General features: G+C 39.8%; 3 protein-coding genes across 3 annotated transcripts; 1 reads left to right on the forward strand and 2 right to left on the reverse strand.

The window, feature by feature from the left end:
• Positions 1-9,306: 9,306 nt before the first annotated feature.
• LOC140244005 (uncharacterized) lies at positions 9,307-39,355 on the forward strand. The gene is given in 8 exon segments (XM_072323659.1): positions 9,307-9,320; positions 13,971-14,107; positions 25,570-25,758; positions 33,543-34,013; positions 36,790-37,413; positions 37,519-38,159; positions 38,250-38,335; positions 39,268-39,355. Coding segments are annotated over 8 exon segments (2,250 nt in total).
• A 4,036-nt stretch (positions 39,356-43,391) lies between these two features.
• Positions 43,392-44,159, reverse strand: LOC140244006 (uncharacterized). The gene has a single exon (XM_072323660.1). It carries the CDS (start codon positions 44,157-44,159, stop codon positions 43,392-43,394), a length of 768 nt encoding a protein of 255 aa, XP_072179761.1.
• Positions 44,160-44,342: 183 nt separating this feature from the next.
• LOC140244007 (uncharacterized) lies at positions 44,343-45,242 on the reverse strand. Its single transcript, XM_072323661.1, has one exon. The coding sequence runs from the start codon at positions 45,240-45,242 to the stop codon at positions 44,343-44,345; it is 900 nt and encodes a 299-aa protein (XP_072179762.1).
• Between the last annotated feature and the right edge of the window lie 22,440 nt (positions 45,243-67,682).

The raw sequence follows: 67,682 nt of genomic DNA on the forward strand, positions 1-67,682 counted from the left end.
AAAAACCCATCTTTTTTATCAAATTGTCCAATTTCCCCGAAATTTCGCTGATGTTTGTACTAATAAGGTTGCATTCACTCAATTCCCATGCACACTTGGGTTTCATTCACCTTTGAGACGGGAACTGGTGTCTTCCAATGACAATATACGTTGTTAATGAGCGTGAATAGTGCATGATACCAAACGCATTAAAACGTACGGCATACAAGGACGTAAGCCCGGTCACACAGCGCTTTACGGCTTAATCACGGCCAAAACACGTCAAAAAGTGGTATCCCGTAGCAGATGATGTTGTTCGCGTTGATGTCGAGTTTAAGACGAGCTACTGTCGATTTAAAGACGTGGCAGGACGCGGGGAAATTCGGAACGGCGTCGGACGCGGTAAAATTTTTGAACTGCTCAAAATTTTATTCCGCGGACAACCACGGGCGGCACACGTGGTAAAGACGTGCAACACACGTGAAACACACGTGATACTCAGTGTTCCGGTAGTGATTAAAACTTGGGGAGAAGCGGTAAGACGCGAAAGTTTAGCGGTCTGTCATGGGCAGAGCACGGTCATCTGACGCGTGTAACACGTTGGTATCACCGTACGGGAAATAGCGTGTGTTTAGCGGCTTATCACTAACAAGTGGATTTTTCGGAGTCCGCGTACATACACGTTGCTTGCCGTGGTTAGCCGTGCTTAGGCAGTGCTTCAGCAGTGGAACAGCCGCCAACGGCCATATTCCGTACAAAGCACGGCCAAACCAAAATTGACCAAAGAATTACCACTTACGACCACGTCCACCAGATTTTCATAACTTTTTGTACGTGATTTAGACATGGAGTACTGTGTGACCGGGGCTTTAAGATTAATTTCACTCGGACCTTTACTAACATGATTCTTTTCCATGTAAGATGTGCGTGTAATTCCGTTACCACAATTACAGCAGAACTAAAGGAGATATTTCATAAAATGTTTTGTGAGTTTTGGGGGAGTCACATGTAGAGAAAAAGATGTGAAAGTGGAGAAATAATCAGTGATTATTTTGTTCAGTAGAAAACTTTTTTCAATATCATGGTAACGGAATTACGTCAATTTGTCAGTAGATTTTGAAAATTTTTCAAAAATATATCATAATGAGAGTGACTGAATGCTACAAAAAATGTGATTGCTGAAGCATAACAAGAAAAATGTGATAGTGTGGATATCTATAAAGTAAAGAGATATTTAAGTTGTTTCATTTAAAATTTTCTTTTGACATTTTTTTCAAACAAATACAATTAAAAGTCTTCCAACTTTGAAAGTATGTACAACAAAAATGACCAAAGTTATTTGAAAAGTTTTTTTGTTTCCGTAAATACAACAATCCGTCTGTATGGGAAACTTAAATTTCTGAGCATTTACTTTACTTTGAATTTGGCTGTTTTTGCCCCTCCCATACGGAATTGCCCAGTATCAAAAACACTTCCCTCCGCACCCAATGAATGAAATAAAAGTGACAGAACGTCGTCTTTACTAACTATTTAGTACGATGTTTATGAGTTAACTGTATGGGCGTGTTATCTCAGTTCGGGCGCTCTGATTTCTGCTCTCATTTGGAGAGGATTTCGTCGAGTTTTTTCAGGTTTGTGTGTCATCAGTATGTTGCAACTCAACTGATTCCAATCCCTGGAAAGTGCAGGACATGTCTCACAGAGGATTATGATTGATTTTGCCAGATAGTCGTGATTTTGATTTTGCTGTTATTCTTATTATGAGTGCTCCTGGTAGCAATGAAGCACAGAATATTGATTGACATTAAGTTTTCTTTGCTACCCAGTTATATTTTTTGTCTCTTGGTTTCAGATTCTATGTGTAAGACATAATTATAAAACATTTATTGGTTAGTAATCTCACATTTTTTGTTTTTGTTTTGGGATTTTTTTTAATTCATGCTTCACATTATTTAATATAGGTTTTCCCGATCAATTTCATACTTTTGTCATTTAAGTTCCTATTCCGAGCATTCGATTTCACGCATTCCACGCTCGCAGCGCTGAACCAGCAATCAAATTCAAAATCCGGTCATTCGAATTCACTATCCGAGCATTCAAATTCACTGTCGGAGCATTCAAATTCACTAACGGAGCATTCCAATTCACTATCGGAACGTTCAAATTCACTATCAGAGCATTCAAATTTAAGAGAGGAGCACGCATTTCATCAATGAGTATTCAAATTCATGTCAAGCTGGCAACGGAATCTCGTCGGTCATTCAAATTCGCGAATAGGCAACCATGTTCCAAATAACTGCATACAATTTAAAAGAAGTCCTGAATTTAGTTAGTTTTGGGCCGTGTATGTATGTGTTTCTCATTTGGCTTTGAATATATTGGGATTTAATATGATGATTATTTATTTTGCAGTAGAGGTCCACCTGTTCATTGACAATTTTGAACTCGCGCTTAGCAAATAGAAATATACAGGCACATGTCCCTCGGACTGGACATAATGGAGGTCCTAAGTGTTAGAGAGTCACAACTCATGCACGTAAAAGATCCCACTTCATTTATTCATCGCAAAGAGCAGAACATCTACCTGGACCCTATATGGAAGACCAGCTTTTGCAGCTGACAATGGGTTATCCAGCCATCTTCTTTGATAGAAAAAGAAACAAATAAACAAAAATTAGGCACTGTATGTATATAGACCTACAGACGAGCATAATACGGAGGGTTGGTTGACACTTTCGAGGAAAAAAACCAATTTCGACCATTGAAACTGATACATGAACATTTTATACGTGTTGTTGTGTATTGCTGTATTATTGATTTACTTTTGCGGGACTAAGTGAGATCATTGTGTGTCAGTTTGTCTTAAATTTATGAATTGTCATTATGTGGTTGGTGTTGGGGCGTTGTCAGCATGCAGCATCATCAAGAAATATGATTACTAGTCGTTGTGTTGTTTGGATGCACTGCTGATTGGACATTGCAATTTGAAATTTATTGAGATGAAAAACAAAGAATACATGAACAGAGAACAATGTAGAACATGTACACAGTCCTAATTGCGCTATATATGCAAGCATTCATTGGTTGTGTTGGCCCCTTTTCCTTTCGTAAAAGTCTCCTCCATTTTCCTCGTTAAATTGATTGCACGAAGTAAGAACTTGACCGCCTAAAAATGAATTTGAACGCTCCAAACAAGCTCATTGGGACTATCACGTGACTATCGCATGAATTTGAATGCACGAGTAGGAAAGTCGGTGCTCGCATTTTGAAATTGAATGCCCAGTCGTGAATTTGTTTTCACGAAAACGAAATAGAACGCTCATAAATGAAATTGATCGCTCGGATTCTTAATTTGAATGCCCGAATATTTTCGCGTGCGTGCGCTGCGTGAATTTGAATGCACATTAATGAATTTGAGTGACAAAAGTATGAAATTGACAGGGAAAACCTATACTATTTATGAATCTTGGCGCCTGATATATAGTGTACATTGCACTGTTCTCAGAGAAAGCGCTATGTCATGGAGTCTCAGGGTAATGATGAAGTTAAACTTTTGAAATTTTTTACTGTGTATCGAAAATGGTCTGGGGTATGTCACAAATGTACACACTAGTAGTTATGTATGTATGATGTACTGTATGCATGGTTGTTTTAATGTGTATGTACACAGGTTGCCAGATTAATGGAGAACATTCTATTTGAAATATAGTACATACAGGCTAACCAGATTAGTGGATAATTTTCTAGATGGTATACAATGTACATGTATATGCATGTGACAGGAAATTTACATGATAGCTTACTTAATTTAGAATGATATCTCACCCAATCTAGAATGATCTAGGAAGTGCTTACATATTTGGCTGAGTGGTGCACTGTCCCTGTAGCCCAGTGTGATTGGTAGTTATTTTTTGACAATGATGCTATGCACATAGTTAGGCAGTGAGTCATCCTGGATTCCTGGAACAGTCTTGGACTTGCTAGCATGTTCAAGTGCGTGGACCCCAGGTTGGAGAAAATTACAGAATGTATTAGAAAGGGGTTAATGGATATAAAAGCCGGAGAAATTCTGCAGTAGGCAGACTAGGGGGAGTGGGGTGAGTTGGGACGCCGGTCCAGTGGGACACGTTCTCTGAATCAAAAACTGTTTAACAAATCAGCGATTGGCTTATATCTACAATAAGCCCCTAGCAACCATACATCACACTAAGAAAGCCAAGCAGTTCGGCAAATTCTAAGTATGTATAAATTGCTATTGAAAATTTTCCCCAAAAATAATATTTTTTGAAATCAAGTTAACTAACCTTTTGTCTTTGTATTCATGATTTCAAAGGCACAATTGAAGCTGGTGGTGAGCCTTTTTAATATGCAAATAATATAAGTTTTTTTGACAAATGCCTGCATGGTTACTGAGCAGTCGTACATATTTGTGTATATGTCATGTGAGGGACAGTTGGGACAGCGTGTCCCATTTGTCCCTCATAATAGCATTACATGTAAAGCAGTTCAGATTTTCAAATACGTTGTTCAAACTTGTTTTGTTGAAATAAAGATCATTTTAAAGCATGTTTGACTGTTTTCATTACCAATGTTTCATAACGCCTTCCAACTTTGACATTTTTTATAGACCATCTAGGATGTCACACTTTACCCCCACAATCCCATTTCTCCCTTGCTGTTGTCCCACTTCACCCACGGGTGGGTCAACTTCTCCCCCAAAATAATGTTTTTTCTTTTCATTAACTGCAAAAAATTGAGAACAGTGCCACTCCAAACTTATAGCTCTTTATGTAACCTACCATATGAATCTTCATGCAAACCCGAAAGGAAATGTAATCATCTCTTCTATAAAAAGATAAGAAGAAAATAAGCGAACTTGAAATAATGTCCCACTTCTTCCCGCTCTCCCCTACACAACACCTCTGCTCTGAGAGTTACGTCACTTCTGGCTCTGAAGCGACTTGTTATTGTCAGTCCTGCGTTACCTGCTGACCCGTTATGTTTGTGGAGATAAGGCTGGGAGACATTTTGCCTGCATGCAGAGAATTAATTTGCCTACATTAGTACATTGCAGATAGACTCTATTCTTATGTCAATGGACATTGTTACGGCAAAGCTGTGACGGGCTGGATTCTAGCTGGACAACATTGTGTGGATCCTTATTGAACGCATCGACTGGACGCGGTCGTCATAACATTGGATTCTGCACATTTCGCTGTGGACATCATAACCTGGATCTATTCCGTGAGTTATCGTAGACGGGCGTAAGCTGCGCCTCAGTGCATCGCGGACCATTCATTTGTGCATCGAGCATCGTATTTGGACTATTTGGACATTTCCAGGGGATTATGGACCTTGTGATTACAGATTTGGCTGTAATGCGTGTAAGCCACTCCATTACTCAGGGCCGACGCAGCGCCATACAAAGGAATACATAATAGGTGCATGTCATCACTTTGGGCCCCCACACTTTTTTCAACTCGGAAGTACGAAAGTGGCACTAAAATAGAAGACGACCTTTTTTATAACACCCGGAAATGGGAGGGAAGAGAATGAGCTGAGGACCTTTTTTTTTTTTTTTTTTTTTTTTTTTTTTAGACGCACTGGCGTAGCCTGGATAATGATCTTGTGATCTTGGGAGGGGCGGCGGTTAGTATGCGAGGAAGCCAAGCGACCGAGCCCAAGCGAGCCGGGGGAACGGGGGGGGGGGGGAGGAGTGGGAGGTGTTCCCCCTCCCATGGTGAGAACTTTTTACCTTTTTTTTTTTGTTGTAAATGGTGCAATTTGATGCGTGTTTTTCCGTCTTTTATCGACTTGAAACGGCCCCACTTGTTTAAGGTAGCAGGATATTTTGATGTGGATTATTATTGAACAATTTGCCTATAAAGTGGTGGCATGTAAATAAACTTCTTGTATTTATGTATTGTTACAATTAATTTCATGAACGTTGTCTGTTGTCTGTTAAGCAATCAAACAGAAAAGGCATGCTCATGAGAGTATATACAAAAGGGATATTTCTCCTCCCGCACGAAGTTGATTTTACATTTTCAGACCTGAAATTCAGCAAACTAGTGCAAACTTTTGGTGCAATACTTGGATTTTTTTCTAGCTCCCCACCCCCCCCCCAAAAAAAAATATATTTATGGAAATAATTTGGACTTTTTTTCAGGAAAGTGTTAATAGCAAAATCACGGCATTTAGCTCTTATTCCGCGTGTGCATCATCTATGTGTATGTACAAAGTCTAATGAGGTAGAGGGGGAGGGTGTGGGAGGGGATGCCCCCTCCCACTCGACGGAGCTTTTGCGTTTTTAAAATCAAGATAAAGCGATCTGAAGCACACTTTTTGTGAGAAATTCGGGTAGTGTGATTTTCCCCCCGATTTTTCCCCTTCTTTTTTTCCCCCTCTTCTTTTTTTTCACGATCTAAAAGTGTGCCCCCAGCCCCCCCCCCCCCGGTTCCGCGGCCCCTGATTTTGTTGTTGTTGTTCTTGTTGTTGTGGAGGCGGAGGTTTTGGGCCATGGGATAGGGTTTTGGTACAAGGAATACATTATCATTAGCAGTGCAGTTAAAGGGGATATTTTTGTTGCTGTTGTTTTAGAGATGTAGGCCTACTCTGATAACGTTTTTTTTTTTTTTTTGTACTCTGGATTTTTTTTTTTTTCATGGGGGTGGAAGTGATACCCATTCTCCACAATGATATTTCTTGTTTGTATGTACAATAATCCACCTGGGGTACACGCTCATTTTGAAATTGTATTATGTCTTTTCTTTTATATTCAACGATTATACTCCCTGATGTGCTTTTTTAAGTTGGTTGGAGAGGCCCAAGGGCTATAGTGATTTTGATGACTTTTTTCCAACCCGGCTCCTTAGGGAAGCTCAACAGGGAAAGCCTGACACTTTGTTTTCTTGTGTTTTGCTTGTTTTATGTTTCTCTGTTGTCACTTGTATTGTTTTGCAAATGCCGAATAAATAATGATGATAATAATACTGATAATAATAATAATAATCGTGGTGAAATTATCATTGCAACTCATTTGAAAAAAAAGCCTTAGATCTCAAGTATAAAATGGACGTAAATGGAGGGAACGCCCCTGATCGTTCACTTCATTAACAGTTGCGAAACAGTTTCTTTTTTTGGGGGGGGGGGGGGTAGAGGGGGATTGTGTCTACAGTGCATTCCAGTTACAACGAACACGGTTATAACGAAATTTCGATATATCGAAGTAAATCTTCTGGTCTCAGAAATATCGCCATTAAAGTCTATGGTACAAAATTCGCTTATAACGAACACGGTCAAAGCGAAATTTTTGTTACGACAAAGTCTTTCCGGAGCGCCACATGACATCGAAAAACAAAAGAAGTGTGCACCGTTATAACGAAATGAGGATCGCTTTCGAAAATGTGTAGCGGAGCACGCATTAAATTATAGCATCTCTGCATGGGCGAACGCGTCACACCACTGTATGGTCGCTTGGTGTGTCACGCACAGTTTCCGAGGGGAACTTGCGTTATTGTAATACAATAATCTGAAATTGAATAACTATTTGTTTTAATGTTCACATAGATTTTCAGCATATGACGATCGAGTACTCAACAAACAATATGATATATGCGTGGCTTCCTTGTTTCTGTTATAAATTGCATTTGTTCGGTTAAAACGAAATTTCGTTATAACGATAACGAAAAAAAAAATGCCGGTCCCGAGCATTTCGTTATAACGGGAGTGCAATGTATAGTGATTCCATTTCCGGGCCACCCAGAGATGTCGGAACTAGGGTTGGGTATTGGTATAGCAGAGAGTAGATTGGTGGAAGAGATGTGCTCATAGGATCTCGTTTTGTCGTACAGAAGTATCATTCCTGTCTAAATCCTAAAATGCATAAAAATTTGAAGAAATGTCCTTTATTTGCCAATCTGCAGTCCCACAAAGTTTGAGCTAAAGGAGCCCAAACTATGTTTCGGGAGGGAGACAGAAAAGGATAGACGCGTTTGTCAGCTCAAACACAATCTTTGAGGGACTAGGCCTATAGATTGAAAAGTAATAATATTACTTCAAGTATTTTTTAACGTATCGACAGAAAATATTTTTCTTGTGATATTTTGAGGTCTGAAACACAATTCTACCGCCGTGTGCCTCCTTGAAATGAAGAGAATGAAAGGAAGGTAGGGTTTTCTCCATAGGCTTACGTGTTAAGAAGATTTTGGTATTATTGATAAAAAAAGCCGCCGTTGGGCTCCATGTGGGGCTCACAGAAATACTCTGTGGTGGGGGCTCCATGTCGTACTACATCCGTTTGCGTGCGAAATCGCGAGAGTACGCCCTCTTAGCGTAGCTTCTATACTCTTTGGTACGTACACTAGATGGCGTTAAAGGACAAGTTCACTTTCATAGACATGTGTGTTGAGTGAATGTAGCAATATTAGTAGAACACATCAGTGAGAGTTTGAGGAAGATCGGACAATCCGTTCAAAAGTTATGAATTTTTGAAGTTTCTGCTCAGTCACGGCTGGATGAAAAGACTAAGTAAGCTTGTGATGTCACATGAGTACAACGATATAAAGAAAGAATGAAGAAAATTCAACATATTTCCATTTTTCTCGCATAACGAAAGAACACTCTCGAGACTTCTCTCTTTCAGAAGGCAGGGGGAATGATATTACCCTTAACATACGTCAGTAGCAAGTCGAAGAAATGTGCACTTTATTAAAAAAGTAAAGTTTTGTGAAATTCTCTTTTTATTTTCCTTATACAGTTGTACGCATGTGACATCATACACTGTAGTAGTCTTCTCATCCAGCAGTGACTGCGCAGATACTTAAAATATTCATAACTTTTGAACGGATTGTCCGATTTTCCTCAAACTTTCACCGATGTGTTCTACTAATATTGCTGCATTCTCTCAATCCTAATGTATTTGAAGGTGGACTTGTCCTTTAATGCAGAAATACTCTGTGGTGGGGGCTCCATGTCGTACTACATCCGTTTGCGTGCGAAATCGCGAGAGTACGCCCTCTAATAGCGTAGCTTCTATACTCTTTGGTACGTACACTAGATGGCGTTAATGGCAGCGATGGCTAGCCATAGTTTTGGTGGTGTCTTCGAACAGAACTGAAGTTGCACTTCGCCAGCATAAGGAAGGATTAGAATCTGAGTTATCTTATCATCAGAATTCATCTTTTTTAAAACTACTGTCAACCAGGAGCTTAATTCTGAAGGAAATGACGTGGCATTATCGCTTTAACTTGATCACCACAATCAATTGGCTGTAAAATGCGCACAAAAATTAGGATTAATCGCTTTCAACGTACTAGTCCCACCTACATGAAATAAAGTTGGTGAGTAACTTTTTCATTGTATTGGTCATTAGGCAATTATGGCTGCTATAATTTATACCCAGCAATATAGTTCTCAAACTTCTGTTAGATACAATCTAGATATGAATGTGTTTTATGACTAAATGTAATTTCTACTTATTTTTTATTTTAGTGGGATCGGGAGGTACTGTATTTTATGGAAGTCCTACAGTCAATAGCCCCAAACCCAGGCCAGGGTGGGGAGGGCAGGGCTGGGTTCCCACAGTTCAGTTCACAGTCATGGAAAATCCTGGAAAAATTTGTGGTCATGGAAAGTCAGGGAAAAGTCAGGCAATTTGGAAAATTTGTGAAAAGTCTTTGAAAAGTCATGGAATTGCATTTACCTCTTGGCTATATGGCAGCTTTTCAGTTTGTCGTGTCTCGCAACTCTCGTACTCTTTCTCTGATCATACTCTGCTATCATAATTGGTGTTCATTATCATTATTTCCATTTTTCCCAGTTTTGTGGCATCCCAGATTCTACATAACTCCCGGGACATACCGGTATACTAATGATAATAGATGTACATGTCATGAGTAAGATAGTAGGTGGAACGGATGGCTTTGAGGGGAGGTGGAGGCCATCATAACGTGTCTGGATTTGGAAACCGTGCCAAAAAGGAAGTCATGGAAAGCAGCAATTTAGTCATGGAAAAGTCTTGACCGAAAGATCGGTCTGTATCTGGTCGTTGGGGAAATGTTCCGCGGAGACTGCTTCTTGCTTCACGGATCCCCTCCTTATACAGACCGAAGTCAATGATTCCGGCTCCTGTGTGGATGCGCTGCAAGCGGTCGCGCACAGATCAAATGATACGACAAACCAATTTCAGGTCCAGCTATTTTACATTCAAACAAGTTTGACATGACATGACACATTATGCAGCAATATTTGGGGTAAATTTCTCACATTGTGCAGTCGAAATACAGTAACAAGGTTATAACGCAGAAATTTTCTCCATATGGCAACATCGCCGTTTGCTAGATATGCAAGTTGCCATTTTGAATCTGTTAGCCAATCACATGCGAGGTACGTGTCATTATAAAAAAAAAAAACAAGTAGAAACTACCTTGCATGTGATTGGCTAACGGATTCATATGTTGAAGAGCTGTTACGATCCTATCAATGGGCTGGTAGTTGCATCTTTAATCATGAAAATTCTACCAAAATGTTTGATTATTCATTAATCTGGTGAGTGTAGTACCAGTACCGTCTTGCATTCTTGAAATGTTGATTTTGCTCTACAAGCTTAAATTTGCCGACCTAGGGCCGTGAATTAGACGCAATCGAGAAGGGTGAGGTACCTCACCCAATTTTCCATAGAGACAGTGGTTAAGAACATCCACACAGCGATGGGTACTATACCTTCCGTCTGTCTACGGAGGAGAGCGATAACGTCAAAAAAATGAAAGACTCCTCCAGACAGACGGATCTTTCTGTCTAGGAAAAGTCATGAAATTCTGTTTTCAAGTTTCTGTGGGAACCCTGTAGCCCTTATTTATCATCATTTTCATGAGGGTTTAAGAAAAACTTTGGTTTTCATGGTATCAATGGTAACCTGCCAAGTTTGAAGCATTGAAATTATGGAATTTTGCTGCAATGACTACTGTCTGTATGTGTAGGCCTACTGAACACAGTCAGCATTATTATCACTCCATTCATTTTGTCCTGTAGCTGGTAACTGCTTTCAACCTCCATAGACTTTGCACGTAAGACATCGTGAAAAGACGCACACAAAAACGATTTAGCCACACACTGCGCAGTCCTGGCATTTCTTTTCTTTTCTTCTCTTTTTTTTTTTTTTTTGTCTTTGTACAATTGTACTTGTAGCAATTTCATGCAAGGGATGGTAGGTTGAGGAGTTATAGCCTTTCTGTGTAAGGCTAGGCAGGTACAATGTATCTCAAAGAGGGGATCGTCCTGGTTGCCCTCTTTTGCACTCTCTCTCCTATACTGCCTTGATGTCTGAAGTGTAAGCGGGAAGACCAGACTGCATTGCCATGGCATTAGCCATTACGGTACTCAAGGAGGAGACATACTACATGTACAGCTGTAGTCCTTGGCTTTGTACAATTTGGAGATTATGGACATATAATACACATGTATCATGACATTGATAAATACACATTGATACTTGTGAGGCATTATGTTTTCGGGTTGTCTGTCCCAGCATCCGTCCTTCCGTCCGTCCGTAATGAATTTTGTGGACAGCGTAACTATACTGCTTAAGGTATCCTAATGAGACTTGGTATACTTATGCATGAGTGGGCGAAGTTGTGCCTACCAACTCTTGGGGGGGCACATCAAGGTCAAAGGTCAAGGTCAAATGCTCGAAATATCACTATTTTCCCCATATTTATGCAATATGCCAGGAGTTTTTTTTTTTCTTTTTTCTGGAAACTTGGTGTGCATACATGTAATACCAAATAAAGATTCTCCGAAGAGAGTTTCAAGTCATGAGTTCAAAGGTCAGAGGTCAAGTGAAAATGTTAGAATTTCACTTTTTTTCCATATCTTAGAAATGGTTCAAGCTATCTTCATGGAACTTAGTATTTATGCATGGTCTGATTAGCAGTGATTATCTAGGGAATATGGGGGTCATGGGTCAAAGGTCATGGATCAAAGGTCAAGGTCAAATTCTCAATTTCAATTTTTCCCTCATTTAATGCAATGCTATCTGTAGATGGATTTTTCTTGAAACTTGATACCATAACCCAATAGAGATTCTCTTGGAAGTTTCTTGCCCATCAAAGGTCGGAGGTCAAGTAAAAAGGCTAAATTTCATTTCTTGGTCCATATCTCAAAAGTGACTCAAGATATCATCATGAAACTTAATATCTGTTCTACCTGGCAGTGATTCTCTTGGGAATTTTAGGGTCATAAGGTCAAAGTTCCAGGGTCAAAGCCAAGTTAAAATGCGAAAATGTTACTATTTGATTGTGAAATTAAACTTTTTCTCCATACCTTAAAAGTTTGATTGATACATAGACTTATAAAAAAAAAAGGTTCAAAAGTTTTAAGTTAAAATTCTCAAATCCCCAAATACCTGCGCTTTTAGGCAGTATAAGCAGCCATCCCATTAAACCTAGGTCAAGGAAAGTGAACATTCAAGACATTTGTGGCAAACCTGTCATTTTGATATTTTGCCAATTATGTCTTCAATTACCATTAGAAAAAAAAAAAAGGACCATCTCAAGCAGCTGGTGGATTATTTTTGTTTTTGTTTTTCTTTTTCTTTTTCTTTGCTTGCGAGTACCTGACTCAATCTCCCGCGTCCTTGACAAGGAGACAGAGTAGTAAAAACGCAAAAGCCACGCGGCCCACACCATTCAGTACTATTTGCCAAGCAAGGGACATGCACCTGTTAAAATCAACAGGAAGGACCATAACTGATTACCGGATTATACATGTCCTGTCACCCGACAGGAGGCACACTGTCATTATTTTTTGCTTCGACTATTACACTGAAGTCTGCATCTCTTCAATAGAACAATAATGCTTTGAGTTCAGAGACTCCAACCCAAGGCACCTTCTGATCTGGAGATTCTCCCACCTGAAAGTAACCCCAAGCAAACAGGAGACTCCAAGTTGATGTGTGCGAAGCGCAAAATTCCTAGGGTTCTAGATGCTATCTGGTGTTGTCTAAGGCTTATTTTTTTTTGACATACAATAGCAATTAGTAAGAAATCCTTTCCAACGGGAGACACAGAGCCAGGGTGGGAGAAATTAAATCTCAAGCAAGAGAACGGGAGTTTTTGCAAAAATGGGTTTTCGGCGGGAGATCTCCCGTCAAAAACGGGAGAGTTGGAGTCTCTGTGAGTTATAATATCAATCAAGGTTTGAAATTTGCGCTTGAGTAATGAACAACTTCATTGAAATATGTCATCACCAGCCAGTCAGCTTTTAGCAATTGCTGGGGGGCAAAACTTAGGAAATTTGCTGAGCATAGCCCTTGCTCAAGCTGTTCTGCAAAAATTGGGAAGCCGAAAAAAAATAGTTACAAATAGTTTCAAGAATATTTCTCTCTTTTCTGGTAAGCATGATGTATTGAAATTTTAGCTCACGATAGATAAATCCAGAAATGATTTCCATAATCAGCCTAGAAGTCAAATTTTAAGTTTTTTATTGGTGCCTCAACTAAAGTCTAATTATTCTAAGTTCGATGCCAGTGACGTGTGGCTGATTTTCAAGTGACAGGTCACATATTCTATCATAAGACTGACGACCAACTTTTAACACTGTCAATAGCATTTAGTGTATTCTTTCAAAAGTGATTTGGTTAGAAGTGAAAAGTGTGTACAGGGTTTGAAAAAAATGAAAAAATACCTAATAAGAATATTCTACAGAAAATATTTTACATAAAACAGTTAAAAATGTCATCTCCCAATTGTTTTACATTCCCAGGAAATTGAAAAATATAGAAATACTCTCAGCATATCAAAAAGTCATGTCAAAAGAGTCTAGACTATGTTGACCTGTTTCACCATTTTTAGTCCTTGCACGAAATTGGGGTGTGTAGCTTTTTGTTGGTTTTGTAATGCTCGTCACATGCGGTCTCATTTCCTGCGCAATAAAACCTCTCATTCATCTCATGTGATAACAGATTCAGTCCCTTTTTGCTTTTCTTTTTTCAGTTGCAGACTCCCTTCCAGTATACAAGAGATGGACATGGCAGTCTCATGGATTAAGATGGAGGAAGAAGATGATGATGAAAATGAAGCAGCACAATATGCATCCCACTGGAAGGTGATGGAAGACATCACTGAAGCAGGTACAGTGTGCATATAAAGTGATTTCTGTCAAACTGACGCAGTTTTTGTCAAATTATTTGCCTAAGAATATGATTATGAATGCAGCCTGTATAATGAAGTATATTAAACGCCAAGAAAAAAAAAAATGTATGGGCTTATCCCGACAGACCCTGAAATATTGTTGACCCTAGACATTTAAGAAAAAAACCCTTTGCTATCGCGAATACGATAGCACATTTTCGCTTCCATGCAGTCGCTATTTTATCTCAATATGAGTTGCTATTTTATCTCATGTGAGTTTCACAACTGTCATCTTTGTTTAATGCAATTTAGCAACTTGTTTTTATTTCATCCTTGTGTGTGTACATTTATGCCAACGTATCCGGGCAATTACCCCGAGAGGGCAATTACCCCTCGGCCAAATACTGGTTGGTGGTAACGTTAGAGTAAAGATTAGGGTTAGGGTTAGGAGTTTGGGTTAGGGTTAGGATTAGGTTCAGAATTAGGATTAGGATTAGGATTAGGGCCAGGGGAAGGGTGCGGGGTAAATGCCCAGGGGGTAATTGCCCTAGACCCTTATGCCAACTATCCCAGGGACAGTTCATACATATATCTTCTTTTACCCACTCCCAGTAACTTCTAATTTAACCCTGATCTCACCGGGTTTTTTGAGGGACTTGAAACCACGGGGGGGGGGGGGGGGGGGGGGGGGGGGGGGGGGTCTTTTTGGCCCCCCTTTCAGATCTTGGTCATAGATCATGACCTCGCAAAAATTTGCACTAAGGTAGACGCCAGATCTACAAGAGTGCATTGGTTGATTTTTATGCCTCCGCCACAAAGTTTCACCGGAGGCATTATGTTTTCGGGTTTTCCGTCCTTCCGTCTGTCCTTCCGTCCGTCCGTAATCAATTTTGTGGACAGCATAACTGAAAAACTGTTTGAGGTATCACAATGAAACTTGGTAGGTATAGGTATGTATGAGGGGGTGAAGTTGTGCCTATCAACTTTTGGGTGCAAATGCTCAAGGTTAAAGGTCAGAGGTTCAGGTCAAATGCTCGAAATTTCACTATTTCCCCCATATCTATGCAATGCCTGATGGTGTTTTCTTGAAACTTAGTAACTTAGTGTAAAACATGTATCACCAAATAAAGATTCTCTCGTGAGAGTTTGGGGTCATGAGGTCAAAGGTCAAGTGAAAATGTTTCACTTTTTTTTCCATATCTTGGCAATGGTTCAAGGTATCTTCATGGAGCACAGTACATATGCATGTACTGACTGGCAGTGTATTTGGGGTCATGAGCTCAAAGATCGGGGTCAAAGGTCAAGGTCAACTCATAAAATTTAATTTTTCTATCATGTTTTTGCAATGCCCGCCGGATTTTGGCCAAAAAGTCAAAGGTTAAGTGAAATTGCTAAATTTATTTCTTCCTTCATATCTCGAAAGTGGCTCAAGGTATCATCATAAAATAAATATATGGGTAATTCCGTGAAGTTGGGGCACAAAGTGTGACATTTTGGCATAACTCAATACTAATTATGCTATACATATATTCTTTATAGGCTTTACATTTGTATTGAGACCATACATTTTCCTAGAAATTTTGTGCCATTTAGACTCAATTTTGATGAAGTTATTTTTAAAAAATGCAACGGTGTCCTGTGGCATCGTGATGTGTCCATGTAGCATCGTGATAGTTAAAATCTGGTCCTAAAAGACAAATTGATGCAATTAGCTGGACCAAAATTTGATATAATATGCATAATTACTAGATTAGTCAGATAGGTAAATATCTTAACTCTCGTTTTCACAGTTTTACCTTTACAAGAAAATTGCACAATGTGTCACTATGCTACGCGGTGTCCACCAAATGTCACAAAAAAGGACACCGCGTAGCATCGTGATACATTTTGTAATTTTCTTTTAAAAGTAAAACTGTGTACAGGAAATTTGAGATATTCAGCTATCTGACTAATCTAGTAAATATGCATAAAAAAATATATTGCAATGTTGCATCAAAGTTTGGTCAAGCTAATTGCCATAATTTGTCTCTTAGGACCAAATTTTAAAATATCACGATGCTACATGGACACGTCACGATGCTACAGGACACCGTTACATATTGTTTAGTAACTTCATCAAAATTGAGTCTAAATGGCACAAAATTTCCAGGAAAATGTGTGGCCTCAATGCAATTTATGTAAAGCCTACAAACAATAAATGTACAGCAGAATTAATATTGAGTTATGCTGAAATGTATTTCACGATGCTATATGGACACTGCCCCAACTTCATGGAATTACCCATATGCATGTTGTGCCTGACAGTGATTCTCTTCAGGTCGTAGAGTCAATGGCCAAGGGTCAAAGGCCAGGTCAAGATGCTAACAATTTACTATTTAACACAGAAATTACAGTTTTTCTCTGTAGCTTGAAAATTACTCAATGCATAGAGACTTATAAGGGTCTAAAGTCAAGTAAAAGTCCACAAATCCCCCAAATACGTGCTCTTATAGAAAATGTAGCCATTCATCCAATTAAGTCTAGTTCAGGGAAAGTGAACATTCAACACATTATAACGTGTCAACGTAATATTTTGCCATGAGATGAAACTGTCATCACACATTGTCATGGCATACTATAGAACTACAAATGTATTAGGAGAATCATACATTATGGCCGAGGCATACCAGTCGCCATAGCGACATTTCTAGTTCAAATTTTAGTTGATGTAGTTTGTATTCTTTTCAATATCCTCAACAGTAATATTCAAGGAAAAAATTTGGCTCCATAATTATTTCTTAATATGTATTTTATTGTTTTATGAATTTCTTATTTTTTTCTGTTTTTTTTTTACTTTCTGTTTTTGTTGCTTTATTTTTTTGGTCAAAACTTGTTGCAGAAACTTTTTAAAGGGTAATCACGCTAAAATAAGTAATTACCAGCCATTGAAAGTAGAACTATACAAGTGAATTAATTGTAAAAACACAATCTAATACATTGGATTTGTACACAAAATCACATCTCCCCCCATGGGAATAGGGATAAAGTTGTAGTACTGTAGTTAATAGTAAAGCATCTATTGTCATGGACAATTCACCTTGTCCCTCCCCACAGGGGTATTCCATTACGGTATTAAATAAATGGACTTTATGATGACCATCTTCATGAATGGTGCCAGCAGCTTCTAATTCCTTGCAATGTATGTCTTTCAATACCCACTTGCAGGAGAACGTGATACCAACCCATGCTCAACTTCCTCAATTCCAAAACTGGAGAAGGAAAGAGAAGTCGTGGTGAAGACATACAAGCTTCCTCTGTATGAGGAGTGTGGAGGAGAATTCACAAGTAGTGAAGATTTCAGACAGCACCTAACAAGACATGGATCCAGACACACCCAAGAGAGCCCTACCCCACCAAGCGATGATGGTGATAGGAATGTAACCAACATGCATTATTCTCAAACCATAAAAGTGGAATCTACTGACAAAGTGGGTCTGGTCCAAAGGCAGCAACTTACAACTAACCAAGTTGATGGTTTGACAGTCTTTGATGGACCGGTAGATTCCATGTATACCACTGATACAATTGTCAAGGTTGAATCTTCACTGCCAGGAGACCTCCAGATACAAGCAAGCAGCCATAACAACTACCATGACTGTGATGGTATTGAATTTTGAATTTTTAGCAATGCAAACGTGGCAAGAAATATGTCAAGTTAACGATTAACATTGTGCATTATGTGAAGAGCTGTTTAGACATGTGGCAGATAGATATTTTGACAAAGGATATCTGCATTTTAATAGTGAAGATGCTTTTAACAATATTTGAAATTAGTTGGGAGAGTGAGAAACCGTGCTTTTCTAAAGAAAAAAAAAATGCCCTACATTTTTGTCGAGCCCACCGGAGGTGTGGTGAGACTAAGGGATCGCCTGTGGCGTCTGTCCGTCCGTCGTCTGTCCGTAACGCTACAAAGACTTGAATAATTCTCTACTGAGGATTTCAATCTCAATCAAACGTGGAGGGAAGAGTGGTTACACAAAGTTACACATTTTACTAAACATGAAGGGCAACTCAAGGTCAAAGGTCACAGGCAGAGGTCAATGAACTTTAAGGCCCAATGTTAAGTTTTTAGGACGCGTTTCGTTTATGGCTCCGAACTTTTGATGTATCTGTCTGTTTGTGACCAAACTTAGGTAGTAGATGTCCCTTGGGAAGATAAAGGTTACCACAATGTCAAAGGTCACAAACTTTTAGGGCCCAATGTTAAGTTTTTATGGCGCCTTTTGATTGTGGCTCATAACTTTTGATCTCCTTCTCCATTTGTGACCAAAACTTGGATGGTAGATGTCCCTTGGGGAATAAAAGGTCATCCAAAGGTCACAGAAAGGGGTCAACAAATTTTTAGGGCCCATTGTTAAGTTTTTATGGCGCGTTTCGATTATGGCTCATAACTTTTGATCCCTTTGTTTGTGACCAAACTTATATTGTAAATGTCCCTTGGGGAGTTGAAGTTCACCACAAGGTCAAAGGTCATAGGCGGGTCAATGAACTTCTGGGAGGCCTTATTTTGTGAAAATGATAGCTTACATTTCTTTTTTCAATGGGAAGAATTATGATACTGTATAAGAAAACAAGCCCTAAGTTAATCCACAATACATTTATTTATTCCATACTAAAATGTATAGGCTTTGTGATCTGCATTTGTACTTTTAATCTTCATGAATGGTGTCAGTAAATTCTCATTCCAGACGCTCGAATTTAAAAGTGTAGTATACAGTTAGTAATGCATTTCTTGGCAAGGACAATTCACCTTTTTGCTCCCCTAAAATGTTTTTCATTAAGGGAATGAATGGACTTTGTAATGAACATCTTCATGAATAGTGCCAGTAACTTTTAATTCTTTACCATTTATGTCTTTCAATACCCACTTCCAGAAGAACATGATACCAACCCATGCTCAACTTCCTCAATTCCAAAACTGGAGAAGGAAAGAGAAGTCCTGGTCAAGACTTACAAGCTACCTCTGTATGAGGAGTGTGGAGGAGAATTCACAAGCAGTGAAGAATTGAGACAACACCTAACAAGACATGGATCCAGACACACCCAAGAGAGCCCTACCCGACCAAGTGATGATGGTTATAGGAATGTAACCAACATGCATTATTCTCAAACCATAAAAGTGGCATCTACTGACAAAGTGGGTCTGGTCCAAAGGCAGCAACTTACAACTAACCAAGTTGATGGTTTGACAGTCTTTGATGGACCAGTAGATTCCATGTATACCACTGATACAATTGTCAAGGTTGAATCTTCACTGCCAGGAGACCTCCAGATACAAGCAAGCAACCATGACAACTGCCATGACAGTGATGGTGATGAATTTTGAATTTTTAGCAATGCAAACCTGGCAAGCAATATGTCAACTTAACTATTAAAAATTCTGCATTATGTCAAGAGCTGTTTAGACATGTGGCAGATAGATAATTTTGGCAAAGGATATCTGTATTGCAATAGTGAAGATGCTTTTAACAATATTTGAAATGAGTTGGAAGAGTGAGAAATCCCTAAGTTAATCCACAATGCAGATTCCATTACTAAAATGTATAAGTTTTGTGATCTGCATATGAACTTTTAATCTTAAACTTAAAGTTGTAGTACAGTGTATATAGTAAGTTAGTAAAGCATTTCTTGCTAAGAACAGTTCACCTTTTTCGCGTTATCCATTTTTAGCTCGCCTGAGCCAAAGGCTTAAAGAGCTGTTGCGATCGCTCTTCATCCGGCATCCGTCATCCTTCCTTCGTCGTCCGTTGTGCGTAAACTTTTCACATTTATATTTTCTTGAGAACCCCATGACCGATTTTCACCAAACTTGGCAGGTAGCATCCCTAGGGGAATAGGATCTCAATTTGTTATAATAGGCACCATGCCTTACCCAGGGGGCCCCCAGAGGGACCCAAACCCTCCAAAATTAGGGAGCTTTAGATTTTAGACGCGCGGACGTTCAAAGGAAAAAAACATGTTCTGAGCTTGCGCAGTAGCGCGCGTAAAGTCAATCTATTTTTAGCTTGCGTCGCCAGAGTTGTTTACTTCGCGTAGTGGGCTATTTTCACGTCCGCACAGTTTGCGACGTAGAGAGCTTCTTCATGCACTGATCATATGGGGGCGCGATTTTATTTTTTATACGTTGCGTCCTAGCGTAATCTAAAGCTACTTTTCCACACAACGCAGGGAGAGGAGAACGTCCAGCGCAAGCGTCGGCTCAAACGTCCGCGCGTCAAAATCTAAAGCTCCCTATTAAGGAATCTTAACCCTAAAGGTGTGATTTCACAGAGCACGCAAACGATTTGTGAAGGACGCGAATGGCAAAATCCAGCATTCATATTTTAGTCTGCAAAAAATCGCCAAACATACATGGGGGTTTGGAAGCGTCGTCAATTGTTCGCGAATGTTGTTTTTACTCCTGCGAGAATTTCAAAAAAGTTTGAAATTTCTTGCGAACCTTTTCCACACATTGGTCATGATTTGCTCTTGAATTGTTCTCGAAAGTGTCTTTAAAGCCTTGTCATATGCTCAAGACCTTCGCAAGACACGCACGATGTTTGCAAAATGTTTGTGAAACCCCAAACAGACTTGGAATCTTTGGAGAATGTCTCGCGTATGTTACGCGAAATCTGCAAAGATTTTCCGATCATTTTACGACGTGATCGCAAACTGTTAGCGTACCCTTTGAGACACTCTCACGAATGTTTAGCGCACGTTTTGGGGATGTATGACCTATACGTTTTCCACAAATTAAATAGCATACATCTGAACATCAAACAATTATTAACTATAGTAACATAAAAAATTAAAGACTAGCAAAGAGAAAGAAGTGTTTGATATACAAAAAAAAAATCACAGAATACACTTAAAATTAATCTAAAGTGTGTAAACTTTCTTTTGAACTACAGAGATTATGTGTTGGAGGAACTGCAAAAAAAAATCAAATGCTTTACTAGTGGAAATAGGTCGTAGAAAAAACAAATGTAGCAAAGCACATGATAGAGAAATGTGAGAAAAAGAAAGTAGAAATAGAGGAAAGAGAAAAAAAAATCAACTCAAGACAGCTTCCACGTCTCCTTGGGTACGTTTTCTCCAATGAGTGTTGAAAATGCTTCGTTGTTCGCATTTCCGTCGCGTGTTCTTCGTGTACGTAACGTGCTGTACTTTAGCAATGATACACATGACATTCGCACATACGTCGTGGAAACTTCGCACAAATCGCGCAAGAGTAGTTTTCGGCTTCGTTGTCGGAACACATTCGGAGATTAACTTTTCCGAATATTGGATTTTTCCGTTCGCATCCTTCGCAAATCCTTCGCGTGCTCCATGACCTCACACATTAACTAGGCCGGGCTATTTAGGTAGATCATAGAGCCGGGGGGAGGGGGGACCGCGCGATCGCAATGAAAATTGGCACACACATTGCCTATGACGTAATCTAAAGTACTACTAAGTTCAATTTTTAAAAAGATGTCAGTTATGCTAAATTACGCTAATTTATGCATAATGATGCATGAAATCAGACAATTTGGTATAAATCACTAAATAAGGATCTAAATGGGCACTTTTTTTGTGTGTAAATATTCTTTTTAGTGTCCTGAGCAAATATTAAGTGCCATCAAAAAAAAAAATTCTTAGGTATTTTATTGTTTTTTTGAATTTGTTATATATTTCTGTGTTTTTTATGCCTCTGCCACGAAGTGGTGCCGGAGGCATTATGTTTTCGGGTTGTCCGTCCGTACGTACGTACGTCTGTCCGCTTTCGTTTACGCGATAAGTTGAGTAATATTTCCTGGAATTTTACCAAACTTGGTCCAAGTATGAAGTGTGATGGGGCAATTATTTGATTAGATTTTGGGTGAAATCGTCTAAAGGTCAAAGGTCAAGGTCAAATCATGAAATTGTATCCGTTTACGCGATAACTCAAGACTGGATGGAGCAAATTTCACCAAACCTTGTTGGAGGATGATGTATGATGGGGCAATTACTTGATTAGTTTTTCAGTGAAATCGGACAAAGGTCAAAGATCAAGGTCAAATCCTAAAATTTATTTGTTTACATGATAACTCAAAACTGGATGAAACACAGCTTTCGCCAAACTTGGTCCAAGGATAATGTATGATGGGACAATTAGTTGAGTAGATTTTAGTGACATTGGCAAGAGGTCAAAGGTCAAAAGGTCAAGGAAAAATGCTACATATGTTGCAATTTCCCCCATATCTATGCAATGCCCAAAGGTATTTTCTCGAAACTTGGTGTGGACATGTACTACTGCGTAAAGATTCTCCAGAGAGAGTTTCATGTCATAAGGTCAACGGTCAAAAGGTCAGAGGTTAGGTGAAAATGTTGCAATATCACTTTTCTCTCAAATGGTTCAATGTATCTTCATGGAACTTGGTACATTCGCATGTACTGACTGGCAGGGATTATCTTGGGAATTTAGAGGTCATGGGTCAATAGTCTGGGGTCAAAGGTCAAGGTCAATTCCTCAAAATTTTACTTTTTCTCTCGTATTCTAGTATATATGCAATGCTTGCATTATTAGTTTCAAAACGTAATACATGCATTACCTAATGGAGATTCTCTGGGAAAGTTCCAGCCAGAAGGTCAAAGGTCTAAGGTTATGGGTCAGAGGCCAGGTTTCAATGCCCCCCCCCCCCCCAAAAAAAAAAAAAAAAAATCTATTTACTGTCATTACACTCTGTCTTCATACCTTGGAAATTACTTAATGCATAAACTTATAAAAAGGTCTGTCAGAAGTCAAGTAAACATTCTCAATTTTCCAAATATGTGTACCTGCACTCTTAGAAAATTATAGCAAACCCAGTTCAAGAAATTTCTGACAAACCTGTCATTTCAATATTTTGCTAGTTATGTGAAACTGTCATGGATCACACATTGTGAAGACATTGTACTATATGCCTATTGGGAGAATCATGCATTATGGCGGAGGCAGCAGTCGCCATAGCAACATTTCTAGTCTTACTTTATGTTTTTGTTGTCTATTCGATGAAATTTGTCCGCAGCATTGTTTCGAACAAGAAAATATGTTATTAATTGATTTTAATCAATAAAACCCCAAATAGTCATACTTTTATGACATTTGCCTGTAAGCACAGTTTGCATTGAAATTGTACACGAATTCATGTTTTTGAGCAATTTTTGGTCTGACATGCACGTACATATTTATGCGCAACTTCGGAAACGCACGCCCTGGCATCACAAATTTGGTGTCAAAAGATATGGGAGACTTGAAAGAAAAAAGTCATGAAACGTCGCGGCGATAGCTTTTCGCATTAGTGATACATCGCACGAAACATCGAGGGGGGGGGCCCTCGGAGCCCACCCCCCGGCCTAGTTGAGGTTAAAAAATCTTCTTCTCTAGAACTAGAATTGATAGGGCTAAGTTAATTCAGTGCACTCCCGTTACAATGAACACGGTTGTAATGAAGTTTTGTTTAACCCTATTCTAACTGGGCTATTTGAGACCAAGTTTTTACTGGGGGGGGGTCAATTTGACCCCCCCTTCAGATCTCGGCCGCCGATCGCGCGATCGCCGCAAAATTTTGCCTGAACATAGAGCCGGATGTCAACTACAAGATTACATGGTCATACAATAGAAAAATGTTGATTTCATATTTTTTAATAAATTAATTATGCAAATTAACGCATGAAATCATATTTTCACCTATAACTCCATCAAAAAGACTGAAGGATTATTAAATTTTTGTGTCAGAGTTCCTCAAGACACATCAAACAATTTTCTTGTAAAAAAATAGTGCAATCAAAATCATTTTCTTTTGTTTTTTATTGTTTTGTTAATTTCTTATGTATTTTATTGTTTTTTCAATCTTTTGTTTTCTATTGTTTTTTTGCCAAAATTTGTTGGAGGCACTTTTTCAAGCTTATCTACATTAGAATTGATTTATTTCAATGGTTAAAAGTTGAAATAATCTAATTTATATCAATTAAACAAAAAAACACAGTTTGCATTGGATTTGCACACGAAATCATGAATTTGAGCGGTTTTCGGGTTGACATGCATATGCAAAACATTGCATAACTTCAGAACGGTGTACTCGGACGTCGCAAATTTGGTCTCAAAATATGCGGGAGACTTCAATGAAAAAAGTCATGAAATGACGCGGCAAAATCTTGGCGCGTTGCGGAATCGTGGCGCGAAACGTCAAGGGGGGGTCAATTTGACCCCCCCCCCCAGTTAGAATAGGGTTAATATAATGAAGTAAAACTTATGGTCCCAAAATTATCGCCATTCACGTGTATGGTACAAAATTTGCTTATAACGAACATGGTTATAGCGAAATTTTTCTTTTAACAAAGTCTTTACCTAGTGCCACTGACAAAGAAAAACAAAAGAAATGTGCTCTGTTATAGTGCACTGAGGATCGCTTTCAAAAATATGTAGCGGAACAAGCATTTATAGGGTCTCTGCATGGGCGAACGCGTCACGTCACTGTGTGTTCCCCTGGTGTGTCACGCATAGTTTCCGAGGGGAACTTCCGTTATTGGAATACAATAATCTGAAATTGAATAACTATTTGTTTTATTGTTCATATAGCTTTCCAGTGTATGAAGAGTATTCAACAAACAGAATATGCTTTGCTTCCTTGTTTTCGTTAAATATTGTATTTGTTTTTTGTTGTATTTGTTTTTTGTTGTATTTGTTATCACCAAATTTCGTTATCACGACAGAAAACTGCCAGTCCTGAGCATTTCGTAATAATGGGAGTGCACTGTATTATGAGTTGGTACATTGATGACTGTAATTTCAAGTTTGCTCATGGTGGAATCATGGGTGTCCCTTTGGGACCCAGGGGAAGGGGGTGGGGAGGGGTCCTTATGGGGCTCAAATTTAACAGATTTATCTTTTTCTTGAAAATGCCGAAATGGATTTGCACCAAACTTGGCAGGAAGCATCCCTAGGGGAGTAGAATCTCATTCCCGTCATATGGGCACCATGCCCAGCCTAAATTGGGGCCTGGATTGTAAATTTTTTATATTTTCTTGAACACCCCAAGATGAATTTTTACCAAACTTGGCAGGTAGCATCCCCAGAGGGATAGAATCTCATTTCCATCAAATAGGCACCATGCCCACCTGATGGTCCCAGGGGGCCCAAAACTGCATAGTCCAACATTCTATGAAGTACAGTGTACTTTGCAGATATTTTTACCAGTGAGATGGAATATAATGCAGATAAACACCATGCCCCCAGCTCTCAAACTACCCCACCACAAGTTTCCAATGTTCTCACGTAAGAGTCTGCCAGAATGCATTAAAGGTGAACTTGCGATACTTAGGTGAGCGTCTCGTACTGAAATGAATGGGCTTTATGATGAACATCTTCATGAATGGTGCCAGTAACTTCTAATTCTATATAATGTACAATTGTATATCTCTCAATCCTCAGTTGCAGAAGACTATGATGCCAACCCATGTTCAACTTCCTCCATTCCAAAACTGGAGAAGGAAAGAGAAATCATGGTCAGGACTTACAAGCTACCTCTGTGTGAGGAGTGTGGAGAAGCATTCACAAGCAGTAAAGACTTCAGACAGCACCTAAGAAGACATGGATCCAGACACAACCAAGAGAGCCCCGCCCCACCAGGTAATGATGGTGATAGGAATGTAACCAACATGCATTATTCTCAAACCATAAAAATGACATTTGATGATGAAGTGGTTCTGGTCCAAAGGTAGCAACTTTCAACTTACCAAGTTGATGGTTTGACAGTCTTTGTTGGACTGGTAGATTAGATGAGACAATTCACTGAGACAATTGTCAAGGTTCAAACAAACACTATTTATTGAGAGGACGCCGGTCACAATGTGGCATAGACTGGTTTCCAGACCCTTTGCCAACTGGACTCCGCAGCGACAAAGTTGGCGCCCCGTGGTGGTATCGTCGCCTTTCCAAAAGGCACCTTTTTGTCTCGCCCACCGTAGGTGAAGGCGAGACTAAGGGATCCAAATGGCGTCCGTCCGTCGTCCGTCACAAATAAAGTTTACCTGCAAGACTCTCTTATGATGCATAACTTGGCAACTGTTACAGCAATGGCAGCCACACTTGGGTGATAGAAGCACTCGGGGTATCTTCATGTTATGTTGTTGTCGGAGGTCATGTGATGATGTCAAAGGTCATTTGAGGTCATATATTAAAGAGTATGTGCAAGACTCTTTTCTATGTTAAAGTTTACCTGCAAGACTCTCTTTTGACAAATAACTTCACATAAGTTGCTTGGATTACAACCTAACTTGGGTCATAGATGCACTGGGGGTACCTTCATGTTATGGTGCCGTTGGAGGTCACAGGATAAGGTCAAAAGTCATTTGAGGTCATACGTTAAAGTTTACTTGCAAGACTCTCTTATCACATGTAACTCAGCACATGTTGCTACAATGGCAATCAAATTTGGGTGAGGATGCACTGGGGGTACCTTCATGTTATGGTACCGTAAGAGGTCACATGATAACGTCAAAGGTCATTTTAGGTCATACGTTAAAGTTTACTTGCAAGACTCTCTTATCACACGTAACTCAGCACATGTTGCTACAATGGCAATCAAACTTGGGTGATGGTAGATGTCTCTTGGGAAGTTGAAGGTAACCACAAGGTCAAAGGTTACAGACGGGGGTCAACGAACTTTTAGGGCCCTATGTAAAGTTTTTAGGGCGCATTTCGTTTATGGCTCATAACTTTTGATCCCTTTGTCCGTTTGTGACCAAACTTGGATGGAAGATGTCCCTTGGGGAGGTGAAGGTCGTCACAAGGTCAAAGGTCACAGACAGGGGTCAACAAACTTTTAGGGCCCAATGTTATGTTTTTAGGGCGCGTTTTGATTGTGGCTCATAACTTTTGATCCCTATGTCCGTTTGTGACCAAACTTGGACAGTAGATGTCCCTTAGGGAGTTTAAGGTCATCACAAGGTCAAAGGTCACAGAAAGGGGTCAACAAATTTTTACGGCCCAATGTTAAGTTTTTATGGCGCATTTCGATTATGGCTCATTACTTTTGATCCCTTTGTCCGTTTGTGACCAAACTTGGATGGTAAATGCCCCTTAGGGTGTTGAAGGTCACCACAGGGTCAAAGGTCATAAGCAGGTCAATTGACTTCTGAGAGTTATAAAAAATATTAATTCCTTGTACGCGAATGGGCGAGACACAATTTGGCGATTGCCGAGCGTTAATATCCTGAATAGCAAAATGGTACGGACAGAGGGTCTGGAAGCCAGACTAAAATTTGGTACCACAATGGCCCGAATTCACGAAGGTGGTACGATTGAAACCATGGTTTAAACCATGGACAAAAACCATGGAGCGCCAAGTGTTGCATGGAATATTCCGTAACGAAATCAGTAATTTCGTCGATGAAATGATTATTTTGTAATGAAATGACATTTTGTAACCTAATGAACGTTTCGTCCACGAAATGATAATTTTGTTTAATAATGAAACGGTCATTTTGTCAACGAAATGACCAATTTCGTAACGAAATATTTTGTGTGACACTTCGCACTCCATGGTTTAAACCATGGTTTCATTTGTACCACCTCGTGAATTCAGGCCATTAAGTCCAGTTTGTGTTTACAGTGAGAAAAGGTCGGGCTCGGCCACAGCTTGGCCATGGCCAAGACTACCTCCAGAGCTTGGCCAAATGTACAGCCAATTTTGGTACCGCAATGAATGGTTGAGCCCGGTCTTTTCACTCACTGTAAATGTGACCGTGCACCTCAAAACGAACATAAAGTCGCACACACTGATTTTGCGTGAGGACTGAAAATAAGTGAAATGGGTCAACCTAGCCGAACTTGACTTTTTCATATTTTCTGAAAGAGGGGGTCTTCTTTTACATTATGCTAAAATTTGGTATCATAAAACGGGCAGGAAAGTGTGTTTTTTTTAGCAGTTTATCCCGAACATTTTTGGTAGAATAGTGTGATTAGTGTGTCTTTAGAATCCCTTTTTCATTTCTGAAAAACCTTGTCCACACTCTTCACTTTCAACTCTAAAAAACTTTTGAAAGGATAGTGCTACTGCTTTGAAAGTTGGCATTAATTATGGACAGAATGTGTTTATGTGGCATGCTTAATTTCAGTTTAATCTGATAATCTCTTCATTGTTGTTACTCTGGTGGTTTACTTCCTGTTTTTTGTCCCATTCATCGCACAGCCAGCACGGTTTGGTAAAGATTAAGGGCTGGAATAGACACTGTACTTCAGAGCCTCTTTTCTCAGTTCACACTTTTCCTGAGTTTGTGCTTTCTTTCCAATATTTAGATAGGTTAGGAGAGTCCATTCGATTTGAGTTATACCTCATTTTAAAGCTTAAAGTCTGTTCTTTCAGAATATGGTCTTAACTAAAAATTCATGTCTGGCAACTTTTTGTTTGTTTTGAGGTGCAGGGTCACAAATGTGGTCTATTAAAGTAATCCAGAATGCAGTTGCGTGCTTGAAAATGAAATTTGTGACACAAAATGTGACTTTGTGTGAATAGCAAAAAAGAAATATACTTTATGAGCTGTTGTTGTTTTCGAATTTCACGAATCAAAGTTGGATCATGAATCTAACGACATGCGAAAATGTCTCCATGTGCTGTGTTTATAGAATGTACATTGAAGAGTGTGTACAGTTCTGGTCGAGGTCAGGATTTAGCATTTAATTTTTTGCGAGATTTTCAGAAACCACTCTATGAGATATCAGAGAGCATGCAATTCTAAGGGGTGTGAAAAGTTTATTTGATGAAAATCAGGTTTAAAATGGTTGAGATATCCAAATACAAGGTGAAACAAAGAGATTGTAATAAAAGGCGTGGCCTGTCACCTTTTATTATTATCACTCTTTTTGATATCTCAGCCATTTGAAAACCAATTTCCATCAAATAAATGTTGAATCCTTGTTAGAATTACATGTTCTTTCATATTTCAGAAGGGGGTTTCTCATTATCTCAGGAATGTTCCAAACATGAATCCCCACCTCAACCAGTACTGTACAGTCCCTTTAACGTAAGCGTTGGCGTCAATTCGTAAAAACAACATCTTGTGCAAATGTCTGTGGCCCCGTCATTCGCAAAAATATCTGTAAGCGAAAATAACAGCGTATACAGTAAATTTGTATATTGTAATTCTGCATCACAAAACCAACAAAAAGTCGCCAGACACAGATTCTTAGTTTAGGGCAGATCCTGAAAGAACAGAGTCTAAGCTTTAAAATGGTCTATAGCTCAAGTGAAATGGATTCTGCAAAACTCTGTAAATATTGGAAAGAAAGCACACTCGGGAAAAGGGTGAACCGAGAAAAGCTGCTTTGAAGTACAGGGTCTCTTCAAGCGCTTAACTCCAACTTACCTGGGCTATTTAGCGAGCTTGAATTCCTTCAGATCTCGGCCGTTGATCACGCGATCGCCACAAAATTTTGCATGAACACAAAACCAGATGTAATCTACAAGACTGTTAAGTTGAATTTTCCTAAAATTTGCATTTTCTATTTTGAATTGATCATGCAAATAAATGCAAAAAACCTCATTTTTGTCTGTAATTGGCTTTTAAAAGCTTATGGAATGCTGATTTTTGGTTTAAATATTCCTCGTGACTGATTTGAGCGTAAAAAAAAAATCACTATCAAAATTAATTTCTTATGTTTTTTATCGTTTTATCAATTTTTTATGTATTTCTCTGTTTTTTCGAACTTTTGTTTTTGTTTTTTGCAGCAGAATTTGTCATACACATTTTTTGAAGCATAATTATGCTAAAATAAATTGATTCCAGCCATTCAAATTAGAAATATGAATCTTTAAATGAATTAATTGAAAAAACAATTTGTTTTGACTTTGTGCACAAAATCACGTTTTTGAGCAATTTTTGAGTTGACAAAAATTTTTTGAAGGGGCGTGGCTTCCGAAAGGTATGCCCGGGCACGACAAATTTGGTCTCAAAAGTTGCGTGAGACTTGAAAGTAAAAAGTCAGCAAGCGGGGCAGTCAAACCATGCTACTGTAGCTGTGCAATGAACAGGACCAAATACAGGGTGTAAACCACTGGAGCAACAACAATGAAGAGAGTATCAGATGAAGCTGAAATTTTATGCTTTATCAACACATTCTGGTCATGATTAATACCAACTTTCAAAGCATCAACATTAGCCTTTAAAAAATAAGTAGACTTGAAAGTGAAGAGTGTGCAAAGGAATTTCAAGAAATGAAAAGGGTCTCTTAGACATACCTGATCTCACATTATACTCTTTAAAAAAAAAAAAAAAAAAACTGCTGAAAATGCACATTCCCATTCATTTTGATCCCGACTTAAAAATATAATGTACAAGAACGGTAGTTCTTTCAGAAAATATGAAGACCCAATATTGATGTGGTTGAATCATTTCACCTTTATTGAGTCCTAACTTAATATCAAGGGGTGCGACTTTTTGTTAGCTCACCTGAGCTGAATGCTCAATTAAGCTGTTGCGATTGCTCTTCGTCCGGTGTCTGTCATCAGTCGTCCGTCATGCGTAATTTTTTTTTTTACATCTTCATCTTCCTGTTGAAAACCCCTTGACCGATTTTCACCCAACTTGGCAGGTAGCATCCCTAGAGGAATAGAATCTCAATTTCTTCAAGTGGGCACCATACCCCACTTGAGGGGCACAAAAGGGGACCACCCCCTCCCCCCAAATCAAGGAATCTTTAAAAATCATCTCTCTAGAACCAGAAGTGATAAAGCTGACTTAATACTATTACTTAGTAGGCGTACATTGATGACTGTAGTTTCAAGTTTGTTCTTGGGGGAATCATGGCTGCCCCCCTTGGGACCTAGGGTAAAAGGAGGGGAGTGGGGAGGGGTCCTAATGGGGCTCAAATTGTACATTTTTTAGATTTTTCTTGAAAACACCTTGATGAATTTTCACCAAAGTTGGTAGGTAGCATCCCTAGGGGGCAAATCTCATACCCATCAAATGGGCACCATGGCCCACCTTTGGCCCCAGGGGCCTAAATTGGGGCCTAAATTGTGAATTTTCATCTTTTTTCTTAAAAACTCCGAGATGAATTTTCACCAAACTTGGCAGGTAGCATCCCTAGGGGAATAGAATCTCAATCTCTTCAAGTGGGCACCATACCCCACTTGAGGGGCACAAAAGGGGACTAACCCCCCCCCCCCAAAAAAAAAAGAAAAATTAAGGAATCTTAAAAAATCATCTCTCTATAACCAGAAGTGATAAAGCTGACTTAATACTATGACTTAGTAGGTGTACATTAATTACTGTAGTTTCAAGTTTGTTCATGGGGAATCAGGGGTGCCCCCCCCCCCCCCCTTGGGACCCAGGGCATGGAGGGGATTGAGAGGGGTCCTAATGGGGCCCATATTGTACATTTTCAGATTTTTCTTGAAAACACCTTGATGAATTTACACCAAAGTTGGTACAACCTAGGGGGCAAAATCTCATACCCATCAAATGGGCACCATGGCCCACCTTGGGCCCCAGGGGCCTAAATTGGGGCCTAAATTGTGAATTTTCATCTTTTTTCTTTAAAACTTGAAGATGAATTTTCACCATACATGGCAGGTAGCATCCCTAGGGGGACAGAATCTCATTTCCATCAAATTTGGCACCATACCCCACTTGAGGGCCTCAAGGTTCTCTATCCACCCCCCCCCCCCCAAGTAAGGAGTCTTTAAAGATTTTCTCTAGAACCAGAAGTGATTGAGCTAAGTTAATACAATGAGTTGAGATATTGATGACTGTTGTTGCAACTTTAATCATGCATGGCAGATTTAGGGAGACCCCCCGCGACCCAAGGGAATGGGTGGGATTGGTCCAAATGATGATGTAAATTGTACCGTACGTGTTCATCATTGTTGAAAATCCCTCTATGAATATTCACTAAACTTGACAGGTAGCATTACAGGAGGTTAAGATCTAAATTTTTTCAACAGGGCGCATTGCTTCCCTGTGGGGACCTAAGGGGGCCTAATTCCCCCCCCCCCCTCCTTCCACATTAAGGAATAATAACAATTCTTGTCTCGAAGTATTGATGACTGTACATACACTGTCGTTCCAAGTTTGTCCATTGCACATCTAGGGGGAACCTAGATTTTCATCTTGCTGAAAACAGCATAATGGATTTACCAAACTTGGCAAGTATCATTCCAAAGTGTTTGAATGGGCACCATGCTTTCCCTGGGGCCCTAGGGGGGTCCAAAACCTCCTAAATTAAGGAATATTCAAGAATATTCTTCTCTAGAATCAAAGTGATATTGCTTTAGGTCTTTTTGTCCCCGCCGAACGAGTTCGAGCAGGGGACTATGAAACGGGCTCCGTACGTGTGTGTGTCCATGTGTCCGTCCGTCTGTCCGTGTGTGCGTCCGTGTGTAATCAAAATGTTCAATTTGCTACTTCTCTGTCATATATGAGCCAATTTTGATTCTGTTTGCTTTATATGATAGCACTACATGGGAGCTTTGAAACTTCGACACAGAATTTCAGTTGTGACCTTTGACCTTGACCTTTTACCTATATTGCACATTTTGCTTCAAAATGCTACTCCTTCGCCATTTCTAACCCAATTTCGATTCCGTTTGCTTTATGTGATGGCACTAGGTGAGGGCTTCAAAACTTCCACACAGAATTTTGACCTTTGACTTCTTTGACCTTTGACCTTGATTTTTGACCTGTATAGTGTATTGTACATTTTGCTACAAAATGCTACTCCTTCGCCATTTCTAACCTGATTTCACTTCCGTTTGCTTTATGTGATGGCACTAGGTGAGGGCTTCAAAACTTCTACTCAGAATGCAGTCACATGCAGTCAGAATTTTGACCTTTGACCTTGATTTTTGACCTGTATTGTACATTTTGCTACAAAATGCTACTCCTTCGCCATTTCTTACCCGATTTCGATTCTGTTTGCTTTATGTGATGGCACTAGGTGAGGGCTTCAAAACTTCTACACAGAATTTTGACCTTTGACTTCTTTGACCTTTGACCTTGAATTTTTACCTATATTGTACATTTTGCTACTAAATGCTACTTCCGACGGGGACATATATTACGCACCGCGTAATTTCTACTTTTCCTTGTTTTCCCGCAAACAGCATAATCCAACATTCTAAAAAGTACAGGGTACTTGGCAGGTATTTTTACCAGTGTGAAGGAATATGCAAATGGACACCAGCTCTGAAAGCTACCCCTCACATGTTTCCAATGTTCTCAGGTAAGAATCTGCAAGAATGCATAGAAGGCAAACTTGCGATACTCAGGTGAGCACGAGACCCCCAGGTCTCTTGTTCACTTTGTGATGCATCGTCACATATGTATGTATTTATTTTACATTGTAACATTCAAATACTTTGTGTGATATTTGTGACAAATGTTGTCTATAATTGTTTGGCTCCTTTGAAATAGATGATGCTTTGGACACTGGAGTCCAAGGTGGAGCTGATGCTGAGAAAAGTTTGGCATCAGAGGCATCCAGTCACATGCAGTCTGGACCGGGGAAACTTAGACCACTGGCCAAGGTCCTGAGTATGTGTGCCAGAACAGACACTTCGGTGGAATGCAACTCTGGGTCTCATGGGAATGTGCCTTTGACCCATAGTGAAGAGTGTCGTATTTGTGGAGGCCGTTTTGCCAATCTTGCAAGACACATGCAACTACATGAGGGGCGAAAAATATGGCAGTGCAAGTTGTGTTCAAAAGACTTCTGGACAAAGTTGGGCCTGAGCAAGCATGCGAGAATAGTGCATCCTGAAGAAGTACAACTACATTTTGGGCAATCCATTTACAAGTATGAAATGTGTGTCAAGGAATGGGAGCTCAACAAGCACAAGAAACTGCATTCACAAGAAACCCTTGCCCAGAGAAATGTGTTGAAGTGTGAGTGCAATTCCAGGTGCTTTCCACATGGCTGGAATCTGGAAATGTGTAAAATTGTAAAATATGTAAAATTGTCTATATATTTTCTTTATTATCATTCTACACATGTGACATCACAAGCTGCAGTTACATAGTCTTTTCATCCAGCAGTAACTGAGCAGAAAATTAAAAGATTCATAATTTCTGAACGGATTGCTTGATTTTCCTCAAACTCACACTGTACAATGGATTCTCTTGTTACATTCACTCAATGTGCATGTCTGTGAAGATGGACCTAAAAATTACATTGATTGTGCTTGGGATACGATACGGTACATGGCATGAGTACGTACTCTGTCCCGTGCGAGATCTCATGATTTCAAATTAGCATGACTGTACAGTGTTGGGGCAATCGTTAATGACCCAACACTGTACAGTCATGCTAACTTAAAAAACATTGAACTGCACATTACTTGAATATGAGACCAATTTGAAGCAATGATTTTCACACAACAATAGATACAGTGTACTCTTAAATGAATCCCACAAGGATTGGAACGGTCATCAAGAAATAATTATACTTTATAACCGCATAAACTTTAAGGGCCCAGATTTGACTAGCATTCACGCTATTTTGTGGTTCCTATTATCCTCGCTTTTTTATGTAACTGATACGACTATAAACATGTACAATGATTGCTATTGCATTGGATAATAAGTTCATTCATTCATTCATCCCCCAGCATTCCTACTTATTCCCTCTGATCAGTTACTAGCCATCCCCTTTAATTATTATGTACACGTAATTGGAGCTGTTTGCCTCACGACATTAGACGTGAACTTGTACCTCTGATAGTCGTGAGTGTTGTGACTTTTATAATCCTGAGATAGAAACTGCAGAATAAAACAATTTTAGAGACTTTTCAGGGTAAGAAAAGTTTCAAAAACATGTTTTTTTTTATCAGGTCTCGTCCGTTACGGCAGATATTTTCTTTTCTAGAATATGCCTGTCATCTTCATTTTTTCATTTTTCTTCTTTTTTTTTTTACATGATTACCATGATTACGTATACTTCTCCTAAATAACAATGGCCATGATGAAGTCTAGAACAATCAGGGGCCATTTACACTAGTTTTCAGGCCACAAAGGCCTCTGAAATGTCCCATATACAATGTGTAATTATCTTTAACTTGCCCTCTTTCAGAATTTGCCCTCAACTAATTTATGTCTGACTATTTTTTGTTATGCCTCTGCCACGAAGTGGTGCCGGAGGCATTATGTTTTCGGGTTGTCCGTCCGTACATCCGTCTGCTTTTGTTTACGCGATAACTTGAGTAATATTGACTTGAATTCTACCAAACTTGGTCCAAGTATAAAGTATGATAGGGCAATCGGTTGATTAGATTTTGGGTGAAATCAGTCAAAGGTCAAAGGTCAAGGGTCAAGGTCAAATCATGAAATTGTATCCGATAACTCAAGACTGGATCAAGCAAATTTCACCAAACTTTGTCGGAGGATGATGTATGATGGGACAATTACTTGATTAGTTTTTTACTGAAATCGAACAGAGGTCAAAGGTCAAAGATCAAGGTCAAATCCTGATATTTATCTGTTTACGTGATAACTCAAAACTGGATGAAGCAGCTTTCACCAAATTTGGTCCGAGGATGATGCATGATGGGACAATTAGTTGAGCAGATTTTAGTGACATTGGCAAATGGTCAAAGGTCAAAAGATTGAGGTCAAATGCTTAAAGTGTTGCTATTTCCCCAATATCTATGCAATGCCCAAAGGTATTTTCTTGTCATAAGGTCAAAGGTCAAAAGGTCAAAGGTTAGGTGAAAATGTTGTAATATCACTTTTCTCACAAATGTTTCAATGTATCTTCATGGAACTTGGCACATGTGCATGTACTGACTGGCAGAGATTGTCTAGGGAATTTAGGGGTCATAGGTCAATAGTCATGGGGTCAAAGGTGAAGGTCAATTCCTGAAAATGTTACTATTTCCCTCATACACTAGTATATGAAATGCTTGCATTATTAGTTTTAAAACTTAATATATACATGCATTACCTAATGGAGATTCTCCAGGAAATTTCCAGCCAGAATGTCAAAGATCAAAGGTTAAGGGTCAAAGGCCAGGTTTCAATACCCCCCTCCATAATTTTTTTTTTTAATCTATTTTGTACTGTAATTACACTCTTTCTTCATACCTTGGAAATTACTCAATGCATAAACTTATAAAAGGATTCGTCAGAATTCAAGTAAAAATTCTCAATTCCCCAAATATGTGTACCTGCACTCTTCGACAATTATAGCAACCCCAGTTCAAGGAAAGTGAACATTCAAGTCATTTCTGACCAATCTGTCATATCAGTATTTTGCCAGTTATGTGAAACTGTCTTGGATCAAGTGATTGTGAAGACATTGTATGTACTACAGTGTATACGCCTATTGGGAGAATCATGCATTATGGCAGAGGCATCAGTCACCATAACGACATTTCTGGTTGGTTTTGTAGTGCAGAATCACTATTAAGTGTAAGGTTTTCCGCACAATCCTGCACAAAGAATGTTGATGCACACAATATTTGTTTTTTCTGCTGCCTTTTCCTGATTGTATGTCAGATCATGCTACTCATTATTGTAATTTGAAATCTTTTTTCTTAAAAGATGAAAATCATGAATGTAATGACACTGATTATAGTATTAGGTAGGGACCATTAATTGTTGCTTGACAATGCAATACAACTATAGTGTGCGTAGTTTCATGTCATTTTTTTTTTTATTTCAACAGGTGAAACAAAGAACCCTGTTCTGAATGGTGATGAGGATTCTGTGTCGTGGACAAGCACTCTCAATCAAAATGAAATCCAGAGAGACTTTTATGAAGCAGGATCCGACCAACATTGCAACTCTGCACTTGTTGCAAGTAATGCAAAGTGCCTGGCAATTGCAGGGGTGATGAATGACACACCATCAGTGGACAGTGAGAAGACTAATACAGCCCCATCAGCCTCGACAGGGCAAGATGTATCAGCAGAGGATAAGGAGGGGCTGGTTTTCCTAGCACTTGGTCCTAGACCAGAAAGGCTTACACAGGCTGCAGACCCCCAAGAAAAAAATCTTACCAGCCATATATCAAGTGATGCCTACAACCCAGATTCCTTCAGTGAGACTTTAGGGGAACCCCATCATGTGTCACAAAAGAGGATGAAATACGAACACCAAAGTAAGTTCCAATTAAAGGCACACAAGTACTCATTTCAGAGAGAGAAGTGTAATGTGTGTATGAATTTTGTATTAAAGCACAATATGCATGACCATATGAGGGTGCACACGGGGGAGAAGCCATTGCAATGTAAAGTTTGTTCAAGGTGCTGCTCACAAAAAAGTTCCCTCAAACGTCACATGCACACATGTGATACAACTAACCCAAATTCGTTAAGTGAGACAGTGAGATCAACCTCTCTTGATTTGTCAAAGAAGAGGATGAAATCACATGAACACCAGAATAAGTCCGAAGGGGAGGGATCCAAGCACTCTTTTGAAAAAAGAGAGCAGTGCAAAGTGTGCAGGAAATCAATATTGAAGGGATGGATGAAGATCCATATGAGGGTGCACACGGGGGAGAAGCCATTCCAATGTGAAGTCTGTTCAAGGTGCTTCTCACAGAAGTGGTCCCTCAATCAGCACATGAGACTGCACACGGGTGAGAAGCCATTCCAATGTAAAGTTTGTTCAAGGTGCTTCTCACACAGATGGTCCCTCAAACGGCACATGTCTTTGCTCGGTCACATGCACAAATGTGATACAAGTAACACAAATTCGTTTAGTGAGACTGTAAGGGCAACCTCTCTTGATTTGTCAAAGAAGAGGGTGAAATCACATGAACACCAGAGTAAGCCCGAGGGGGAGGTATCCAAGCACTCTTTTCAAACAAGAGAGCAGTGCAAAGTGTGCAAGATAACCATATCAAAGGAATGTATGAGGAGGCACATGAGGGTGCACACAGGGGAGAAGCCATTCCAATGTGAAGTCTGTTCAAGGTGCTTCTCACAGAAGTGGTCCCTCAATCAGCACATGAGACTGCACACGGGTGAGAAGCCATTCCAATGTAAAGTTTGTTCAAGGTGCTTCTCACTAAGTGATTACCTCAAACGACACATGTCTTTGCATGATCCTGAGCACTTTTATGGAAGAAAGCAGTGCAAAGTCTGTGGGAAATCTGTATCAAAGGACTATATGAGGGTCCACATGAGGGTGCACACGGGGGAGAAACCATTCCAATGTAAAGTTTGTCCAAGGGGCTTCTCACGAATTGAGTACCTCAAACGACATATGTCTGTACACGGTCCCAAGCAGGCATATGATACCTGTAATAAAGATTTGTTTAGTTTGACTAAGAGGGCAACCTATCGTGATGTGTCCCAAGAAAGGATGAAACATGAGCACCAAAGCAAGTTCCAATTAAAGAAACGCAAGCGCCCACATCTAAGAGAACAGTGCAAAGTGTGTGAGAATTTTATATTAAAGCACAATATGCGTGACCATATGAGGGTGCACACAGGGGAGAAGCCATTCCAATGTAAAGTTTGTTCAATGTGCTTCACACAGAAAGGCTCCCTCAAACGGCACATGTCTTTGCATGATTCTAAGCACTTCTATGCAAGAGAGCAGTGCAAAGTCTGTGGAAAATCTGTATTTAAGCACCGTATGGGGGTCCACATGAGGGTGCACACGGGTGAGAAGCCATTCCAATGTAAAGTTTGTTCAAGGTGTTTCTCACACCTATGGTCCCTCAAACGGCACATGTCTGTGCATGATCCTAAGCATGTTTATGTAAGAGAGCAGTGCAAAGTCTGTGGGAAATCTGTATCAAAGGACTATATGAGGGTCCACATGAGGGTGCACAATGGGGAGAAGCCATTCCAATGTACAGTTTGTTCAAGGTGCTTCGCACATAAAAGTTCCCTCAAACGGCACATGTCTTTGCTCGGTCACATGCACACATGTGATACATGTACAACTAACCCAAATTGATTTAATGACACAGTGAGATCAACCTCTCTTGATTTGTCAAAGAAGAGGATGAAATCACATGAACACCAGAGTAAGCCTGAGGGGGAGGGATCCAAGCACTCTTCAGAAAAAAGAGAGCAGTGCAAAGTGTGCAGGAAGTCCATATTGAAGAAATGTATGATGATCCACATGAGGGTGCACACGGGGAAAAGCCATTCCAATGTAAAGTTTGTTCAAGGTGCTTCTCACACAGATGGTCCCTCAAACGGCACATGTCTTTGCACGGTCCCATGCACACTTGTGATACGACTAACCCAAATACATTTAGTGGAGACAGTTAGGGCAACCTCTCTTGATGTGTCAAAAGGATGAAATACAAACACCTAAGCAAGCCTCAATTCAAGAAACACAAGCGCTCATTTCTAAGAGAGCAGTGAACAGTGTGTGAGAAATTTATATTAAAGCACATTATGCGTGACCATATGAGGGTACACACAGGGGAGAAGCCATTCTACTGTAAAGTTTGTTCAAGGTGCCTCACACAGAAAAGTTCCCTCAAACGGCACATGTATGTCTTTGCATGATCCTAAGCATGTTTATATATTAAGAGAGCAGTGCAAAGTCTGTGGGAAATCTGTATTAGAGCACCATATGACACAGCAAGGTTCCCTCACACAGCACATGTCTTTGCATGATCCTTAGCACTTAATGTAAGAGAGCAGTGCAAAGTGTGCGGGGAAATCTGTAGGGGAGAGCGGGGAGAAGTGGGTTATGTATTTTCAAGTTCGCCGATTTTCTTCTGATATCTTTTTATAGAAGAGAATGATTACATTTCCCTTCGGGCTTGCATGAAGGTGGATATGGTAGGTTACACAAGGAGTCATAAGTTGGGGGTGGCACTGTTCTCAATTTTCTGCTGTTAATGAAAAGAAGAAAAAAAACTTACTTTTGGGGAGAAGTTGACCCACCCGCGGGTAAAGTGGGACAACGGCAAGGGAGAAATGTGATGGTGGGACTTAACCCTAAAGAGGCCAGGCTTCTTTGGCTATGCTCAGACGGGGGGATGGTTTGAAATTTTGCATGCGTGAGACCCATGTCATAATCTACAAGATTGTGTCATAAGATTTTTTGAAACAATCAATTTCTAATTTTAATTAATTATGCAAATTAAGCTCAAGATGATATTTTAGACTAATTAACAGCATTGAGGGTCTAATTTTTGATCTGTAAATCTGTTTTAACATATTCAACAATTGTACTTCACCACAAAAACTTGTTTTCAGAATTTATGTATTTCTTTGTTTTTCAACTATTGTTTTTTCTTCGTTTTTCATTGGAAATTGTCACTGACCACTTTTCTACCATAATTAGCACAAAATTAATCAATGAAAGTGTTTAATCGTAAAAATAATCAGGTTTTTATGACTTACATGACAGAACACTGTTTTCCATAGGAAATGTACACAAATTCACAAAATTGTGCCCGTTTTGGGGCGACATTCCATTACAACGCGTGGCTTCGCAAAAGTATGCGTGGACGTTGCAAATTTGGTCTCAAAAGTTGCGCGAGATTTGAAGGAAGAGAGTCAAGAAGCCTCGCGACGAGGCCTTTCGCCTTGCAGATTAATAGCGCGAAACGTCAAGGGGGGCGGATTCCTCCGGCCCTTTTACCCTTTTAGGGTTAAGTTGGACATCCTATAGATATGTCAAAGTTCAAAAGCATAATGAAACATTGGTAATGAAAACAGTCAAACATGATTTAAAATGATCTTTATTTCAACAAAACAAGTTTTAACAACATGTTTGAAAATGTGAACTGCTTTGGTTTCCTGAAGAAATTATGTCTAGTACATAAAAGGCCTGCTGTATCTCCATTATCTTTATTAGTCCTTAACATTTTCTTTTCAGAATACATCAGCTATGAATTTGGGTAATAAGTATTGTTTGATTTAACTTTCATCTTAATATGTCTGTTTGTTGTGTATGACTTTCAAATACATGTAATGGTATTTTGACTATTTAGATAAATATGAGGGACAAATGAAACACATTGTCAGCTGGTCTTTCAAAACACACACACACACACAAAATGATAATCTGCCCTGGTGAACTAGGGTTTCATTCTTATCGAATTTTCGTTGCAGTAGAGTGGAATCTTAAAAAAAAAATGGGGCTGTTAAGGTTGCTGTAATGTTACCTCTTCTATTCTTCACGTGCCAAGACATGTCTAGCTTGCCAGTTGTGGCATACAATGTATGAGGCTTCTGTCCAGTTAAGCCTTCAAAACTCATGATTACACAGTTTATATTTCCACAGAGTAATGTAGATGTGGTAGATCAACTTAATATTCCTAGTTTACATGTATATATAATGACAGCGTTGTTATATCTAGTGAGAGTTTATGATTGATCATGAAATGAATGACAACTCTGACCCATTTATAAAGACTCTATTTAAATTCAATGTTTGAACAATATTGATTACATATATGTACACATGTCAAAGAATCTGCCTCAGTAAATCAACACTTTGATGTTCCGACATGAAAGTTTTCGTTAGTTCAACCGAGGTGAACGTCGTGCATGGTGAATTCCATGTACAGTACATTGTACATGTATAGTCTGTCCTAGACGGTTTTGCTATATTGAAATGTAGCCATTTTTATATGCGTTTTGCAAGCAATCCTGCTCAAAGAATGCCATTACACACACACACATTGCAGAGTTGTTTCAGCTTCCTGTGGTTCTCCCCATAGAAATATCAGATGATGTCACCCACTCCAGTTGTCTCTTCGTAAGGATAAAAGCCAGGGTTATACTGGATTATCATGCTGTGGACAGAACCATTAGCACTTACTCTGAAATGTTGGCATACAAATGTCACTGTGCTAGTCATGCAAGTTTTGTGTAAGTCTTTTATTACATATGTGCAGCAAGAAAACCCTGTTCTGAATCGGAATGAGCATTCTGTCTCTGGAACAAGCAATCCTATATGCAAATCAAAGTGCCAAGAGACTGTGATGAAGCAAAAGAGTCCTGCAGTCTTCTTTATGAGGGCTGTGATTTGTTTTGGGGTCATCATACATGTACGGAAAAGACTTTGAAATCCTGGAGAGCACCTAAAAAATTCAAAGAAATTCCATAAAAATGTATGTGAGGGAATGGACAAGATGCGCTCACAAGAAATTACACCGACACAGTGTAAATTTGTTGGTTCACGGCTCTGCTGGGTACATGTATATAGGCCAGTTTTATTTTTATTCCCAACAAAAGAGGGCAGAAGATGCCGCTTACATAACCGAACTAAAGGTTCTCCCTGTCCTCCACAAACATGAACAAATTGTCACAACTGGAGCACTTAGTTGTACATCTTGCAGTCACGAGCTCACATAGCAAAATGAGGGTATGAGGACAATGTCAATGCAGTGGCCAGCGTGGGTAAGGGGACAGCTCTTTGTCTCCTTAGTTTGATGTGGCTGGTCATAAACTTCAGGGTCACAATAGATACATAGACATTGTTTGGCAATAAACTTCATGGTCACAATAGGTGCATGGACATTGCTTGCCCCCTTCTTAATCCAATACCCACAGTGCATGTGTTGTAGGAATGGGTTGGGACCAAAATTTATCTCTACCTGTATTCCACATAGAGAGCTACATACTGTATGAGTACAAGGGAGATATGTTATAGTGACTTATAAAAGTGACACCATATTTCGGGCATCTAATCAAAGTGCTATGGCTGAAATAAAATGAAATGATTTAGGTGAAAGTGCATTCCCTTACATTCCCCCCCTGCTTTTTCAGAAGTTTGTCCTCAAACTTACACTTTTCTTCGATCAATGTTGGAAATTTGCTCCATTTGACAACAAACCCCAAACAATTATAGTGACACTAACCCATTCACACAAAATTTTCCTGACCAGCCCATAAACATGCACTAAAAGAACCAATATAGTTACATTAGACAATAATAATTATGTACACTATTTACAAAAACAACAATCCACGCTGAAATGGTAACACTATCCTTAGGATGTCAGTGCACCTACCCTACGACTAATCACCAGTCATCCCATTTTACTTCGCTATCAAGGCCTCGCTGAAGCCTCTTGATTAATTCTTGACTGTTGACTTCACTTGAAATTACTCTGTTTGTTGAGGCATCAACATCTGCATCATCTGAAAGGGTTTTGACAGCTGAGCGTGGAAGATTGAACGGATTACTATGGTTTCCCTTCCTAATTCTTGCACTACGACGGAGAAGGTATGGAGAATGATGACATTCATCACTATACAAGTACCACTTTTGTCTACCAGAGGATCATTAGGATACCTTCCTACTACCACTAGATCTGGCCAGGAAGAAGAACTGGAGTCATCTGATGTGACATCTGCTTTTGGGCGTGTGTGGGCCCGACATGCCTTTCTTCGCCTGCTGGGAGGGGCTGGATCCCATCCCTGGCTGGTGGGACACTCTGCGATGGACAGTCCGTTGATCGCCGGCGCCGTCTGCTCTCTCTACGACATACACTGCTCCGTCCCCGGGACGAGAACCAACCTTATACACATTGGGTTGCCATTCATCTGCAATCTTATGTCTGCCTTGTGGGTGGTTTTTTAGGTACACCCTAGTTCCTATTCTTGGGTGTCTCTCTCTAGCAGTTTTGTCAAATTGTGACTTCCGATTGTCGGCCTCTTGGATGAGCTTCTCCCCTGCCTTTTGGTACGCCCAGTGAAGAACCTCAGTATGGTCGGCAACCCAGTCATGAACATTGGCGCAGTCTTTGTGTGCTTTCTCTCCTAACAGGAAGTCAACTGGGAGTTTGGGATCCCTCCCAAACATAAGGTAGAATGGGGTGAAACCTGTAGAAGAGTGAGTGTTGGCATTGTATGCATACAGGACTTCTGGGAGGAACTCTGACCACTTACGTTTCTTCTCAGGAGGGAGTGTCTTGAGGAGATCATGTGGTGTCCTATTAAATCGTTTTGCCTGGCCATTTCCTTCAGGATGGTATGGAGTGGTATGAGACTTGTGTACTCCATACTGCTTGCATAGAGAGTGAATAAGTACCGATTCAAAATTCTGACCCTGGTCCGAGTGGATTCTCTGAGGCACCCCAAACTTGCTGAACCACTCTCTCATGAGAACCTTCACTGTTGTTTCTGCGGTTTGATTTCTTGTCGGTATGGTTAATGAGTACAATTGTATTTTGAAAGTACATTAGTCATGACAAGGACATTCTCCCTGCCTGTTGAGTCGGGTTCCAGCATTGTGAAGTCCACCAAGCAACTCATTTGGGCGAGTTGCTATCATACCTCTGAGTGGCTAATGAATTTTTGGTGGGTTCTTGGCTTTAGTGCAGCGATCACATTGGGCACACCATTCAGTAACATGATTTGTCATCCTAGGCCAGTAACAGCGGCTCCTAACCAGGCTTGTTGTTCTCTTCACGGCCTGGTGTCCTGCTTGATCATGGCAAGCCTTCAGCACATCACCGACCAGGACCTGGGGTAACAGTAACTGCCAATGTCGTCCTTCCTCGCACACACGATAAAGCAGCCCGTCTTTCTCCCTCACCTTATCCATTTGCCTCAGCAGGAGGATCACATCTTCCTGCTCGCTAGCCCTCTGCTCAGCATCAGGTTTCCTACCTTGCTCCCAGTAATAGCGCAGACGGCTTATGGCTGCGTCCCGCTGCTGGAACAACTGTAGTTGGTTGTGTGTGTAGTTTGGGAATGGCGCCTGTGTACTGCTGTCGTCTATATTCCCCCATGCACTCTGGGCATTAGACTCGGCTGTGGTATGTTTCAAGTCATCTGGTAACCGGGTAACTCCAACCATCTCGCAGCAGGTCTGTGAACCGTCTGTGTTCCCGTCTGGGAGGTGTGGTCTGCGAGATAACCCATCTGCTACCTTGTTGGCGACACCTGGTTTGTACTTGACATCAAAGTCAAATGAGGAGAGGGCACCCACCCAACGTTGCTCTGTGGCCCCCAATTTTGCTGATCGCAGGTGTGCAAGTGGATTATTATCTGTGAAGACAACAAACTTGCTCCCAATGAGATAGTCACGGAATTTTTCGGTGATTGCCCATTTTATGCCAAGTAGTTCCAGTTTCATGCTGGAATATTTTTCCATATTCTTCTCGGCTCCCCACAGCGTCTGGCTTGCATAGGCAATCACGCCCTCCCTCTTGCTGTTGAAAAAGCACTGCACCAAGCCCATGAAGACTAGCATCAACCTCCATTTCAAACGGTTTTGTGAAGTCTGCAAACCCCAGCACTGGCGGTGAACACAGAGCACACTTCCGCTCTTCAAAAGCCTCCTGATCTGCATTCCAGTAGAAGGGAGATGGCTTCTTCAACTTTGACTGGTTCCCTAGCGCAGCAACCAGGCTGTGCAGTGGCCCAGCAATTTGCGAGAACCCTCTCACGAAATGCCTGTAAAAGGAGCAAAACCCCAGGAAGGACCGAAGCTCATGGAGACGTGTTTGGGTTGGCCAGTCCCTTACCGCTGCAATCTTCTCGTGGTCTGTATGTACACCTTCACTATTCACCCGGTTACCCAAGTAGCGCACTTCTGGCTTGAACAGCTCGCATTTCGAGGGTTTTATTTTCAGTCCATGTTGTCGAAACCTCTCCAAAACTCGATCCAGTCTCTCCAGATGTTGTTAAAGTTGAAGAGTATACTAGCAAATCATCCAGGTAGCACAGAAAAGACGAGAAGAATTGGTCCCCAAGACAAGCCTGCATCAGTCGTTGGAAGGTACCTGGAGCGTTGCACAGCCCAAAGGGCATCCGCACAAACTCAAACAATCCAAATGGCGTAGTGAAGCTCGTCTTGTGGCGGTCTCCTTCATCCATTGCTACCTGGTGATATCCTGACAGAAGATCAAGCATTGAGAACCATCGGGCACCATGCAGAGCATCCATTGATACCTCAATTCGGGGAATAGGGTGCACATTCTTCCTTGTCTTTTGGTTCAGTCTCCGATAGTCCATGCAGAGACGAAGGGAACCATCAGATTTACGAACCAAGACAATAGGAGAGGCATATGGACTGGTACTTTCCCTGATGATGTTCTTGTCCAAGAGCTTCCTGAGGTGCTCCCTCACCTCTTCAAGTTGGGATTGGGGAATTCGACGATAAGGCAATCGGACAGGCTCATTGTGTTTAGTTCGGATCTGGTGGGTGACTTTTTCAGTAAAACCGAGATCATCTGATGAGGCGAAGACATCTGCATGCTTCCTTAGGAGAGCTTCTGCCTCTGGTGGATTTCCAGTCCCTCCCAGACCAAGCCTGGAGTGTTGAATAGCCCTTCCTCCTTCACTGTTTGGTCTGGTTCTACGTGGATGGCTACACGCTCACATAGTACACTGTTGTCATCAATCATGGATGTGCGCTGGACAGACCCGATGGGGGTGCGGGCATTGATGAAGATGTCTTCTTCAGTGGTGTTAACCAGCTGAACCCACAGTCGTTCGTTTGGTGTCACAGCAGGATTTAGGGTGATGCCTTTCGGCGTCTGGGTGATTTGGTCTATGACGACTGCTGTCTCTGGGGAACATGTCGGTGCTGTCACTTGAATGATCTGTGCCGACCGAGCAGGAATCGACACTTTCCCTTTACCTGCAACGCACACTAGTCCAATAACATCTCTACACTACTTCCAGGGTTGTTTGCTACTTTGGCACCGATTATAGTTGCCAATGTATTTTCTGGGAGATCTCAAAGAACATTCATCCCAACAAGTACTGGATACCTCAGCCTGTGCTCAACCTTGGTGACAAGGATCCCTCTTTTAGTGATTTTCTTGCCAGCAACTTCAACATCAACCTCGAAGTATCCGGAATACGGGATGGGTGTTCCGTTAGCCGCACTCAGCGAAAGCCAGTTACTTTCTTGCAGGGCTACCCCGGAGAACAATTGCTGAAAAGAGTCCGCTGTTATAGTGGTAACTTGTGAACCAGTATCCACTACAGCCCACAATTCCACCTCACCAATCATTATCTTTGTTGTGGGGCACTTTCCAACAATGTCCCCTAGTCCCCTACTTACTGAGCCCTTCAGTCTTCCTTCTGATGCCACACCCAGTACTTGGCTCTCAGTCCTGGGTGAGATAAGTTTCCCTGATGGGAAAATTGATGGTGCGCTGACACGGATGGTTGAGGTGTAGGCGGTTGGGGACATCTCCTGGCATAATGTCCTCATTGGCCACATTGATAGCACTCTATGCTTTGGGGGTCTGCCTGTTGCCGTGGACGAGTGTAACTTTCAGACCTCCCCTCAAGTTTGGCCATCCGAACAGCAATTCCCCCTGCTGGTACTGCATCTTTTCCAGCACCTCCGTCTGGTTTTTGATGGCAGAGGTCAGCTCCTCTACCATCTTACCCATTGCCATCGTTGCGTTTACCTGGCAGGAGGTTCCTGCTTTCCGATAGGGACGGGCGCTTCTCTCTCCCTCATCCATCTCCACAGCCCAGTCCCTGACTTCAAGGAATGAGAGTCCTGGACTGTCCTTGACGAGGCGCCTCACCTCCCTTCTTAACACCATGTCCCGTAGCCCACTTTGGAACTGCTCTTTGAGGGCAGCTTCCACTTCCGGCGCACCTGTCTTGCCCTCCATCTTATCTGCGACTCCCATCAGGGCATATCCAAACTGGGCCACTGACTCCTCCTCTCGCTGCGCTCTGTTGAACAACTGCCGGGTCAGTTGCCCAACAGTCTTCCTGTCTCCGAAGGTGAGCTCCAATGTGCGGAGGATCGACTCAGCATCCTCCTTCTCACCTGCTGGCCGATGGCGGATCTCCTGCCTTGCTGCTCCCTCCAAGTGTGCCATTACATAGTCCAGGGCGCCCTCTCCTTTAAGCTTCCTCAGCTTCATTCCAGCTCGGATGTCCTCATTGAAGTCATCCACGCCATCTGTTCCATCGAAGGGGCGGATCTTTTTCTCCTTGGGTGGAAAGAAAACCTCCCTTCTTTGCAACTCCAGTTTCAGCTTCGCCAGCTCCTCCTGCATCGCCTCCATGGTAGCCATACTCCTGCCCTCTTGTTATTGTTGGGTAATCTCTCAATAGTGGCCAAGCCAACAGATGATTTTGTTAAGTCACAACTTGCCATACCCCATTCGTACTACCAAATGTGAGGGAATGGACAAGATGTGCTCACAAGAAATTACACCAACACAGTATAAATTTATTGGTTCACATCTCTGCTGGGTATATTGACCGATTCGGGTTCGTTGAGGGCAGCAGACATTTTATGGCACTGGGCGCAGCCATGAGCTCAAATTGCGGTGTCTCAGCCGACCCCCCCTGCTCTCCCCCACTCCCCGGGCAACATGTTTATCGCGCACTTGTAACAAAGGTTTGCGCACTAAGCAAGCATTCGCGCACTTAGTACGAGACGCCCATTGGCTAAAGCAACCATGCATCAGTTTTTCATTCTGCGCGCGTGCTAATGTAGGGAGAGGGGTGGGGAGTGGGAAGGGGGGGTCGGCTGAGATACCGCGTAATGGCGCTGCCCATGCCAAAAATACACATAGCGCGTCACAGAATCGGTCAATAGGCCAGATTTATTTTCATTCTCAACAAAAGAGGGCAGAAGATGCCGCTTACATAACCAATCTAAAGGTTCTCCCTGTCCTCCACAAACATGAACAAATCATCACAACTGGAGTACTTAGTTGTACATCTTGCAGTCACGAGCTCACATAGCAAAATGAGGGTATGAGGACAATGTCAATGCAGTGGCCAGCGTGGGTAAGGGGACAGCTCTTTGTCTCCTTAGTTTGTTATGGCTGGTCATAAACTTCAGGGTCGCAATAGATACATAGACATTGTTTGGCAATAAACTTCATGGTCACAATAGATGCATGGACATTGCTTGCCCCTTCTTAATCCAATACCCACAGTGCATGTGTTGTAGGAATGGGTAGGGACTAAAATTTATCTCTACCTGTATTCCACATAGAGAGCTACATACTGTATGAGTACAAGGGAGATATGTTATAGTGACTTATAAAAGTAACGCCATATTTCGGGCATCTAATCAAAGTGCTATGGCTGAAATAAAATGAAATGATTTAGGTGAAAGTGCATTCCCGTACATGTAGGAAATCTAGAAATTTTAAGAAAATTCCTGGAATTTAATCAGTTCCTTGAAAAATTCTTGAAAAACTCAAGTTCTGGAAATGCCTGAAAATGAGGAGAAGTTCAAGGCCTGCTTGCTATATACACTGACTAAACACTGGACCCTCCTATTCTTACGCCTCTTCCACGAAGTGGTGCCGGAGTCATTTTGTTTTCAGGAGGTCTGTCCGTGGGTTCGTCCTTCTGTCATAATCAATTTTGTGAACAACTTACCGGTAACTAAAAAGCTGTTTGAAGTTTAGCGTGTATAGGAGCACCTGCGTAGAGTCAAAGGTCAAAAGGTGGAGGTCAAATGCTCCCCCATATCCACACAATGTCTGAAGTATTTTCTTAAAACTTAGTGTATACATGTACTACAATTCTCTAGAGAGAGTTTCGGGTCATGAGGTCATGGGTGAAAGGTCAAAATGTTAAAATTTCATGTTTTTCTCCATATCCCTCAAATGGTTCATGGTTTAATGAAACTTAGTATATGTACATGTACTGACTGACAGTGATTATCTTGTGAATTTAGTGTCATTATACTAAGGTCGGGGTCAACGTCAAGGTCAACTCCTCAAAATGTCAATTCTGTCCTCAAATTAATGCAATGCCTGCAGAATTTGGCTTGAAACTTGTACCCATGCATTTCCCAATAGAGATTCTCTAGGAAGTTTCTTGCCAAAAGGGCTGAGGTCAAAGGTCAAGTGAAGTGCTGAATTTTACTTCTTCCACCATACATGTACATGTATCTCGGAAGGGACCCAAGGTATCATCATGAAACTTATTACATTTTTGTGCATGTTCTACGTTACAGTGATTCTCTTGGGAATTATAGGGTCATAAAGTCAAAGGTCAAGGGTGAAAGGCCAGATGTAAATGCTAATGTTTTACCATTGAATACTGAAATTACTTTTACTCCATACCTTGAGAATTACTTACTGCATTGTCTCATAAAAGGGTCAAACTCAAGTAAAAACCCTCAAATTGCCCAAAACCCGACTCTTAAACAATTTTGCCATTCATCCAATCAAGCCTAGTTCAAGGAAAATAAACATTCAGCACATTTTGACAAATCTGTCATTCTAGCATTTTGCCAGTTATTTGAAACTGTCATCACACATTGTGTCAAGACATTGCACTATAGACATGTATTAGGATATATAGTTCGTGCAAACTTCTGGCATGCAGAACTATTTTTCTTTTTTCTTTAGTAAATATTTCATGTATACATTTTGTATATTCATAAATTAAATATCAATGCTGTAGAATTGTTCGCAGTTCTGTATAAAGAAAATTGAGAACTCATACACTTGTACCAACAGAATTCAAAGTGACATGCACTGCAGTATGTACCTCAGAAAGTAATGTACCGTAATGGAAGAAAAGCTAAAAATGGTACATTGTACAGTAAGAAACTTGTCTAGTGAAGTAGTATTATGAGTAACAGTGAATACACATGTATTATCAATGTTGGCATTGTTTTTTTTTTAGCTAAAATCAAGAGAAAGACTGGTCATGAAGAAAAAGATCACATTTGAAAGTGGAATTGAGAGGGACAGGCTATTTTGGACATTTCTTTAATCTCAATTCATTCAAGGCTTTTTTTTTAAACTATCGTGCATTGAACGATAGGCTGATAATGGTTTGTCTCTGTCATTACCTTTACAGCGGTAAATGGATTGGGTTTTTCTTGATAAACTAGGTATACACTCAAAGTAATGAAGTGCATTCACATAGTTTTACATGTTGCAGTGATTTTAGATCATGAGTATCTAACGATATTGGTGTCATTGACGGATTTTTTCTGTAATTTTTATTGTTTATCAGTAATTTCTAGTGTTATCGCAAAAATCAAACCATCTCGAAAGCTTCAGTGTTCGTTGATGAGACGTGTTATCATGATTAATGTACCTTTTCCAAAATTTGGGTTGTCAGTACATTGTATTTCGATTTCACATTGTAAATCTCTTTGTATGACTTGCTTGTAACTTTCATGCAGCTTGGTTATAAGAATATCAGACAATGATGACCATTCTGCTAATATGTTGCAATCCCCCAGACTTTAATCTTCATGTCACATACCGTTTCATTCTAACTTGATTGCTGTACAACTGTGCTGCGTGTGCCTGTGTCTTCATGCTGAATTTAATCATGCAATCCTCAAGGAGCTACCAGTATTACATGACTAATGAGGACTGGCTGAAAATGGACATTAAAGTTTATACCAAAAAGTATATTTCTGGTATATATAAATATAAAATGTGTGGATGCTTTCATTATTTCTCAAAATATGTTTGGAATTAAGAGATGTATATTGAGAGAGAGAGAGAGAGAGAGAGAGAAGGGGATGTGTCTGCGTGTGTGTGTGTGTTTGTGTGTGTGCAATGACTGTATGCATGAATGCAAAAGATCGAGAAAGAGAGGTACAGGTATGAGAAAAGAGGGTGACAGCAGAAGAGTGTATGGCAGTGATGATGAAATACAAGAAAATTATAATCAGTATCTTCTTATCATCAACATAACGATATGTTCCATACACTTCAAGATTACTACATTAATTTCTGAACATTATCATTTTCAGAGGTAAGACAAAATTTACATTATCTCCATTCCCACTTACCAAGTGAATAAAATGGTTAGCATAAGTGTCCCAGCAAGTGAAAATATTTCAAGTACATGTACCGTTAAAACAAGAAAAAGTTCTTTTATATTAAACTGTATGTCCACTTAAGTCCATACACTTTTTGCTGAAACACTGTATGCACAATATCTCCTTCACAGCAGAAAAAGTAATCTAATACACAGACAATTGAAGACCTGAATATGAGAACGACCCAAGTCCAATTTTTTGTCAAATTCAGTTTGACATGGGAAATTGTAGCTTATGCATGGACTCATCTTGTGTATAAATGATAAATCCTAATTACCCCCGGAAGTGCCTGAGATGAATGAGTTCAATCTTATACAATGTATTAATGGAAGAATGAAGGACTTGGGTCATTTTTACATTCATATTAAAGCGCCCTCTTTCATCCTTCTCTCATCTCTATAGCAGAATATCATGCATATGATTCAAAGAACGACCCATCAAGTTCATCACACAAATGGCCTCTCCACAATTAATAATGTTAATTGTCATAACAATACAATGTTCTAATTTGTATACACAATGTTGCGTTCCCATCAAAGTTGAATAGAATATTATTGGAGAAATAAAAAGGATATGAAGTTTGTTTTTTTTTTAAGTTTACTCGAAATGGTCTTCCATGGACTTGGGTCGTTCTTATATTCAAATACTCAATTGCCCTAGTGTATAATTTTGATCTCAAGATGGCGCTAAGCATAATTATGAAATATTAATTTATGATAACTTGTGCACTTTTTCGACTTGACGACTTTGTGTGGTTTTTAATCCAAACAAATCTCTATACATTGCGCAATATTTCATTAAATTGCCATATGATGGTCACCATGGGCGTAAATATGGGGGGGGGGGGGATGGGGGGATATATCCCCCCCCCCCGAAATGGAGGAGGGGGTATGGCCTGTACAATCATCCCCCCCCCCCCTGAAATTTGAGGGGAAAAATGGAGGAAGCAGAAATGTGATTGTATCAATTTTGGCATATTGCATGACATTTGTACGCCCGCCTCCAGACAGGTAACAGAGCTGAACAGTCTTGTAGGATAATGTATACATAATTTTCTCAAGCGCTCGCTCGCATGCAAAGACAGCAATATCGACATAAGGTATGGCCCAGACGTTGACAACGTCAAATAGTATATAGACCTACATGTAAAGCCAAAATTTCACCAAAAGTGTGCACCAGATCGCTTAATTTCAGGTCTGAAAGTGCAAAATCTTCCTCGTCTGAGAGGGGGGTATACCCCCTCCCACTCCTTCCCCCTACTCGGTCGCTCCGCTCCCTCGCACAGATATTCCAACTCCAAGTCCCTTCCCCACCCACCATCATTAAAACAGAACGATGCCCCTGGGATGATTGCTTTATTGTCTTAAATCAAGAAAATAGAAAAATACAATACCTATAGGAAGATCATACCGGTACGTTATTACCTTCAAAGAAATGGAGATCCATATTACCATTTTATTGAATATATTTGGGCATTATTCAGGGCTATGCTACTTTCTTTAAAGGGGGGGGGGGAGTCAAAATCACCTGTCAGTCAAGAAGAAAGAAAATCAAAACAAAAATTCTTCGTTCTTTCAAGGTCTGATTTTCCGCCAAAAGTCGGTTTACAAGCAAAAAAACAAACAAACAAACACCCCCCAAACAAACGAAAACAAAAAGTCTTCATTTTGCTGTCACTTCCCTCGTACTTTATATTTCATGCAAAAGAGTGGTACATTCGATCCCTGTTAAATGATAAATCCTGGAATCTAATCAGTTCCTTGAAAAATTCTTGAAAAACTCATAGTTCCGGAAATGTCTGAAAATAACGAGAAGTTGAAGGCCTGCTTACTATACACTGACTAAACACTGGACACTTCTATTTTTACGCCTCTTTCACGAATTGGTGCCGAAGTCATTTTGTTTTCAGGTGGTCTGTCCGTGGGTTCGTCCTTCTGTCATAATAAATTTTGTGAACAACGTATCTAAAAAGCTGTTTGAGGTTTAGGGTGTATAGGAGCACCTGCTTAGAGTCAAAGGTCAAAAGGTCGAGGTCAAATGCTAAAAATTCACTTATTTCCCCCATATCCACACAATGCCTGAAGTATTTTCTTAAAACTTAGTGTATACATGTACTACCAATTCTCCAGAGAGAGTTTCAGGTCATGAGGTCATGGATTAAAGGACAAAATGTTAAAATTTCATGTTTTTCTCCATATCCTGCAAATGGTTCATGGTATCTTAATGAAACTTAGTATATGTACATGTACTGATCGACAGTGATTATCTAGTGAATTTAGGGTCATGGTACTAATGTCGGGGTCAAAGTCAAGGTCAACTCAAAATGTCAATTCTGTCCTCAAATTTATGCAATGCCTGCAGAATTTGCCTTGAAACTTACCCATGAATTGCCCAATAGAGATTCTCTGGGAAGTTTCTTGCCGAAGCAGACGTCAAAGGTCAAGTGAATTGCTGAATTGTACTTCTTCCACCATATCTCGGAAGTGACTCAAGGTATCATCATGAAACTTATTATATTTTGTGCATGTTCTACCTTACAGTGATTCTCTTGGGAACTTTAGGGTCGTAAAGTCAAAGGTCAAGGGTGAAAGGCCAGATGTAAATGCTAATGTTTTACCATTAAATACTGAAATTACTTTCACTCCATACCTTGAGAATTACTTAATGCATAATCTCATAAAAGGGTCAAACTCAAGTAAAAAAAAAACCTCAAATTGCCAAATATCCGACTCTTAAACAATTTTGCCATTCATCCAATTAAGCCTAGTTCAAGGAAAATAAACATTCAGCACATTTTTGACAAATCTGTCATTCTAAAATTTTGCCAGTTATTATACCCCCGCCAAACGAAGTTTGAAGGGGGTATATAGGAATCAGTGGACGGTCGGGCGGTCGGTCGGGCGGTTGGTCCGTTGCAAATCTTGCGTCGCGAACTACTTCCTCAGTTTTCAACCGATTCCCATAAAACTTGACACAGATGTGTGCCTTGGGTTGTAGATGTGCAAGACGTATTTTTTGACAGTACCCAAAAGTACGTTGCCATGGTAACGGCATATTATGGGCAAAAATGGGTACAAATCTTGCGTCGCGAACTCCTCCCACAGTTTTTGATCAATTTTTATGAAATTAGGTACAGATGTTCATCTGAATATGTTAATGTGCAAGACACATATTTCCGCAGTGGCAAAAAGTGCGTTGCCATGGTAACGGCATGTTATTGGTAAAATATAGGGCAAAATGCTTCATGGCAAAACTGCTTCATCAGTGTTCTTCCAATTCTCATGGAATTCATATTGAATGTTTGTCTTAGGATATAGGTCAGCATGACACATTTCTTGACAGTGACAAAAAGTATGTTGCTATGGTAACAGCTCACATATTATGAGCCAAAATGATGGAAAATTTTGTGTTGCAAACTACGTCCTCAGTTTTTGCCCAATTTCCATGAAACTTGGTACAGATGTGTGCCTTTGGTTGTAGATGTGCAAGACGCATTTTTCGACAGTACCCGAAAGTACGTTGCCATGGTAACGGCATATTAATGGCAGAAGATCAAGGAAAGATCTTGCGGATTTAACTACTTCCTCAGTTTTTTGACCAAAGCTTATGAAATGTGGCACACACCTTGATCTTAATGGGAAGATGTGGAAGACATATTTTTCGGACGTGTCGGAAGCTGCGTTGCCATGGTAACGGCATATAAATGGCAGAAGATCAAGGAAAGATCTTGCGGATTGAACTACTTCCTCTGTATTCGACTGAAGCTCATGAAATATGGCACACACATTGGTCTTGGTGGAAAGATGTGCAAGACATATTTTTTGGACGTGTCGGAAGCTGTGTTGCCATGGTAACGGCATATTAATGGCGGAAGATCGAGGAAAGATCTTGTGGATTGAACTACTTCCTCAGTTTTTGACAAAAGCTTATGAAATGTGGCACACACAATAGTCTTGGTGGGAAGATGTGCAAGACATATTTTTCGGACGTGTTGGAAGCTGCGTTGCCATGGTAACGGCATTTAAATGGCAGAAGATCAAGGAAAGATCATTCCTTGGGTAAGACTGTCGTCACGGGGCGGGGGTATTAATCACCTTCAGTGATATTTCTAGTTTGAAACTGTCATCACATATTGTGTCAAGACATTGTGGTATAGACATATATGGATTAGGATATGTATAGTTTGTGCAAACTTCTGGCATGCAGAACTATTTTTTTTTTTTGCCAGTAAATATTTAATGTATCCATTTTGTATATTCATAAATTAGATATCAATGCTGAAGATTTGTTCGCAGCTCTGTATAAAGCAAATTGAGATATACCAACAGAATTGTTAGTGACATGCACTGCAGTATGTACCTCACAAAGTAATGTAATGGAAGAAAAGCTAAAAATGGTATATTGTACAGTAAACTTGTAGTGAAGTAGTATTATGAGTAACAGTGAAATAGTATCAATGTTGGCATTGTTTTGTTTTCAGCTAAAATCAAGAGAAAGACTGGTCATGAAGAAAAAGATCACATTTGAAAGTGGAATCGAAAGGGACAGACTATTTTGGACATTTCTTTAATCTCAATTTATGCAAGGCATGTTTGTTTTTTTTTTTAACTATCATTTATCAAATTGATGTTGGTTTGTCTCTGTCATTACATTTACAGCGGTAAATAGATTGTTTTCTTCTTGATAAACTAGGTATACACTCAAAGAAATAAAGTGCATTCACATTGTGTTACATGTTGAAGTGATTTTAGCTCATAAGCATCAAACAGTATTGGTGTCATTGATGGATTTTTTCTGTTATATTTGTTGTTTATCAGTAATTTCTAGTATTATCATCCAAAAAGTCAAACCATCTCGAAAACTTCAGTGTTCGTTGATGAGACGTGGTGTTATCATGATCAATGTACTGTACCTTTTCCAAAATTTGGATTGTTAGTATTTCAATGTCACATTTTTAAAAGAAAAATGTCTTTGTATGACTTGATTGTAACTTTCATGCAGCTTGGTTATAAGAATATCAGACAATGATGACCATTCTGCTTATACGTTGCAATCACCCAGGCTTTAACCTTGATGTCACACACCGTTCCATTCTAACTTGATTGCTATACGTGCTGCGAACGCATGTGTCTTCATGCTGAATTTAATCATGCAATCCTCAAGGAGCTACCAGTATTACATGACTAATGAGGACTGGCTGAAAATGGACATTAAAGTTTATACCAAAAAGTATATTTCTGGTATAAATATCAAATGTGTGGATGCTTTCATTATTTCTCAAAATATGTTTGGAATTAAGAGATGTATATTGAGAGAGAGAGAGGGAGAGAGAGAGAAGGGGATGTGTCTGCGTGTGTGTGTGTGTGCGTGTGTGTGCAATGACTGTATGCATGAATGCAAAAGATCGAGAAAGAGAGGTACAGGTATGAGAAAAGAGGGTGACAGCAGAAGAGTGTATGGCAGTGATGATGAAATACAAGAAAATTATAATCAGTATTTTCTTATCATCAACATAACGATATGTTCCATACACTTCAAGATTACTACATTAATTTCTGAACATTATCATTTCAGAGGTAAGACAAAATTTACATTATCCCCATTCCCACTTACCAAGTGACTAAAATGGTTAGCATAAGTGTCCCAGCAAGTGAAAATATTTCAAGTACATGTACCGGTAAAGCAAGAAAAAGTTATTTTATAATAAACTGTATGTCCACTTAAGTCCATACACTTTTTGCTGAAACACTGTATGCACAATATCTCCTTCACAGCAGAAAAAGTAATCTAATACACAGACAATTGAAGACCTGAATATGAGAACGACCCAAGTCCAATTTTTTGTCAAATTCAGTTTGACATGGGAAATTGTAGCTTATGCATGGACTCATCTTGTGTATAAATGATAAATCCTAATTACCCCCGGAAGTGCCTGAGATGAATGAGTTCAATCTTATACAATGTATTAATGGAAGAATGAAGGACTTGGGTCATTTTTACATTCATATTAAAGCGCCCTCTTTCATCCTTCTCTCATCTCTATAGCAGAATATCATGCATATGATTCAAAGAACGACCAAGTTCATCACACAAAATGGCCTCTCCACAATTAATAATGTTAATTGTCATAACAATACAATGTTCTAATTTGTATACACAATGTTGCGTTCCCATCAAAGTTGAATAGAATATTATTGGAGAAATAAAAAGGATATGAAGTTTTTTTTTTTAAAAGTTTACTCGAAATGGTCTTCCATGGACTTGGGTCGTTCTTATATTCAGATACTCAATTGCCCTAGTGTATAATTTTGATCTCAAGATGGCGCTAAGCATAATTATGAAATATTAATTTATGATAACTTGTGCACTTTTTCGACTTGACGACTTTGTGTGGTTTTTAATCCAAACAAATCTCTATACATTGCGCAATATTTCATTAAATTGCCATATGATGGTCACCATGGGCGTAAATATGGGGGGGGGGGGATGGGGGGATATGACACAATGGGGGGATTTGACACAATCAACCATGAAATATTATTGTACAAATTACATCACTATGGGATTCGTGGAAGGGCCTTGGGCCTTGGAGTGGTTTAGAAGTTACCTTACTGGAAGAACTCAATTTGTTAGTTTGAATGGCCATGTGTCCAGCTCACAGCCTATAACTTGTGGGGTACCGCAAGGATCCCTTTTAGGTCCTTTATTGTTTATTCTTTATATGAATGACTTTCGCAGTTCGTCCTCTCTGCTCTATTTTCTACTTTTTGCCGATGACACCAGCATTTTTTATTCAAATCGAAACCCTCATGTTTTACTGAATACCATTAATACTAAATTAAAATCAGTATCTAAGTGGATTAAGGCTAATAAATTGTCATTGAATTTGACCAAGACAAAATTTATGGTTTTTAGCAATATAATCAATATTTTACCGGGTAAGTTGATTGTTAACGACGTGGAATTGAACCAGGTGGAATATATAAAATTCCTTGGTCTTTATATTGATTGTAAGTTGACATGGAAAGTTCATGTTGATTCATTGCGTAAATTACTATCCAAAAATGTAGGTGTTATGTATAAGTTAAAACAGTATTTTCCTAAACATGTTCTCCATTCATTGTATTCTACTCTATTTTTGCCTTATATAGGTTATGGAATCCTGGCATGGGGAAACTGCTGTACAACTAGACTCAATTCTTTATTACTGATACAGAAAAGAGCTATACGGATAATTAACTTCGCCACATTTTTGGAACACACTAATGTCTTATTCTTTTCCAGTAGAACACTTAAAATCCAGGATTTATATCATTTCAATATCGGGTCATTTATGTATCAGTTAAACTCAGGTGGTCTCCCTGATGTGTTTTCTTCGATGTTCGTCAAAAATACTGAAGTTCATTCTTACCCTACTAGACAAAAAGATTCTTTTCATCTTTCTCCTGTACGGACCGTATCTGCTTTAAAAACAATAACCACTACAGGACCTAAATTTTGGAATGAGTTGGATAGAGAAATAATCCAATCCCAGTCTCTCTATTCATTTAAGCATAAACTTAAACTAGTTTTTCTGAATTCATATCTATAGCTATTCTTCAATCCTCCTCGACATTCTCTGATCATGCTTCACATTACTGACATTATCGATTATGTAACATGTGCCTCGCTCGTGATTTCTGTAATATCTCCTGAACTTCCTTTGTACACATTTGGTATCTCTGCTATTGTACACTGCATCTGACTTGTACCTCGCTCGGGTGATCACGCAACTCTCAAGAAGTCTTGTGCCGCGGACATTGTTTTCTTTGTTTTTTTCTTTTTCTTTTTACTTTTTGGCGATTATATTTCTCCAATTCACAAATTGTCATTCCTTTAATTACATATACCAAGTAAGAAATAATCTCACATCCGCATCTGGGAATCTACACCCTACAAGCAATGCTTCTATGTAGATTCCTCATATTTCACATGTTTTATTGTCTTATAAGCTGTACTTGACAATTCATCCAGGCTTTTGTATTGTGATGTTTATATTTTATGTATTTCTTGAAATGTGGAATATGGAACAATAAAAAACAAACAAAAAAATATATATATATATCCCCCCCCCGAAATGGAGGAGGGGGGATGGCCTGTACAATCATTCCCCCCCCCCCCCCTGAAATTTGAGGGGAAAAATGGAGGAAGCAGAAATGTGATTCTATCAATTTTGGCATATTGCATGACGTTTGTACGCCCGCCTCCAGACGGGTAACAGAGCTGAACAGTCTTGTAGGATAATGTATACATAATTTTCTCAAGCGCTCGCTCGCAAAGACAGCAATATCGACATAAGGTATGGCCCAGACGTTGACAACGTCAAATAGTATATAGACCTACATGTAAAGCCAAAATTTCACCAAAAGTGTGCACCAGATCGCTTAATTTCAGGTCTGAAAGTGCAAAATCTTCCTCGTCTGAGAGGGGGGTATACCCCCTCCCACTCCTTCCCCCTATACTCGGTTGCTCCGCTCCCTCGCACAGATATTCCAACTCCAAGTCCCTTCCCCACCCACCATCATTAAAACAGAACGATGCCCCTGGGATGATTGCTTTATTGTCTTAAATCAAGAAAATAGAAAAATACAATACCTATAGGAAGATCATACCGGTACGTTATTACCTTCAAAGAAATGGAGATCCATATTACCATTTTATTGAATATATTTGGGCATTATTCAGGGCTATGCTATTTTCTTTAAAGGGGGGGGGGGGAGTCAAAATCACCTGTCAGTCAAGAAGAAAGAAAATCAAAACAAAAATTCTTCGTTCTTTCAAGGTCTGATTTTCCGCCAAAAGTCGGCTTACAAGCAAAAAAACAAACAAACAAACACCCCCCAAACAAACGAAAACAAAAAGTCTTCATTTTGCTGTCACTTCCCTCGTACTTTATATTTCATGCAAAAGAGTGGTACATTCGATCCCTGTTAAGTGATAAATCCTGGAATCTAATCAGTTCCTTGAAAAATTCTTGAAAAACTCATAGTTCCGGAAATGTCTGAAAATAACGTTAAAGGCCTGCTTACTATACACTGACTAAACACTGGACCCTTCTATTTTTACGCCTCTTTCACGAATTGGTGCCGAAGTCATTTTGTTTTCAGGTGGTCTGTCCGTGGGTTCGTCCTTCTGTAATAATCAATTTTGTGAACAACGTATCTAAAAAGCTGTTTGAGGTTTAGGGTGTATAGGAGCACCTGCTTAGAGTCAAAGGTCAAAAGGTCGAGGTCAAATGCTAAAAATTCACTTATTTCCCCCATATCCACACAATGCCTGAAGTATTTTCTTAAAACTTAGTGTATACATGTACTACCAATTCTCCAGAGAGAGTTTCAGGTCATGAGGTCATGGATTAAAGGACAAAATGTTAAAATTTCATGTTTTTCTCCATATCCTGCAAATGGTTCATGGTATCTTAATGAAACTTAGTATATGTACATGTACTGACCGACAGTGATTATCTAGTGAATTTAGGGTCATGGTACTAATGTCGGTCAAGGTCAACTCAAAATGTCAATTCTGTCCTCAAATTTATGCAATGCCTGCAGAATTTGCCTTGAAACTTACCCATGAATTGCCCAATAGAGATTCTCTGGGAAGTTTCTTGCCGAAGCAGACGTCAAAGGTCAAGTGAATTGCTGAATTGTACTTCTTCCACCATATCTCGGAAGTGACTCAAGGTATCATCATGAAACTTATTATATTTTGTGCATGTTCTACCTTACAGTGATTCTCTTGGGAACTTTAGGGTCATAAAGTCAAAGGTCAAGGGTGAAAGGCCAGATGTAAATGCTAATGTTTTACCATTAAATACTGAAATTACTTTCACTCCATACCTTGAGAATTACTTAATGCATAATCTCATAAAAGGGTCAAACTCAAGTAAAAAAAAACCCTCAAATTGCCAAATACCCGACTCTTAAACAATTTTGCCATTCATCCAATTAAGCCTAGTTCAAGGAAAATAAACATTCAGCACATTTTTGACAAATCTGTCATTCTAAAATTTTGCCAGTTATTTGAAACTGTCATCACACATTGTGTCAAGACATTGTGGTATAGACATATATGGATTAGGATATGTATAGTTTGTGCAAATTTCTGGCATGCAGAACTATTTTTTTTTTGCCAGTAAATATTTAATGTATCCATTTTGTATATTCATAAATTAGATATCAATGCTGAAGATTTGTTCGTAGTTCTGTATAAAGCAAATTGAGATATACCAACAGAATTGTTAGTGACATGCACTGCAGTATGTACCTCACAAAGTAATGTAATGGAAGAAAAGCTAAAAATGGTATATTGTACAGTAAGAAACTTGTAGTGAAGTAGTATTATGAGTAACAGTGAAATAGTATCAATGTTGGCATTGTTTTGTTTTCAGCTAAAATCAAGAGAAAGACTGGTCATGAAGAAAAAGATCACATTTGAAAGTGGAATTGAAAGGGACAGACTATTTTGGACATTTCTTTAATCTCAATTTATGCAAGGCATGTTTTTGTTTTTTTTTTGTAACTATCGTGTATCAAACGACAGGCTGATGTTGGTTTGTCTCTGTCATTACATTTACAGCGGTAAATGGATTGGGTTTTTTCTTGATAAACTTGGTATACACTCAAAGAAATAAAGTGCATTCACATTGTGTTACATGTTGCAGTGATTTTACATCATAAGCATCAAACAATATTGGTGTCATTGACGGATTTTTTCTGTAATTTTTGTTGTTTATCAGTAATTTCTAGTGTTATCATCCCAAAAATCAAACCATCTCGAAAGCTTCAGTGTTCGTTGATGAGACGTGGTGTTATCATGATTAATGTACCTTTTCCAAAATTTGGATTGTCAGTACCAGGGGCGGCGCAGCCGTGGATGCCGTGGGGGCTCGGGCCCCCACACTTTTTGTGCACCATACAAAGGAATACATAAGGTGTCATCACTTTGGGCCCCCACACTTTTTTCAACCCGGAAGTACGTAAGAGGCACTACAATGGGAGGGGAGAGAATGAGCTGAGGACCTTTTTTTTTTTTTTTTTTTTTTGCTTGTTAGCTCATGAAACCCGGAAGTGGGCCCCCACACTTTTGAAAACAGTGCGCCGGCCCTGAGTACATCGTATTTCGATGTCACATTTTAAATCTCTTTGTATGACTTACTTGTTACTTTCATGCAGCTTGGTTATAAGAATATCAGACAATGATGACCATTCTGCTTATATACGTTGCAATCCCCCAGACTTTAATCTTGATGTCACATACCGTTTCATTCTAACTTGATTGCTATACAACTGTGTTGCGTGCGCATGTGTCTTCATGCTGAAATTAATCATGCAGTACTCAAGGAGCTACCAGTATTACATGACTAATGAGGACTGGCTGAAAATGGAAATTAAATTTTATACAGAAATACACACACACAGCCACACACACATGCACATACACCACACACACTCATTTTTTCACACTCACACATGATTATAAACATACAGAACGCATACACATACACACACGAGCGGGCCCATGCGCGGACCTATGCATGCCTTATATTCACATGTTTCTTTTTGGCGAGTACAGTATAGTAGATTGATCATTATAGGTCAATGATATTGATTATCATCAATAATAATATGTACCCCTCATCTGTATTGGACATTCTGCGCTCCATATCAGTATATTATTCTGTTATAAATGTGTCTTATATCTGCAATGAACAATGAATGGATTTTGTATTGTAATGGTACTGTGAAAGATTACGTATCTTAAATTCTGATGAATTGTTTTTGGCATAAATTGTCAGAGATAATTAGTTAAGTGTCGCTCTGTTTTATGTATTGTATTTGGGGAAGTTTTCATACCTGGATCTTTCTTTGATTTTTGGTATTTTGTATTAAGAATTTGCAGTACATTTTTTTCCCCTCAGGCATCTTTACAGTACACGACCCAGCTCCTTCAGAAGGCTCAAAGAATTATATGTTTTTGTATATATCTTAGTAATAAGTAGAAGGAAGGCGCATTTTTCCTGTAAAATTGAACATATCTTTTTATAATGATATTCTCTTTTTAAATATGCCAAATAGAAACAACAAAACAGAGGCAAAAGTTTAAGAGGGTTGAAATGAGATGAATCTATAAAGATTGCAAAGGTTAAGAATAGGTGGTTTGCTGGCATCTTAGACTCATCATCCTCTTCCTTATCGCCACTATCATAATCATCATCAACATCGTCACCATCATCATCATCAACATCGTCATCATCATCACCATCTTCATCAATATCGTCATCATCATCACAATCACCATCATCACCATCATCATTATCGTGTGCCTCCTTAAAATGAAGAGAATGAAAGGAAGGGAGGGTTTGCTCCATAGGCTCACGCGTTAAGAAGCTCTCGGTATTATTAACTAGAAAAGCACTGAGAGCGCAGACCTCCGCCAAGTATAGTATGCAGCTCATTTCCACCGTCCCACTGATCTTGTTATGTTCTTCTAATATAGAGATATAGTGATTTCCACCCAAACGTACTTCGTGTGCTGAGAGTCGCCCGATTTCCCAATATAGAAGCCTTTGTTTAGTCATAAACCCTCAGCGCTAGCTGCGCAGCGCGACTCGGCCTAGCAGAAACTAGAGCACGCACCTTAGCTCGCATGCAAACCCAAAGAGATTTTCCCCAGTGACTGCTAGAGTGAAGAGTCTTCATACGCCCTGTACTATTGTTTTGTGAGCGCAAGGAGAGCATTGGATGACAACGAGGCGGTACAACGGTAGGCTCACCCCTCGTGCTAACACGCTAGCAAACGAGCAACCGAGGAGCAGCCAAAATCAAGTGCGTACTCGCGTAAAAGTTCAGAAGTTCGCGTAATACGCGCTGTAGAAATGTATACATAGTACGCAAAGTCCGCCATTGTTAAGTGGAACAATGGCGGCCCCCATGAAATCACTGACTCCATTGTAGAGTCCGCCCTCTAGTGGTGGGGAGGAGAAAAATCTCTTTGTGCAAACCTCATCAAATACGCGCAGCCTGACTCCCAAGTTCATTGACCCATTACAAAAAGACTACACGTGAACGGTGACAAACAGATAATGAGCTATATGACGTAGATCCATATCACCAATCACAGTGCGTTGAGCGTTACAACATTAATGATGCAATCACACGCCGCAAATGCCACGTTGAGCTATAATGAAATCTAAATAGAAATAAAGACGCGCGCACCTATTGTCACGTCACGAATTTGCATACGCGCTATATGTCACGATCACGCTTTGAGTCAAACCGGTGCGACCTCGTAAGGCCAATGACATTTAAATAGCTAATCAGCGTAGCGTATTCAAGTGAGAAGCACGCGACGCGTAATTGCTTTAGTGTATGAACATATTGGTGGGTACGCTATTCACTCGGGTCTAAACTGACATGGTTTATGAATATTGAAAAGGTACCGATGGCGAAGTTGCTGCAACTTGCTAGGCAGGTCACGAGGTGTATTGTACAAATACAACAGGTATGGCATTAAAATAACCCTCCCAAAATGGCCTTCAGGCTCACACTTGGCACACCGCGCCGTCAATGTAAAATTGCGTGTTGTAGAGCTGATTGCGTTTCAGTGAGAAATGACACCTAATTTTCAACTCGAAAGGTACCGATGTGAAATTTTCACAAAACTCTACAAATGAGGTATGTAGATCGAGCAAGCCTGAAATTTAGATTTTCATGAAAACCAGGAGCATTCAAGCAAAAAGACATATTTTGGGAGGTATGATGAGTTCGTAAAATCGAGAGTCCGTGTAGATGTCCTATACCTGATTGTGCGCTCTGCGCGGTGCATTTAAAAACCCCGTTTCCTATTGAGAATGTCAACGCGCTTTTTGTAAAGCTTACCTGCCAAAATGTCAAAATCCTTCCTAAATTACCCAAAAATTCTCGGATCACTACCAAAAGTTAATCGTTTCTTATTTGTGTCATTCTATATCTTTCCTGCAAGTTTCAGCCCAATCCGTTAACCACTTTTTGAATTATTTTGCACAAGGGCAAACGAACTAACAAACTAGCGAACAAACAAACCCCCGGTAACGAAAACATAACCTCTCCCCTTAACTTGGCGGAGATAATAAAATGGCCGCCGTTTTGCGCCATGGGGGGCTCCATGTCGTGCTACACCGGTTTTCTTGCGAAATCGCGAGAGTACGCCCTCTAGCGTAGCTTCTATACTCTTTGGTACGTACACACTAGATGGCGTTAATGGCAGAGATGGCCACCCATAGTTTCAGTGGTGCAAATACGTACGTAGGTACACTAACACAGCTTGCACACGCGTAGTAGTATGCAGTACATCGCAGGGTCAATCTTTGGCATCGACAGTTTTGTCGTGGAATGGAAGTCACATTTCGCTATAGCATTAAGAATTAGAATCTGGGTATCCTATCTCCAGAATTCATTTTTTTTTACAACTGCTGTCCAAGAGGAGGGCAGGCCAAGAGGAGCTTAATTGGGATGGAAATGACGTGGCATTATCGCTTAAAGTTGATCTCGACTATCAATTGGCTGCAAAAGTGCGAACAAAAATTAGGATTAATCGCTAGCGACGTAATGTTTAATAGTCCCACCTACGTGAAATAAAGTTGGTGAGTAAATTTTCATTGTATTACATGTACGCAATCGGCAATAAATAAATAGTAGGCCTACTGAAAAACTGAATTGATACTGGGGTTCGTAGAATCTAGATATGAATGTGTTTTATGACTAAATGTAATTTAAAAAGCTGTTGAAAACTTATTTGTTCCAGAAGTAAGGCCTCCACTGCTAGTGATCTGACAAGCAAGTGTAAAGTCATTGTTTATTTCTAACACGTTATTTGTTTTGCTTTGTACTTTCTCTGTTTTGTTTTGTAAATACTGTTGATTTTTTTTTCCTTTGTATTTTGTTACAATTGTTGAAGCGCTTTGTGTCTGTTTAGAAAAAGCGCTATTATATAAATATTGGTTATTATTATTATTATTATTATTTCTTCTTTTTTTATTTTAGCGGGAGGGACATATGGAAGTCCTAGCCCCTATTCATCATCATTTTCATTATTAGGGCTGCATTAGGTAGTATTCAAGAAAATAACCAGCTGAGAAAATCTTCGGTTTTCATGCATCATGGTAACCTCAGTCCTACCAAGTTTCAAGCGCAGCGTTGATTTTACTGACTAGAAAGGTCCAGACCCTACAGTACTGACTATAGTGACTGTACTGAACACAGTCGCCATTATCACTCCATTCATTCTGTCATAACCAATATCTTAACTGCTTTCAACCTCCATAGACTTTGCACATAGACTAGTGTAGCCCGACCAGACACTGTTACGCTATGCGACGTACCATGTACAGTACAGCGACTGGGCTGTGTATAGACTAGTGAAGACGCACACGAAAACGATTTAGCCACACACTGCACTGTCCTGGCATTTCTTGTTTGTTTGTTTGTTTGTGTGTTTGTTTGTTTTTGTGTGTGCGTATGTTTTTTTTTTGTGTGTGTTTTTGTTTTGTTTTTTTTACTGCACTTTTAGCAATTTCATGCAAGGGATGAAACATTGGTACCAATGGTAGGTTGAGGAGTTAAAGCCTGATGTTTGAAGTGTAAGCGGAGAGACGTAGACTGCATTTAATAGCCATTACCATGATTACCGTGCTCGTGGATGGAGGGGACGTACTAATCCTTAACCTTGGCTAGCTTTGTACAATTTGCCAAACGTCCCAGCATCCATCCTTGATCCTTCAGTCCGTAATGAATTTTGTGGACAGCGTAAGTAAAATACCGCTTAAGTAAGGTATCCTAATGAGACTTGGTATCCTTATATGCA

This window comes from Diadema setosum, chromosome 20 (assembly GCF_964275005.1).
Source record: "Diadema setosum chromosome 20, eeDiaSeto1, whole genome shotgun sequence".
NCBI lineage: Eukaryota > Metazoa > Echinodermata > Echinoidea > Diadematoida > Diadematidae > Diadema > Diadema setosum.

Excerpts from the sequence above, each read along its gene's own strand:
- LOC140244007 (XM_072323661.1), bottom strand. The coding sequence starts at position 45,242 with ATGGGCTTGGTGCAGTGCTTTTTCAACAGCAAGAGGGAGGGCGTGATT.
- LOC140244006 (XM_072323660.1), bottom strand. The coding sequence starts at position 44,159 with ATGAGAGAGTGGTTCAGCAAGTTTGGGGTGCCTCAGAGAATCCACTCG.